General features: G+C 37.2%; 1 protein-coding gene and 1 pseudogene across 4 annotated transcripts; both read right to left on the bottom strand.

Annotated features, from left to right (window-relative positions):
• Nucleotides 1-19,804: 19,804 nt before the first annotated feature.
• Nucleotides 19,805-39,122, bottom strand: LOC136204044 (receptor kinase-like protein Xa21; annotated as a pseudogene).
• A 2,427-nt stretch (nt 39,123-41,549) lies between these two features.
• Nucleotides 41,550-48,156, bottom strand: LOC136202873 (probable LRR receptor-like serine/threonine-protein kinase At3g47570). Of its 4 annotated transcripts, none has more exons than XM_065993823.1 (6): nt 47,629-48,156; nt 46,014-46,157; nt 45,162-45,305; nt 43,090-45,069; nt 42,974-43,006; nt 41,550-42,114 (listed from the first exon to the last, which is right to left on the bottom strand). In XM_065993823.1, the coding sequence occupies exons 1-6, from the start codon at nt 48,110-48,112 to the stop codon at nt 41,861-41,863; spliced, it is 3,039 nt and encodes a 1,012-aa protein (XP_065849895.1). In that variant the 5' UTR covers nt 48,113-48,156; the 3' UTR covers nt 41,550-41,860. The 4 variants fall into 4 exon arrangements, with proteins under 4 accessions (XP_065849895.1, XP_065849896.1, XP_065849897.1 ...); XM_065993824.1 differs by having other exon boundaries at nt 41,919-42,161; XM_065993825.1 differs by lacking the exon at nt 41,550-42,114 and adding an exon at nt 42,550-42,819.
• Between the last annotated feature and the right edge of the window lie 23,933 nt (nt 48,157-72,089).

Genomic DNA, 72,089 nt, shown 5'->3' with positions numbered 1-72,089 from the left:
GGACGTCGTCCAAAATGTTGCTGATAAGGCAACAATAAAGAGTCTAGAGGCGGAAGTTTCCAAGGCCAACTCCAATATTGCTGCAGCGGTGGCCCTTAACTCCAGGAAGGATGCCAAGATAAAGGAGCTGGAGGATAAGTTAGCGGCGGTCACAAAAGACCTTAAGGCTGCTCAGGCTGAGTTGAAGGATTCGGATGTCTTGTGTGGCAGCCGAGCATTTTACTATGGCATCGGATCATGGCCATCGTCAAGAGCAGCTACACAGAGTTGGGCTTTGTCGATCCGGAGCTGCGCATTCCTAGTGCCAAGGAGGCAAAAAAGTATGACACGATGGAGAATCCTCGCGATTACATCTACGGCAGGTCTTAACTGAGATGAAAAGGAATGCTGGTGATGACGTCAAGTCCTTCATCAATCTGGATGAGGAGACTGGCCGCCTTAACGAGACGTCGGAGGAGAAGCTCCCATCCCCAAATGCGCAGGCGGGCTCTAAGGGGGCGGATGCCAAAGACTCCTCGGTGACAAGCGTTGGGAAGGCGGATGATTTGCTTGAGAAAGATGCTCCTTCTGTTCTGGTAGAGAAGACAACCGCTTCTTAGCTTGTTGTATTTTTTGTTTGTAATAGTTGTAGTTTGAATACAAAATTTGTTTTGAGTTTATCCATTACAATTCTCTTATATAAAAAATCATGCTTTATTTCACAAATATTTTATAAAAGTAGGGAAGATTTTGGGTAGGTGGCCAACCAGATCCCAATGAGTGAACCTTAAAAAAGGTTTTTAGTTTTAAGTCCTAAAGGAAATAAAACTGCCCTTAGTTTTTAGTTTTAAGCCCTAAAAAAAAAAGAATTACGCTCCTGTTAAGAAAATATTCCTTTTTCGGCTTATTTTAAAATACTTCAATTGGTAAACGCAAAAAATAGGCTAATTTTGCTACTTTTTGCTCAATTTCTTGACACCATGTTAATCGAATTTTATGTTGAAAAATGATTTTTTAGGTTACTACAAACTTAATATGACCAAAGTTAAAATATTCGAATTTTAATATATCTAAATTAAAAAAGTAAAAGGCATAATAAACAAAAAAAAATATATATATATAAGGGCCTATTACTTTTTTTATTAGGGAAATTTACATGGAAATTTATCTTTGAAAAATTATTTACGATTATATAAAGTAAGAATTTTAATTTTATCAAACTAAATAAATCATTTTTTTGATTGAAGATGGAGAGGGAGCAGAAAGATCCCAACTAGGTTAGCACGTCCCTTAAAACTCCGACCCAGATATTATTCAAGAGAAAATAAAAAAATCATACAAAAGACCAAAGAAAATAAAGAAAGCTAAGTGAAACGAAATGAGGGTCATTTCCACAGGTTATCTCTGATCAAACCAAAACAGAAGTCCGGGGCAGTGTTCCAACAAATGATCTGGGGCTGCAGACGACCGTAGTTTGCTAATTTATCCGCTACTTAGTTTCCTTCACGGAAAATGTGAGAGGCCACGACACTGATATTGGATAGCAAGTCTAAGCACTCAAGCCATTCACCACGTAACATCCAAGGGACCCTCCTCGAGCGAGAGTGAAACATTGCAACGACATAAGACGAGTCGCATTCAAGCCAAAGGTGGTTCCAATTATTTTCTGCCGCAATACGAACTGCAAAGATTGCTGCCTCTAGCTCGGCCATGTGCGCAAATCTGTAATTCGACGGCATTGCAAAGGCCTCGATGACCGTCCCTGAGCTGTTCCTAAAAACCCCACCACCTTCGGCCGAGTTGCTAGTGACCGACGCGTCAGAGTTCACCTTGACCCAGCCCACAGGAGGAGCCGTCCAGCAAACTGGGATAATTCGCGGCATACGGCGAAGGCAAGGATGAATAGCTAGAGAATTTATAATACTTCTCTCCACCTGCGAATTCCAAACAGTACCAATCCTAATTGGGTCTGTCTGCCGCAGCCTAGTCCATAGATTTCTCAACGCTCTGTGAATATTTGGCTCAATGTTTTCAAAGAAACAATCGCAAAGGTTACGGATTTGAGGGCTAAACCGATTCTCCAAAGTATCCGCAATTCTTGTGTTAAGGTCCGTAGCAACCCCTATCCTGCGACCAAAAAGCGATGAAACCGCATTCCACAGCTCAACGGCAAATTGACAGTGAATTAAAAGGTGAGCTACTGACTCCTTGTTGTTCCGACAAAGGCAACATCTAGAAACGATAATCATCCCCTTACGTTTTAGCAGATCATGAGTGGGGAGGCTATTCTGAACCGCTCTCCAAGCGGTTAACGAGTAAGACGGGGGCACAGAGGGATGCCAAAGGTGCTGTTTTATGTTCATTGGCCTGAATCCCATGAGCCAATTATAAAACAGGCGAACCGTGAAAATACCATCTGAACTGGGCTTCCAGGCTCACATATCAGTCATCCCTGTGTATCTTAACTGTGCATATATCCGCTCTGTACTCGTCGGTCATAGGTGGCAAATTGGACCAGACCCCATCATGAATGAAATCAGAAAATTTCTCACGGCTTTTATCCCTCGCCGATTTGCTAAGACCAAGGCGCTCTGCCATCATTGGGTGAATCCAATCTGCATTCCAGAAATTAATATTTATACCATTGCCAATGAACCACTTACAATGATCCCGAAGCGCCTTATAGGCCGATTTAATAGAAGACCAAACATAGGATGAGGCAATTAGCCTAACCAGACCTCCAGTATTCATGAATCTAGAGTGGAGAATGTTGAAACAAAACGAAGTGTCAGCCAACACGCCCCAAGTAAGTTTTCCTGATAAAGCAGTATTCCAAATGTCTAGTTTTTTTACACCAAACCCCCCTTCTTTAAATGATGGGTAACATTCAGTCCAGCGTGGCGTTATTATCTTTTTTCCAGAGGTGGAGCCTGACCAAATAAAGTTCCGAATTTGTCTAGATATTTTCTTGATCAACTTGCTCGACCATTTATAAATCAGAAAAGAGTGCGTTAAAGAGCCGTGAATCACTGCTTTGACCAGCGTAAGCCTCCCGGCCATTGACAAAGCTGAACCTTTCCATTTTGAGAACTTCCCAACGATTTTATCCGCTAAAGGGGTAAGCAGGGATGATCTTAGGGCTCCAACAAACAGCGGAACGCCTAAATAGTTAAACGGGAGCTGACCTTGGCGAATTCCTATCACATCCGACAGCTTTCTCCTTCTCCTAGCTGTAACCGAGTCAGCGAAGAACACCTCTGATTTCTGCCAGTTCACCCACTGACCAGAAATTGAACCATAATATGCAAAGGCAGCTGCTAAGGACTTCACATTCTCCATGCTCGCTCGGTAAAACAGAAGAATGTCATCAGCATATAACAGATGAGTGGGGAAGTTGAAAGAGCTTGAATACGCTGATTCAGTGAGATTACCTTCTGCAACCAATTTATCTAACCATCTGCTAAGGAATTCCTCCGCCAGGCTAAACAGGATTGGCGATAACGGATCACCCTAACGGACACCACGCGAACAAGCAAAATATCCATGAAGGCTAGAGTGAGTCATAATGGATATCCTAGCTGAAGATAAAAGATTAAGAATCCAATCCCTGAACTGCAAAGAGAAACCAAAAGCCTCCAGAACAGCGAGGAGAAAATTCCAATCCAGGGTGTCGAAAGCCTTAGCAATGTCGATTTTCAAGCTCATATTACCGCCGAAACACTTCTTCCGCATGGTATTGATCCCTTCTGAAGCCAGAATGATGCATTGATGAATATTCCGGCCTTTGATAAAGCCGAATTGATTAGGGGAGACAATAGAATTTGCCACTTCAGCTAACCTGTCCGCAAGGATTTTAGAAAGAACTTTGAAGTTGAAATTGCTCATAACTATCGGTAGGTATTGTTCAATGCGAAGAGCACCATCAATCTTGGGAATTAGAGATAGGACATTCGAGTTTAGACCGGTACTGATTTCCCCATTCTCAAAAAACCAGCGGATCATACGGCAAACATCTGGACCAACAATCCCCCAGAAGCTTTGATAAAACTGACCCGTAAAGCCGTCAGGCACAGGGGCGCTTGTCGGGCTCATCCCATGACTATTTTCATAATTTCTGAATCCAACGGACAGCGGAGAAGCTCCTCATTCATTTCACTGGTAACCAAACCCAGGACAACCTCCGCCACTCTCGAAGTATCCACCGGCCGACTTGTGACAGGATTAGTGAATAAATTGCCAAAGAAGTCCATTATATGGGCCGCGATCTGGTTCTGATCCGTGACTAAGGTACCGTCAATCATCAGAGCAGTAATGCCATTAGACGCCTTTCATTGGGTGGCCATTCGGTGAAAAAACGTGCTGTTACGGTCCTCGACAGCCAACCATTTTACCTTGCTCTTTTCTTTCAGATAAGTTTCCTTTTGCATTAAATGAAAATCAAGTCTCGAGTGAGCCTCAAGTTCCTTTGCATGCAGCTCCTCCGTAAACCCATGAGCCATCTGAAGCTGAATCTCATTTAGCTCGGATTCATTATGTTCAAAGTTCCGATACAGATGACCAAAGCAATCCCTATTCCACTACCTTAAGACATGCCTGAGCCCTCTTAATTTGTGACTATGGAGTTGTATAGGACCCATGGATGGTTCCCAGAAATTTCTTATCACATCCCTTAGACCCACATAGCTTGAAAGCGAAACCTTGAGACCCTTCGTTGATCACAATAGAAACGGAACAACAACGAATGGTGGTCTGAATGATGCCTTATCAGCGAAATGCAATTGTAAGACCATAATTGAGAAAATTCCTCTAATACCATAACTCTATCCAGTTTGCTCTCAACTCTGGCTTGGCCATGCCTGCCATTGGTCCAAGTGAAAAATGAGCCTGCAGTTGGGACGTCACGCCATTCCCCACTATCTACAAAAACACAAAAATCCCGACAGGGGCGCAGAGAAGGAGGACCCCGAGATTTTTCGTGAGCCCCCAACACCACGTTGAAATCACGAATGGAGACCCAGACGCCCGGATTTCTGCGTTGAATACTCATTATTTCCTCAAATAATAGCTTACGTTGGTTTGACCAGTTACTTGCGTAGACGGAGCAGAAGAAATGCGGGTTCCCCTGTAAGCTGCAGCTCATAACCAGACATTGGTCACTTCTGTGCAGAATATCGCTCTGAACCTTCAAGTGATTGGCCTGAAACAACCACATTGACAGCTTATCTCTGTCATTGTGTGCTATCAAATTCATACCCAACTGATCCCAGAACCTGTGACTTATTGAATCAAAATCTCCCATCGGCTCGGCTACACATAACCAATCTGGTTTGTGAGAATCGCAGATGTTGTAAAGATATCGTTGTGTGCCTGCGTTCATCAGGCCTCTGCAATTCCAAAATAAAATTGTCATCTGAGATAAGCCAGTGGCTTGTGGACCCGTCCCGCACGAGTTATGTCCCTGCCCACTTCCTGCTTTGTAACGATTTTCTTTCCTCTGACTGTTTCCCAACCCTGAGTTTCCTCATCTGATTCATCTGCCCAACTACTCTTTGCATTCAATGGAGTCACGATGTTAACACTTCCGGGTGATGGGGCTCTATCACATAACTCCTCCCAACATTCCACTTCCTTATCCTGCGCCTGCATAAAAGGAGATTGGGCATTTAAGAGCTCAGTGTTGAGTTCTTCATCCGGTTCAGAGTCTGCTTCCGGAAGCGCTTCTGCATTGTCCATAGTAGTTTCCCCAAGGGCATCAATAATTTTTGTGGTGATTTTAGAGAATGTAACTAACGAATTGTCTAGCCCAACCAGCGCAGGCTTGTCGACTCGAGATGGTTTTGCTTTGTACTCAATACCTGGCACTTTATCGGAGTGTTTAGGAGTGGCATGTTTTGAAATTTTCTGACATTCATACGCCATATGCCCAATGTTATAGCATACTTTACAGAAACTAGGTAGATTTTCATATGATACATCAATCCAAAATTGTTTACCCTCCCTTTCAACACCAAGTTGAGTGGGAATTTCATCTGCTAAATCAATGTCAATCAAGAGTCTAGCATAATGCCCAACCTCCCCTTCTAGAGTCCTCTTATCAAACCTAATCAGCCCTCCAAGTCCCCGGGCAATGTCCGATAGGATTTGAGGATCCCAATACTCCCAAGATAACCTATAAAGGCGAACCCATACCTGAGCATGTGTGGACTTTTCCACAAAAGGATCGAAATCTGCCTTCCAAGGTTGTAACCGGAAGATGCCTGGTCTTAAGTTGAGGACGCCTTTGCTCATAGCCATCTCATTTACCATGTTCGAGGGAAGAAATACCTGATAATAACCCCTTCCAATGAAGATTAATTTCCAGGGTTCCAATAACCCCCATTCTGTAGCGAGTCTGGCTTTTAACTCTGTAGTTTTCCAAGGGACTTCTCCTTTGGTTAGGATCGGTCACCCGATGAGGGAGTGTTCGCAGAGAGCGAGGCGCTTTTCATACGCCGATTGTGATATTCGTACAGATCGAATACCACGGATTTCAGTGATGGTGGCCATTGATTGAGTCTTTATTGGGAGGTTGCGGCGCAAAATTGCAGAGAAAGAAGGCGTTTATTGAGGGGCGGGCTTGTCTATGACTCCAAAGCGGAGATTTGGATTCAAGAGAACTCGGATTCTGACATGATCTTCAAGCGTTGAGGCCATGGTGTAGTTCAGAGAGTAGGACGGGAAATTGTAGCGGTGGCGGAGGAGCTAAGAGCTAGGTCATTGCTTTGAATAACCTGCATAAATCATTATTTTTACTATATTTTAAGGATTAAGGTTTATTAACTAGAGGTCTAAGATTTTGATCAGGACATCCTAACTGGGATCACTGATAACACGCGCCTTGGCGGATCTCCTGTCATCGTTCCCATAGAGGTTGTATCTAGGAGGGCGGATCCCCTGAACACACGAGCGGGGCGGATCTAGGCGTACGCCAGGTGGCGTACCAACAACTACCCTGGGCGGATCTCAGGTTTACTTCCTGCCGAAGGAATTCACCAACAACCCCTGACGCTCCGTACCTGCACCTCTGTCCCATCTGTCTGGGCGCATTACCTATTTTACCCTTTAGTTTTTAACCATATTGTAACCCTAATAGGGGTAGTCCCTGTCCTTTGCTGATCTTTTAGAGTTTGTATTTAAACCCTCATTTTGTAAGGATAAGCCAACTTTTATCAATCCAAAACTATTTCTCATTGAGATTAAGGTTTATACCTTGTTTATCGGGATTCACTCCTTCTAGTCTAGCTAGAGAAGAACATCTTTGTTGGTTTACGACTAAAACCTCCATTTATCGCCTTCAATCTGTATCAGTTGGTATCAGAGCCAATCGTTTCCTGACCCGAAACTTCTTTTGGCAATGGTTCAACCCCTACAACCGCAAGATTCCATGGAAACTAGTGACCGGGGATATGAGAAGCTGAGGGAGCACCTCGCGGAACAAATCCAGGCCAGCCTTGAGCGGCAGAAGCAAAACGACCAACGGTTCCAGGAGCTGACCGCTTCCCTGGAAAACCTCAGATTGGAGATCCGTGTAGTGGTCAGACCAGCCACCGGGGAGTCCGACCAAAGGAGGGAAGGAGTCCTTGAACAACGACCCCAAAGGCAACCCACGCCACCTCGACTACCATTGACAAATGTCCAACTTCCACGAATGGGTCCTAGGGATCCTGAGGTAAGAAGACCCAACTTTGTCCTTGTGCATAACGCTGATAGTGATAGTGATGATTTTGAGGATATTGGGGATAATGGTGCCTTTAGAACTATGAGGAATGTTGGTCCGATTGATGACAGACGTGTGGGTATTGCTAGGGCAGAACCAGATCTAAGGAACTTTGATAGAGATGATGCCTTTAAGCTAAAAATAGACTTACCGTCTTTTGGAGGCGAATTGGATATAGAGGGGTTCTTAGACTGGTTATCGGAAGTTGAACGTTTCTTTGAGTATGCTGGTATTCCTGATGAGAGGAAAGTTAGACCGGTGGCGTATAGCCTGAAGGGTGGGGCATCAGTTTGGTGGGATCAGATGAGGGAAGAGAGAAGAAGAGGGGGCAGAGATCCGATTAGATCTTGGCTACGGATGAAGGCGATGCTGAGGGAGCGGTTCTTACCGCCGGATTATGAACAATATATCTACAGCTCCTACAGGGGATGCTCTCAATGGACCCGAAGTGTCCATGAGTATACCTCAGAGTTCTTGAGGCTTTCGGCAAGAGCCAACTTGTCAGAAACCGAAAGCCAAAAGACCTCTAGGTATCTAGAAGGGTTGAGATACAACATCCAGGATCGTATTGGCACACAGATGGTGGTCCGGGCACAAGATGCCAGGAATTTAGCCCTCAAGGCTGAATCTCAACTAATCGGTAGATCCAGGAGATCCGCCACTACTGAGTATACGTCTGGAGGAAGAGATAACGTGAGGTCTTATGACAAAGGCAAGCAAGTGGCGAGTGCCGGTGGGGCCAAGGTCAACAGTGTGGGCAGAGGATCTGTCGGAGACACTAGGCCGTACAAGGAAGCACCTATACCACCTAAGAGCAACAATCCGTATGCGAGGCCAGCGCCTTTCAAATGCTTTTGGTGCAATGAACCAGGCCACAGATCCAACGAGTGTCCTAGGAGGAAGAGCGCCAACATGGTGGAGAGGTATAAAGATGACTATGACGAAGGGGATGAAGTATTTTGTGAACCCTTGGGAGAAGATGATGATGAGGCGGGTGAAGAGAGATACGCCATTCATGTGGTACGGCATTTGTTAGTCTCCAATCGGATAGCGGGAGATCAGAGGCACTGACTATTCAGGACCCGCTGTCTTGTGAAGGGCGGGCGATGTAATGTGATAATAGATAGTGGGAGCCAAGAGAACATTATGAGTAGCAGCGCCGTTCGGAAGTTCGAATTGTTGGCAGAGGCGCACCCTGATCCCTACAGGGTGGGATGGATAAAAAACGTGGGCGAGTTGAGGGTGACCTAGAGATGCAGGGTACCTATTGAGATTGGTAATTATCATGATGAAGTCTGTTGTGATGTGGTTGATATGGATGCATGCCACCTATTGTTGGGCTGACCCTGGCAGTTTGATAACGACGCCATCCACGCCAGAAGAGAGAACACTTACAGATTTGTGAAGAATGGGGTGAAGTTTGTACTTACGCCAATGATGAGAGAGCCAAAGGCCGATGAGAAGTCTACCTTAGTAGTTTGTCCTACACACAAATCGTTTGTCAGCAAATGTGAGGAGAGCCAGATGGTGTATGTGGTAATGGTTAAGGCGAATCACGAGTCCGCCCGAAGGGGCGAAAGAGAGATGCCGACTGAAGTGACCCGCTGATGGAGATTTTCCCAGGTATCACACAGATTTAACAAACAAACAACAGAAATGGATGAATGAAAGGATTTGTATTGATTGAACTAAATAAAAGAAAATGGAAGGAAAGGTATAGACTCAGGGAGAATTTCACTCCCCTCTCTACGTAATCGCAGAGCCCTGCTACAAGCAGAAAAACACACAACAAATAGCCTGCCCTCCTCCCTCTCTCTAAACAACTTATAATAGATATTCTTAGGCTGCCAGCTCACCACCTACCTGTAGCAAACGTCCAAGATAACATAACTAACTAAAATGGAATAATACCCAAAGTGACTTCCCCACAATTGCTAAGTATTCTTAATTGGTGTTGCCCTGCTCTTCTTACGTTCATAAACCCTTAGGACTTTAGGCCCATTTGGATTCTGATCCAATAAAGGATGCTCATTAGCCTGTTCTCTATCATTGCCACCCTCTTCAAGAATAGTCTTATCCTCAAGACGTAAAGTTGGATACTCACTTTTAATCACAAATTCATCCTCCCAAGTGGCCTCATCGATGCTTTTAGAATGCCATTGAATGAGTCATTGAGAAACAGTATCTTCATGTTTCTGAATGGTGCGAGTAGCTAATATCTTCTCCAGGAAAATAGTAGAATCCGAGTCAACAGCAAGTTCAGGAGGGAGGTCAGCACAAGGAGTGTGGTTGCCAATTGCCTTTTTAAGTAAAGAAACATGAAACACAGGGTGTATGCGGGAGGAATCCGGCAATTGGAGGCGATATGCTACTGAACCAATACGAGCGGTAATCTGATAGGGGCCAAAGAAGCGGGAGGAAAGCTTGGGATACACTCGGCAGACAACCGATTGTTGGTGATGAGGCTTCAGCTTCAAATACACCCAATCACCTACTGAAAATTGAATATCGCAACGATGCTTATCTGCTCGAGATTTCATGTGTTGCTTGGCACGAAGAAGATGTAGTTTGAGTTGGCGAATTGCCTCATCGCGATCAATTAATGACTGTGCCACCGCTGCCACTTGGATTTCATGAGGTCCGTAGCGGAGAATAGAAGGAGGAGGCCGCCCATAAACAGCTTCGAATGGGGTGGTGCCGGTGGAGATGTGGAAAGCAGTGTTGAACCAAAACTCGGCCCAAGGGAGCCAATGGATCCAGAATTTAGGATGATCAGAGGCAAAGCAGCGGAGATAGGATTCAAGGCAGCGGTTGACCACTTCAGTTTGGCCGTCGGTCTCCGGGTGGTAGGAAGAGCTGAACTGGAGTCGGGTGCCTTGTAGTTTGAACAACTCTCGCCAAAAACTACTCATGAAGAGCGGATCCCTATCACTTATAATGGAGGAAGGAAACCCGTGTAAACGCACAACCTCTTTAACAAAGACTTTAGCAAGGGACTTAGCAGTGAAAGGATGCTTGAGAGCAATAAAGTGACTATATTTAGTCAGACGGTCCACCACCACCATGATGGCATCGAAGCCCTTAGATTTAGGCATTCCACTGATGAAATCCATCGAAATATCAGACCAAACGTTATGTGGAATTGGGAGAGGTTGAAGCAAACCGCCCGGAGAAAGAGTAGAAGCTTTTGATTTTTGGCATACACCACACTGTTGCATGAATTGTTGAACATCTTTGACCATTCCTCTCCAATAAAAAGAACCCAAAATTCGACGATAGGTACGATAATAACCTGAATGCCCACCAGTTGCAGTTATATGGAACTCAGCCAATATTTGAGGAAGCCATTTGGAGTGGTTAGAAATCACTAGGCTGTTCCTGCGATATAAAGCTCCGTTACGCAAATTATAAACGGTTCTATAAGAGGGGTCCTTTTGAAGGGCAGCCACAGTAGCACCAATAAAAGGATCAACCTTAGCTTCTTCCACCAATTGAGATGCATCTAACCAAGATGGCAAAGAGATTAGAGTGAAGTATTCACCCGAGTCGTGTTGGCGAGAGAGAGAATCCGCTGCACTGTTTGATTTACCCGGTTTGTATTTTACTTCAAACGAATAACCCATCAACTTAGCAAGCCAATTCTGTTGGTCCATAGTGGTGATTCGTTGTTGGAGGAGATGGCGCAAACTCTTTTGATCAGAGAAAACCAAAAACTTCCTTCCAAGTAAATAGGGCCTCCAATGTTGGATCGAGAGAACTAGGGCCATCAACTCCTTTTCGTAGGCTGATTTAGCTAGGTTATTAGGAGACAAGGCCTTACTATAATAGGCAATGGGCCTGCCATCCTGCATCAATACCGCACCTAGTCCGGAACCGGAGGCGTCACACTCAATGCAAAACTCCTTGGAGAAATTGGGAAGAGCCAACAGAGGTGTGGAAGAGAGTTTGTGTTTTAGCAAATCAAAAGCCGATTGGGATTCAGTGCTCCAAGAAAAGTTGTTTTTCTTAGTTAATTCCGTAAGGGGTTTGGCCAACTTCCCATAATCCTTAACAAACTTTCGGTAATAACCAGTCAATCCCAAGAACCCTCGAACACCTTTAACATTTCTTAGTATTGGCCAATATTGGATAGCTTCTACCTTTCCTGGATCCACAGAGACTCCGTCAAAAGAGATCTGATGACCCAAATAATCCACCGTAGTAAGACCATATGAACACTTCTTCTGATTTACCTTGAAACAGTTTGCTGCTAAGGCTTGAAGAACCAGCTGTAAGTGTTGTAAGTGGGATTCCCAAGTGGTACTGTAAATTAAGATATCATCGAAGAATACCAAAACAAATTTCCTCAACCAAGGCCGGAACATGTCATTCATGACACTCTGAAATGTGGATGGAGCGTTGGTTAAGCCGAAAGGCATAACCAAAAACTCATAATGGCCGTCGTGCGTCCGAAACGCTGTCTTCGCTTCATCACCCTCCTTCATTCGAATCTGATTGAAACCAGACTTTAAGTCAAGTTTCGAAAAATACTTCGCCCCATTTAACTCATCAACGATTGGGATGGGGTATTTATCAGGGATTGTGACCTTGTTCAGGGCTCTGTAATCGATACATAACCTCCAGGAACCGTCCTTTTTCTTCACCAGTAGGACCGGGCTAGAAAAAGCACTTTGGCTTGGCCGGATTAATCCCATTTGCAGCAATTCTGTGACTTGGCGTTGAATCTCCTCTTTCTGAATATGTGGGTATCGATACGGACGAACGCTGACCATCTCCTGACTTGAGAGCAAGTTGATCGCATGATCATGTGCTCGCTTTGGTGGCAAACCAGATAAAGGTTCGAAAACCTTAGGATGTTGGAGAAAAAGGTCCTGTAGACTCGCAAGTTGGTTGTTAGACAAATTGGGCACTGCCTTAGACTTTGTTGTTTCCTGTAAATGCAATTCCCCTCCTAACCAGACCTGCAGAGCCGCTAATTCTGAATTAGAGGCCTCAATACCCTGCAACTTCACCTCCCGACCATTGTGGACAAATTCCATCCAACGTTGGTCCCAATTATGCAGGACTTCCCCCAAAGATCTTAACTAAGCCATCCCTAGCACCACATCCAATTTCCCAACTCAAAGATCAAAGCAACAACAAAAAATTCAACTGACCCAATTTGAATTGTTATAGAGCACTGCTCGTGAACCTGAATTGTGTATCCATCTCCCAAACGAATTTGTAGCGATGGAATGGATTCCGTTACGAGCCCCAAAGAACAAACAAGTTTAGGAGAAACAAAGTTATGTGTAGCCCCCGAATCGACCAGTAGAACAATAGGAATTCCTGATAATTCTCCAGTTAATTTCAGAGTTTGTGGACTATTGTGATGAGTGTTGGAAACTGTCATCAATTCGAGCACTGTACACTCACCGTCGACGGCAGCTTCTTCATCTCCGGTGATCTCACCGTCATTGATTTCCGAAGGAGATTTCGACTCAAAGATAATTTCAGTTTCTGATAGGGTAAGTCGTAACTCACCAACACTACAACGGTGTTGGGGATTGTAGGGTTGGGCGCACTTGAAACAAAGACCCTTCTTCCGACGTTCCTCTAATTCTTTTACAGAGAGATGGTGAGTGCCACGATTCCGAGGTGGCAAGGCGGTTTGAGGTGAGCGATTAAATCATTCACGTTCTCCATTAGGTTTAAATTGGGGGACCCGTGGGTCTCGGTCGGGTTTGGAGGTTTGACCCAGATCCTTTTGGATATTAGGTTTCCACAAATGAGATGTCACATGGGGCCCAGATGTCACTCCACCGCTTGAACCTGCTCTTTCACGTGAAATTGAACATTCGCTCTGCAACCCATAGGACAATTCCACATCCCTAGCAAATTCCATTGCATCATCACAAGTTTGGGGTTTAAGAGTACGTACCCAAGGTCGAATCGCCTCTTTCAAGCCGCCGATGAAGAAACCCATGAATTCCGCTTCAGAATTTTTCGGGAGAAAGGCTGTGGTTTTCTCAAAAGCTTCGATATAGTCATTCACAGACCCTGTCTGGCGCAAGGTGGAGAGCTCCTCATAAGCGTTTTGGACTCGTCGATCATTAAACCGATGTTGTAATTTGGTTGTAAACACCTCCCAAGGCATTTGAGGATCATCTCTAATCAAACGAGAGAACCAATGGAGGGCAGCACCGGACATACACATTTGAGCCAAAGTCAGTTTCATAGACGGCTGAGTATGGTGGACGCGAAAATAAAGATCGGCCTGAGCAAGCCAAGATCGAGGATCGTCGGTACCGTAGAACATTGGAATCTTCACTTTGGGCATAGCCATGATTGAACCATCGTAATGGTTGGGTCGAATATGAGATGCTAAATTGGTAACAACAAGACCCCCTGATTTGCTACAGGGCCAGTACCAACAAGTGGAGATGTAATATGAATAGTTTCAGAAAAGTTAGAGGTACCTTCATCAGAATGTTTTCCCTGAGTCTGGGTGGTGAGACTCTCCATTCGAGTATCCAAAGCCATTACTAGCCTCTGCAAATTATCCATGGTGTTTCGAATGCCCCCAAGGGTCTGATGAACAATTTCGAACCGGGCAGCATGTTCTTCAAGTTTGGTATTCACTTCGATCAAGGACTGTTGGCGGGTTTGAGGTGGTGGCGGTGGTGGAGGAGGATTAGTCATGGTATTGAGAAAAACAGATGAGGAGAGAGTTTCCCACAGACGGTGCCAAATGATGGAGATTTTCCCAGGTATCACACATATTTAACAAACAGACAACAGAAATGGATGAATGAAAGGATTTGTATTGATTGAACTAAATAAAAGAAAATGGAAGGAAAGGTACAGACTCAGGGAGAATTTCACTCCCCTCTCTACGTAATCGCAGAGCCCTGCTACAAGCAGAAAAACACACAACAAATAGCCTGCCCTCCTCCCTCTCTCTAAACAACTTATAACAAATATTCTTAGGCTGCCAGCTCACCACCTACCTGTAGCAAACGTCCAAGATAACATAACTAACTAAAATGGAATAATACCCAAAGTGACCTCCCCATAATTGCTAAGTATTCTTAATTGGTGTTGCCCTGCTCTTCTTGCGTTCATAAACCCTTAGGACTTTAGGCCCATTTGGATTTTGATCCAATAAAGGATGCTCATTAGCCCGTTCTTTATCACCCGCCTACTTGGCGAGTATCAAGATCTGATCCCCGATGAACTGCCAAGTGGGTTACCACCTTTGAGAGATATCCAACATCATATCGATCTTGTGCCTGGGGCTAGTTTGCCAAGCCTCCCACATTATCGAATGAGCCCAAAGGAGAATGATGTCATAAGACAGAAAGTGGAGGAACTCATCGAGATGGGATACGTTAGGGAAAGTATGAGTCCTTGCGCCATTCCAGCTTTACTTACGCCGAAGAAGGATGGTTCTTGGCGAATGTGTGTTGACAGTAGAGCTATCAACAAGATCACTATCAAATATAAGTTCCCTATTCCAAGGCTGGATGACATGCTGGACCAACTTGGCGGATCTCGAGTCTTCTCCAAGATTGATCTCAGGAGTGGCTATCATCAGATACGGATCCGATCTGGGGATAAGTGGAAGACCGCCTTCAAGGCGAGAGATGGATTGTATGAATGGTTAGTTATGCCCTATGGGATGACCAACACCCCCAGTACTTTTATGAGGCTGATGAATCAGGTGCTTCGCCCTGTGACTGGGAAGTTCGTAGTTGTGTATTTTGATGATATTTTGATTCATAGCCAAACCTTGGTGGAACATGAGGAGCACTTGCAGACGGTGTTTGACCTGCTAAGGAAACACCAGCTATACGCCAACACCAAAAAGTGTGACTTTGTCATGGAGAGCTTGGTTTTCCTTGGATTCGTGGTCAGTGGGAATGGAATCCAAGTTGATGGGGAGAAAGTGAGAGCCATCCGAGAGTGGCCTACACCGAGGAACGTGGGGGATATCAGGAGTTTTCATGGGCTAGCAACGTTTTATCGGCGATTCATTAAGAACTTCAGTTCCATAGTGGCCCCGTTGACGGAGTTTTTGAAGAAAGGAAAAGGGTTCGAGTGGGCGGACGCCCAAGAAGAGAGCTTCGCCTTGTTCAAGGAAAAATTGAGTACAGCACCCGTGCTGGCGTATCCTGATTTTGATAAACTATTTGAAGTTGAGTGTGATGCCAGTGGAATTGGGATTGGTGGCGTCCTGATGCAAGAAAAGAGGCCCATTGCGTATTTCAGTGAAAAGCTCTGTGAGGCAAGGCAAAAGTGGGCCACGTATGATCAAGAATTTTATGCTGTGGTAAGGGCGTTGAACGTATGGGAACATTACTTGGTGGGGAAGGAATTCATCCTATACACTGACCATTAGGCCCTTAAGTACCTGGGAAGTCAGAAGCAACTTCGAAGCTCCATGCATGCCCGATGGTCCGCCTTCATAAATAAGTTCCCCTATAAGCTTATCCATAAGGCGGGAAAACAGAACACAATGGCGGACGCCTTGAGTAGAAGGGTTGCACTAATAAAAACAGTCAACCTGGAGACCGATTGTTTCGAACACATCAGAGGAGAGTACTTGGCGGATCCTGACTTTGGAAGTATCTAAGAGAAGTGTCAGCGCCAACCTGGGATGGGGCGTATCACTTGATGGATGAGTATCTAATGAGGGGCAACCAACTTTGTTTACCCTGCACTTCTATTCGCGAGAAGGTTGTCCGAGATCTACATGGCGGATCCCTAGGGGGACATTTTGGGCGAGACAAGACATATGAAGCAGTAAGTTCCCGTTATTTCTGGCCCAAAATGAGGAGAGATGTGGCGTACCTGGTAGAACGATGCTCTATCTGCCAGACCACCAAGGGACACACTACAAACGCTGGCTTACAGCTACCCTTGCCTGTACTAGAAACCATATGGGAGGATCTGTCCATGGATTTTGTCCTAGGGTTACCCATAACTCAGAGAGGCATGGATTCCATCTTTGTGGTTGTTGACCGGTTTTCGAAAATGGCACACTTCATACCATGCCGTAAGACTAACGATGCCTCAGCAACTGCCAAGCTATTCTTCAAAGAGGTTGTCAGACTACATAGCGTACCAAAGAGCATTGTCTCAGACCGTGACACAAAGTTCCTGAGTCACTTCTGGCGGACCTTGTGGGCTCTTTTTGATACTTCTCTGAAGTTTAGTACCACCACCCACCCTCAGACAGACGGACAGACAGAAGTGGTCAATCGAACTTTGGGAAACTTACTGCGCAGCAAGTGTAAGGATAAGCCCAGGATATGGGACGTGGTTTTAGCACAAGCTGAGTTCGCCTACAATGGATCTGTACACTCGGGGACTGGGAAGTCACCCTTTGAGGTGGTACACACTAAGACCCCGAATCACGTCCTTGATATAGCCCATCTTCCCAAAGGAAACGTGACTGTGAACCAGCTAGCCAGAGACTATGTCTAGATGCATCAAGAGGTGAAGGAAACTCTTGAGGAGAGAAACCAGAAATTAAAGGCTAAAGCGGATGAGCACTGCAGGGACCTACAGTTCGAAGTTGGAGATGAGGTTATGGTACATTTGGGCAAAGAGAGACTCGCCAACGCCACAAGCAGCAAGCTTCGACCTAGAAAGTACGGGCCATATAAGGTCACCAAGAAGGTCAATGCCAATGCCTATCATATAGCTTTGCCGAATTGGCTTGGTAAAATCTCACCGGCGTTCAATATTCGTGACTTAGCCTATGGAAGTCGGATGATCCTTTGGAGAACAACACAGACAAGTCAATGCCAAATTCTTTTAAAGAAGGAGAGAATGATGCGGACATCCTAACTGGGATCACTGATAACACGCGCCTTGACGGATCTCCTGTCATCGTTCCCACAGAGGTTGTATCTAGGAGGGCGGATCCCCTAAACACACGAGCGGGGCGGATCTAGGCGTACGCCAAGTGGCGTACCAACAACTACCTTGGGCGGATCTCAGGTTTACTTCCTGCCGAAGGAATTCACCAACAACCCCTGACGCTCCGTACCTGCACCTCTGTCCCATCTGTCTGGGCGCATTACCTATCTTACCCTTTAGTTGTTAACCATATTGTAACCCTAATAGGGATAGTCCCTGTCCTTTGCTGATCTTTTAGAGGTTGTATTTAAACCCTCATTTTGTAAGGATAAGCCAACTTTTATCAATCCAAAACTATTTCTCATTGAGATTAAGGTTTATACCTTGTTTATCGGGATTCACTCCTTCTAGTCTAGCTAGAGAAGAACATCTTTGTTGGTTTACGACTAAAACCTCCATTTATCGCTTTCAATCTGTATCAGATTTATTTTTCAAGGTTTATGACTTATGAATTGAAGTAAACAATTCTTACATTAGGGTATAAAATCTTACTTTATTTATGATATATAGGAAATAGTGACATATTTAGAATTAATTTTAGCAATATGATTTGGTTATAATCTTATAGTCAAATATGATTTCTTAATGTAAATAGCCTTTTTTATTATGGACAAATTATAGACTATATATCAAAACAACTGAAATATCATATTAACCGGACTAACTCCATTCATTCATTTTTTTATGTTGTTTTAATGCGGATTTGCTAAAACCAATGGAGAAGAAGAAGAATTTGGTAATTGCATTTCATACTCTCTTGCATTTTACATTGATACAGATAATGTCTTATATACAAAAGGTAAAAGTAAAGTAAACATGCCTTATTCATCAACCGTAAAATACGGTAACTAATTAGTATAAAGTCTAACAGAGTTGCCAGCTGGCATATTCTCAAATCTACATTTCAGCTTGCAACTTAATATCTTCTACTGCCCCCCCCCCCCCCCCCCCCCACAAGCTGAAGTTTGAGGTCTTGTTCTTATAACTACCATTTTGACGATTGAAGGTAACATCAGATTATGACTCAAAGGCTTTGTAAAAATATCAGCAAGTTGATTTCGGGAATATATGTGTGGTGTTTTGATAAAACCAGCTGAAATATGATATATTACCACATGGATATCAATCTCTACATGCTTGATATTTTCATGGAAAACAGGGTCCTTTGCAATGGTTATGGCTCTTCATCATCACAGTACAACGAAATTGGTTGTTTGCTACAAATTCTGAATTCTTCAAGTAGGTAATTAACCCATTTCACCTCGCACGCCGTTCGTGACATGCTTCTATATTCGGCCTCTGCCAATGACCTGCTCACCACATTATGTTTTTTTGTTTTCCAAGAGATGAGAGAATGTCCAAGAAAAACACCATATCCCGTCAGTGACCTCCGAGTAGATTTACATGTACCCCAATCTCCATCGCAATAAGATGTAATGTTCAACTGGTCATCAACTATAATTTGCAAGCTGTAATGTTCAACTGGTCATTAGCTATAATTGTAGTTTGAATACCATGTAGAAGATATTAAGTTGCAAACTGAAGTGTAGATTTGAGAATATGCCAGCTGGCAACTCTGTTAGACTTTATACTAATTAGTTACCGTATTTCACGTTTGATGAATAAGGCATGTTTACTTTACTTTACTTTTACCTTTTGTATATAAGACATTATCTGTATCAATGTAAAATGCAAGAGAGTATGAAATGCAATTACCAAATTCTTCTTCTTCTCCATTGGTTTTAGCATAGTATCAGAGCCATGGTTCAATGTTGGGGCTCCCGCTGATATTAGCGTCACGCACCAAATGAATTGGGCGTGACGGAGGCGTGTTAGACATCCCACATTGCTAAATGAGGAAGCTATATGGCTCTTTAAATATGTGAGGCAATCCTCACCCTTTGAGGTACCTTTTGGGGTGAGTTAGGCCTTTGTTTACAGACTTAAAACATTATATTCAAAGATACTTCTATAAAAACAATTATTGATACTAAAAACTAAATAATGAACTCTGAAATGTAGAGTACAATATTAACAGACTTCCATAGTATAAAACTAATATTAATTAATAACAAATTACAAAGATAAAAGAAAATTGACTAAAATAATAACATCATAATTTAACTTTTATTAACATATTTTAATATATGGATGACTACATACTTATAAAGCATGTTGAACATCATTGAGAAGCTTAATTTTTATCTTGTTGAGAGCACTTAGAACATCTTTGCTATTAATTCTGTCCTTAGGTATATCTACGCAACACATCAATGCTAAGTTCATAATCGAAGATGTGCAATCATTCTTAGCCAAATAGTGATGTTCATCGATCATAAGCAAATTTGGATCTACAAGTTGAGCAACTCCAGAAGGCAACGAATTTTTGACCCATTGCTTCATAGTTATATCTTCGTTAAACATCGCATCTGTAGGCCTTTTTCTTGTGAAAGTTTCCATCAACAAAATACCAAAACTGTACATATCCCCCTTTATGGAAACAAGTCCTTCTGATCCATATCTGCATCAAAATTTGATTTAGTCAGCCTCGCAAGAAAGCAATTCCTATTTGAAGTATAATATATATGTAGAAAATCAAACATCACCTGGTGCCATATATCCAATGGTTGCAAGAGTTATAGTTTGTATGAAAGATTGATCTTCTCCGACGAGCTTTGCTATGCCAAAATCAGTTACATGAGCAACCATATCCTTATCTAAAAGGATATTACTAGGCTTTAAATCACAATGAACAATAGGATGCATAGAACCATGATGAATATATTCAACTGCTGATGCAACATCGATCATTATATTCAATCTTTGAAACATGTCTAAAAAGTAGTTATTCCAGGCTCCAATTGGGCATGAACTCCATGACTAAAGCCTTAAATTCAGTGGCACAACAACTAGTGATTATTTTCACAAGGTTTCGATGTCGAATCTCACGCAATACTTCACACTCCACATCAAAACTCTTGAATGCTCCTTCTGACTCCAAATCGAAAACCTTAACTGCAATTGACATCCCATTTGAGAGAGTCCCTCTATATACTGAACCAAAACTCCCCTTACCAAGCAAGTTCGTTTCATGAAACTTATTTGTTGCCTGTTGAAGCTCATGAAGAGAAATTATTTGCCATGTTGCTAAAGCTCGAAAATTCGCTTGGTGTGTCAACAATCTTGGTTTCCTTTTGCAATACCAAACTAGGATGATAATAATAGTTCCAAATGCCAAAATTGTTATTGCAATTGCAACCAGTACTAATTTGGCTTTCTTTGGGTGGTTCTGATTACTAGTTGTGAATGGATTGACTTGGAATTTACGTTTCCCACAAAGTGCTTTATTTCCTAGAAAGGATTGGGCTGATAACCTTGTAAATGGTCCATCATTAGGAATTTCTCCTTGTAACTCGTTGAAGGAGACATTAAAACTCTTGAGATATTTTAATTTCTCTATGGACTTGGGTAATTCTCTGGAGAGACCATTGATTGATAAATCCATGAATTCCAAGCTTATGGCATCACCAAATGATTCAGGAATGGAACCCTCCAATCTATTATTAGATAGAGAGAGACGCTTAAGAGATTGGAGGCCTCCAAATGTGGGTGGGATACTACCTGATAATTGATTTCCAGACAAATCAAGTAATATAATATCTCTCAAGCTGCCAATATCTATTGCCAGATCACCGCTTAAGGAATTTGATGATAGGTTGAGTTCAAGGACATCTTTAATCTTCCATAAGCTTGACGGAATATTAGAATTGAGTTTGTTAGAATCCAAAGAAATCTTTCTAAGAGAACTGAGATTACCCCAACAAGAAGGAATATTTCCAGAAAGCTCATTTTTTCCAAAATATATCTCACTCAATCTCTGTAAACCACATAATTCAAAAGGTATGGACCCTTGGATTCCATTTGAGTTAAGACCTAATCCTTGAAGCTTCTTCATTTTTCCAATTGTCTTAGGAATGAATCCTTTTAAATTATTATATTCTAGATCGAATAAAATCAAGCTAGTCAAGTTGCCAATTTCCTTGGGAATGGTTCCTGTTAATCCCGAACCATACATAATGAAATACTGAAGGGAAGAAGATAGGTTTCCTATGGAAATTGGTAGAGTAGCATTAAATGGATTTTCACCCAAGTATAAAAATCTCAAATTTTTTAAATTGGCTAATGAAGAAAATAAAGTCAATAAAGATTGACTAGTGAGTTGATTGTTCCATAAACTGAGAAATTGAAGGTTTCTTAAATTGCCAAGAACAAACGGAATAAAGCCAGAGAACATGTTTGAACCCAAGTCCATATCAATGAGTTTAGAGGCATTAGAGAGAGATATAGGAATAAGACCATGAAACTTATCTCCTGCAATATAAATTCTTTCAAGATTGGGAAGATGGAGACCAAAGCTTGGAGGAAGACTGTCTGTGAGATGATTATCAACCAATACCAAATCTCTTAATGTTGAAATATTAAAAATGTTGGAAGGAATCATTCCATCAAGGTTGTTAGTTCCAAGATGTAATCCTTCGAGATAACCAATGTTACCAATGCTAAATGGAATGCTACCTGTAGTCACAATTTATTTAAAAGATTTTAAATTAAAACTCTATTATAAAAAAATTCAAATAAAATTTTAAAGAAGATATTTAAGCCAAATAATAAAAATGAAGTTATTTTTATGAACACATGCATATCATATAAATGATCTATAGGTGAATACAAATTTAACATGTGAGAGTTTTAGAAATAGATACTTCTCATTTCTCAACTTGTTTTCGCCAAAATCAAGAATCCTTTTAATGAAAGAACTTTAACATGTATGAGAATTATGATAAGTGCATAATTCAACAACAAATAACCCCGCTTTTATGCTTTATTATTGTCGTGTTTTGTTATTTTTGCGGGTTTTATTGTTTGTTCTTGGTATTTTCATCTCTACAGGCCAATAATGACTAAAGGGAGATAAATTGGGCTTAATTTGGGCCGAGCTGATGTCGGATCGTGATCCAGAGCTGATTGGACAGATATTGGTTTGAGTCAGAGTTAGTCTTGCACAAGACTAAGGCAGTTACAGGCTGACAGTTTCCTAGTTCGAATAGGATTGCTTTCCTGATCCGGATTGGACAAATTGAGAACAAGATTTTCACCAGAAGCACGAAATTGTAGGAGAAAAATGAGGAAGCAACCAATTTCAAATTTGAAAGAAGATTCCAAAGCAATTGAAAGGGATTTAGTTCCCTATTTTGAGGAGCCGTAATTAACATAAGAACGGCAGATTTTCCAAGTTCAGAAGATCAGTTTTTACATTTTATTTTTGCAGCAGAAAAACACATACATTCCATGGCTATTGATAGCTAATTTCTTTAATTTCGGTTAAGGGATAGTTCAAGGGATTCTTCTCCGTTATCGTGAGATCGTTGTATTTCACTCTTCTCATTTATTAAGTCGTTTATTTGTTCATTGTGTTCAGAGTATTATTCTCAACTGATTATTTGTTCCATGAATGGTTACTGCAGGATCGTTTATTAGATTGAATAATCATAAGGCTGATTCGGTTTATTAGAGTTTCACATAGGACAACCGAACTAAGTAGCTACCGACTATTTGAACCAAGCTAGGTTTGTGTTTGGAAGAACGGATTCAAGTCTGACAAACCAGAATTCGTATTCCATGTGACATTAACACGAATCAAGTTAGGCTTATCTAAGTCGAATGAACAGATAAGTTAGTTTATAATCGCCGACGCTGAGAGACGATTAACTAAGATCAGGTTCTTCTGTTTCTTAAAGCTGTAAGTAAATTAAATCCTAGGCGCTGAGATAGGATTGTTTTTTGATTATGAACAAGTTATTTGCAGTGCTTAATTAGTTCATTATTAAGGAAGAACATTCAAACTGACCCGGCTTAAACATGAGAATGTAAACATGAGAATGTAACCTTGTCTGTCAATGATCGTTAACGAAAGAATTATCCCACGATTCTCCTTAACTGAACTTTTTCAAATATTATTCACAAACCCAATTCAAGCTCTGTTTTGTTTTTGCAATATCTTTTAATTACTACCTTTAATTTAATAAGTTTCACAAATTTAACCCCCCATTTAATTATTTTGTTAGGCCATTAGAGGTTTTAAATCAATATTATTCCATTGGGTTCGACCTCTACTTACTCTATCGCAATTTATTCGTTTAGGGAAAGTTGGGATTATTTTTGGTGGATTCGGCACTCATCAAATTTTGGCGCCATTGCCGGGGAATAATCTAATTTGATTTGATTTCTTTTATGACCAGGTCCAACAATTCAGAACAATTGCTCTTTGAATCAGAAATTGAATTACTAGCTCGGAAGTTTCGCAAAGGAGTAAGGTTACAGAAGTTAGAAAGTGCCAGGAATTCGAGTTCTAGTGAAGAAGAAACAATCTCCAGTGAAAAAAGTGAACAGTCCGAAAAAGAGACAATGGCAGACAGAACTCTAAGACAGCTTCAAGCGCAGGAAGTCAATAATCAGCCCCTCTGCATCACATATCCCAACTTGGATGTGTCGTTTGAGCTGAAATCCGGGTTAATCCACTTGCTGCCCAAGTTTCACTGCATGGAGAGTGAAAGTCCTCATAAGCATCTCAAGCAATTCCATGTGGTGTGCTCCAGCATGAGACCGCAAGGAGTAACGGAGGAACAAGTAAAGTTGAGAGCGTTCCCATTCTCGTTAGAGGACGCGGCCAAGGATTGCCTTTTAAATTTGCCATCAGGGACCATTACTACCTGGAATCAGATGGTACAATCATTCCTAGATAAATATTTTCCAGCCTCCCGAGCAGCATTAATTCGGAGAGAAATCAGTGGAATCAAGCAAAAGGATGTGGAGTCGCTTCATGAGTATTGGGAGAGGTTCAAGAAGCTATGTGAAAATTGCCCTCAACACGGGATAGCTGAAAATTCCCTAATCTAGTATTTCTATGAAGGGATGCTTTGCATGGAAAGAAAAATGGTAGACGCGGCAAGTGGGGGATGTTTCCTCGATAAAACGCCAACCGCGGCTAAGGAATTGATCAGAGTGATTGCAGCAACATCTCAACAGTTTGGGAAATCTCAGGAAGGTCCCAAAAGGGCGTATGAGGCAAGCAGCTCTAACATCGAAGAAAAGTTGAATAAGTTGACTAGTCTTGTGCAGAACTTAGCTATGGGAAAGGTGGCCCAGGTGAAAAAGTGTGGGATCTGTACTGCCACTGAACATGCCACTGATGAATGCTCTATTTTGTATGAAGACAATGCTGAACAAGCCAATGCACTTAATGGGTACCAAGGGCAGAATCAAAGGAAGTACGATCCATACTCCAATACGTACAACCTAGGGTGGCGTGACAATCCAAACCTCAACTACGGACCAAGACAGCAAAATTATCAACCACAACAGAACTATCAGCCGCGACCTCACCAGTCCACCCAAAACTCAGGTATGCCTTTAACTGATGTTGTCCATAATCTCGCAACTAACGTGCAAGAACTTCAGAAACAAATGACTCAAATAGCTATTGCTCTAAGTGAAATTCAGTCTCAAGGTAAGATGCCCTCTCAACCGGTAGACAATCCAAAGCCAAACCCAAATGTGAGCGCAATCACCCTTCATAACGGAAGAGAAATAGAGAAGCCCGTTTTAACCAAACCGGCCAGCAAGAAGAACATTGTTGAGGAAAATAAAACTCATGAAGAAGAAGCGCAAAAGCGAGACAAAGTCCCTCCTTTAGTTACTCCAGCACCTTTCCCAAATCGGTTCGACAAATCAAAGAAGGAAAAGGAAGAGAAGGACATCTTTGAGGTATTTCACAAGGTTGAGGTAAACATTCCGTTAATTGATATTGTCAAACAAGTCCCTCGATACGCTAAGTTCCTTAAAGATTTGTGCATTAATAAAACTAAAAGGGTTGGGTATGAAAAGATTACCATGGGTGCTAATGTATCAGCTGTACTTTAAAGAAAAATGCCCCCAAAAAGTAAGGATAGAGGTATGTTTGCTGTTCCATGTCAGATTGGGAATACTAGCATTAAACGAGCAATGTGCGACTTAGGAGCGTCTATAAATGTCATGCCTAAGTTTGTTTATTCTTCTTTGAATGCTGGCCCCCTTGAAAAAACTGGAGTCGTTATTCAACTTGCTAACAGATCTATTGTTTACCCTGAGGGGCTGTTAGAAGATGTTTTGGTGCAGGTTAACGGGCTAATTTTCCCAGCTAACTTCTTCGTTCTCGATATGGAAGATGACGGTTGTTCGTCGGAGTCATCGGAAATCCTATTGGGAAGACCGTTCCTGCAAACATCCAACACGAAGATTGGCGTCAAGCAAGGGACGCTGACTATGGAATTCGATGGTAAAATGGTTCAATTTAACGTTTATGATGCCATGAGATTTCATAATGAAGTATCTTCAGTTTGTGGAATAGATATCGTCGAACCAATAACCCAACGAGCTTTTGAGGTTTTTAGTAAAGATGAGTTGCAGGTGGTCATCGAAGAGAGCATTGGAATCGAAGGCAAAATCGACTTTGAGATGGGAGAGGATATATGCAATGTTGTGCATGAATTGGCAGCCTTGAAACAAGATGGTAAAATTTGTGAAGTTAATAAATTAACAGCCTCTAACGAAAAACCTTTACCCTCTATTTTGCAGGCGCCAAAGCTAGAATTAAAGCTGCTGCCCAGCCATCTAAAATATGCATTTTTGGGCAGCGAGAACACTCTTCCAGTAATCATCTCGAACAAACTAAGAGCCAAGCGAAGAGGAGAGGCTAATTGAAGTTTTAAAAGTGTACAAGGAGGCTATAGGGTGGACCATAGCGGATATTAAAGGAATCAGCCCCGCTACGTGCATGCACAAAATTCACATCGAAGATGATGCAAAGCCTAAACGGGAAGCATAAAGAAGATTGAATCCGCCTATGATGGAAGTTGTTAGGAAGGAAGTTCAGAAGATGTACGACGCCAGTGTAATTTTTTCGATATCCGACAGTAAGTGGGTAAGCCCAGTACATGTCGTGCCAAAGAAGACCGGAATCACTGTGGTTGCTAATGAAAACGGAGAATTGGTTCCCACCCGAGTTCATAATGGGTGGAGGGTTTGTATCGATTACAGGAAGTTGAATACTTCAACTAGAAAAGACCATTTTCCTCTTCCATTTATCGACCAAATGTTAGAACGTTTAGCTGGAAAATGTTTTTATTGTTGTCTTGACGGTTATTCAGGTTTTTATCAGATTCCAGTAGCACCGGAAGATCAAGAAAAAACCACTTTTACCTGTCCCGTTAGCACTTTCGCTTATCGGAGGATGCCGTTCGGACTTTGCAATGCACCAGCGACGTTCCAGCGATGTATGGTAAGTATTTTCTCTGAGTATGTTGAACAAATAATTGCGGTATTCATGGACGATTTCACGGTATATGGAGACTCGTTTAATCACTGTTTGTCTAACCTTGTTAAAATTTTAAAACGATGTTTGGAGTCTAATCTGGTTTTGAACTATGAGAAATGCCATTTTATGGTTGATCAGGGAATAATTTTAGGCCATATTGTTTCAGCAAGAGGAATTGAGGTAGATAAGGCAAAGATAGATGTTATCCAAACTTTACCTTACCCCGTTAGTGTTCGGGAAGTCCGTTCTTTTCTTGGCCATGCAGGTTTTTACCGGCGATTTATAAAGGACTTCTCGAAGATCACTCAACCGATGTCACTTAGGTACCTAATGCAGAAAAAAGAGTCCAAACCTCGGCTGATACGGTGGATTTTACTCCTCCAGGAGTTCGACGTCGAGATTAGAGACAAAAAGGGGTCCGAGAATCTCGTGGCGGATCACCTAAGTCGTCTACCCAACAGCGAAGAAGCACCACCAATGAGTGAAGAATTTCCGGATGAGAATTTATTCAGCGTAAGTGAAATAACCCCATGGTATGCTGACTTAGTGAATTATTTGGCTACAGGTGCTGTACCGGACGATCTCAGCAGGCACGCAAAAGATAAACTCAAAGCTGAAGCCAAATATTACATTTGGGATGACCCATACCTATGGAAACACTGCTCGGACCAGTTGTTAAGACGATGCATTCCCGAAAGCGAGGTGGAATCAGTGTTGAAATTCTGTCATACAGAAGCTTGTGGAGGCCATTTTGGCCCAAAAAGAATGGCTCGCAAAGTACTGGATAGTGGTTTGTTTTGGCCTAATTTATTCCGTGATGCTTACCTATTTTGCAAATCTTGTTTTCGTTGTCAAAAAATAGGAAATATAGGACGACGGGATCAAATGCCACTTACACCAGTTTACTTTTGTGAAATTTTTGACGTTTGGGGAATAGACTTCATGGGTCCATTCCCCATTTCGTTTGGTAATCTTTATATATTACTTGCTGTGGATTATGTTTCTAAGTAGGTCGAGGCCAGGGCCACCAGGGCCGATGATGCTCAAACGGTGATCCAATTTGTTCAAACTAACATTTTTTTGCAGGTTTGGTACGCCTCGAGTACTCATAAGCGATAGAGGAACCCATTTCTGTAACCGGATTATGACAGCCCTCTTGAAGAAATATGGCGTACAACACAGGACGTCAACAACCTACCACCCCCAAGCCAATGGCCAAGAGGAAGTGTCAAACAGAGAATTGAAGTCCATCCTGGAAAAGACAGTGAATTTCACTAGGAAGGATTGGAGTACTAGACTAGAAGCAGCTTTATGGGCTTACTGGACGGCGTACAAAACACCCATCGGGACCACCCCATTTCGACTAGTATACGGGAAGGCCTGTCATCTCCCAGTCGAGCTCGAACACAAAGCGTTCTGGGCAATAAAGTGCTGTAATATGAACCTTGATGAAGCGGGGGAAGCTCGGAAACTTCAGATTCAAGAGCTTGAAGAGCTGAGGAATGATGCTTATGAGAGCTCAAGGATATACAAGATGAAGACTAAAAAGTTCCATGACGACATGATTGTCCGGAAACAGTTTCAGGTAGGACAGAAGGTATTGCTATACCATTCTCGATTAAGACTATTTCCCGAAAAATTAAAATAAAAATGGATAGGGCCTTTCATAGTTGTCCAAGTTTATTCACATGGACCTGTGGAAATTCAGAGTTTGGAGAATGGTAAAGTGCAAAAAGTGAATGGTCAACGACTCAAGTTATTTTACGAGAACATCACCGTTGGATCCCCTGAAACAGTGCAGTATCTTGACCCAGGAGATGAGCCTTAGTGCTCGGGTGTGTCTGGCCGAAGACGTTAACTAAAGGCGCTACTGGGAGGCAGCCCAGAGTTAGTCTTGCTCAACACTAACACGTATCCTTTGTTCTTGTTTATTTTTGTAATTTATTTTTATATTCTTTTTTTATTTTTTTTGGACTAACTAACTTAATTGACATCTTCTTCTTCAGTGGGCTTTGTCTTTCCTTTGATAATTTCTTTTTGCAGGTTAAAAATGGTGATTTAAATACATGGGCTAGGAAGTGGTTCAAATATTAATAAGGAAGAAGATGCCCAACATTGAGAAAATGAGGGTAAAAAAAAAAGGGGTCAATGGGTCCCTTAAACCTTATGACTTAACCAAAATAGAAAGGAGACCCTACCACCTTCACTCACCGCCCCTTTCTCTTCCATCTCCCACTTTCACCAGGTTACGCCACTCATCTTCCTTCACCACTTCCACTTCCCATCTCTTTAATTTCCCAAATTTAATATCCTACAAGTCTACCTACACCAACCCTTCGTTTCAATTTAAATTTCTTTTTGATTCTTCAAGAAACATCACCGCCATCTTTTTCTACTTAGACTCAACCACTCACCATCATTACTTCCTGCAAGTTCTATTTTCATCTCTTCACTACCAACCCATCACCGCCATCTCCACTTCACTCCTCAAATCACCGCCGTCGACATCAAATGGAGGAGCAGCCGCCGCCTCTGTCAATAGTGCCACCATCACCCGAACACTCATCGCCGTCGAACTTGAGACTGGTAGTCTTTAACGAATCTGCTCCGACCGTTGCCGTTTCTCCAACGCCGACCACTCTGCCAACTCAAACAGAGAAGGCGAAGGAGCAAAGAGTACCCCCTACTCGAGCCGCAACAACTTCGAAGAAGCGGAAGCCGAGTCCTTCTCCGTTGCCGACCGCTTTACCAACTCAAACAGAGAAGGCTAAAGTGCAAAGGAAGCCTCCTGCTCGAACCACGGTAACCTCAAGACAATAGAAGCTGAAACCCTTCCCCTCCACGTTAACCCGGAGGTCTACTCGATCCGAGTCTGGCAAAGAAACGACGATGCACAAGCCGAAGCAAGCAAAAGCGAAAACTCTAGCCCCAGCTTCGAGTTCAGATGACGAAACCGCAGAAGTTTCGGTTAGTTCAGACGGTTCAGACTATTCAAACAGTTCAGATAGTTCAGCCGGTTCAGACAAGCCTGACAGTTCAGACAACTCAAGCCCAGAACCAAAAGCTCCATCAAAGAAACGTGCTCGGCTCGGGCACGGGAAGAGCAAATACGGTTCACTTAGAACTCCATATGTAAGTGACCTGAAATTCTCCAATCCTGAACACACAGTGAGGTATAAATTTCTAAAACCCCTACGAATTGTCCATGCCTACAGTGTTGATAAGGATGCTTTGACTCATTTGAAAATGCATGCTAATTTTTATGGGTTAGTAGACGGGATTGGTTGGAGGGACTTATTTGCCATGAAATTTCTTGTGTTTGTCGATTTGGTTCATGAGTTCTATAGTACATATGCATTTCATTGTGATACGAGGAAGTTAGATTTACACTCTAAATGCATTCGTTTTAGGTTGTTAGATAAGGATCATCATTTATCTATAACTGAGTTTAATGTTGCATTAGGACTAATGAATGACACCTATGCTGCCTCTGACGATTACCTTGACCTGCTATGTGACTATCCCTCCAACTTTGATGACACACATATTTATAATGAATACACGATTGAGTCTGCACCAGAATTTTCCCCGTCTAAAACTTCGGCCCACTACTTTCGCAATCCTATTGTTAGGGTTATGCATCGGTTTTTGGCGGTTAATTACTCGGCCAGAAATAGGGATTCAACCAAAGTCTCAAAAGCTGAACTGTTTTTCTTATGGTGTATGGTAACAAGTCGAAAGGTGAACTTGGGTTATTGGCTAGCCGACAAATTCCAAAGGCTAGTCCAAAAACCCAAGTGTATCTATTTAGGACATTTGATAACATCACTGGCTGTACACCTATGTGGATTTGATGTTGCACACACTGACAAACATATTGCATGCTCTACACCACCCCTTAACTTAAAAGTCCTACAGAACATACAATTATTACGCCGAGAAGGGCAAAATTTTGTGTTTGTGGATGCAGGGAGATTGGCAACAGATAAGGAGCTACTGCCAGATAATGGTACTAACGGGACAGCAAGCCAACGTCCTCGTTTCACCAAGGCAACGGCAGCAAGGAAAGCCACAACTGAGTTGCCCCCTCCGGAACTTCAGTTTCTGCAAAGGCAATTACAATCCTTAGGAGGATTCGTTCAAGATTCTACAACTGCCATAGAAGCATCTCAACGCACCCAGGAGCGTATACTGCAAGAAATCCAAGAAATGCGTGCCAACCAAGAGGCTTATTTCAAGACGGTCAATTTTGACCCACCCTTCCCTCGGAAAGATTGAGGCTCGGGGTCCCCTCCCCTAACAAGGGCAGTAAGCTTCTCAATCGCTCGTTAATATTTTACCTTTTCATTTACTTAGTTGTTGAGATTGCTGCCCTTGCCCCTATTTGATTGAATTCCGCACCGAGGACGGTGCGAGGAGAAAGGAGGGGGAGGGATGATATTCTAGAAGTGCTTATATGTGAATATGGTTGTTTTTGTTGACCTTTTTGTTGATTTCTGTAGATGTTTTGCTGTCCATGAGATGTTTTACTGTCCATGATGTTTTGCTGTCCATGTCTATTTTGTTAGTAGTTTTGCGCATGATTAACATATTCTTTAAGCTGAAAAGTTGTGCAACTGTTGGTATAAGTCTAGGACAATGTGAGGTGGCTTCCTTTTGCCTTGTCCCTTTGAGATTCTACCATTGCTAGCTCATTATCTTTCAAATGCTTGATAAAGTTGCTTGTTGTTATAGTACTGAGTCCCCTGAAGTGTTATCGAGTCTTGCGATCACCTTTCTGAATAGTCGGAGTCAAGTAAATGTTTGCTTACACGCTGACAAACTGAATTGTTTCCAACATTGCATGAAAAATCGTTTTAATAAGTTGACTTAGAAGCAGCAACGCCGCTTTACACCCCATTTCTGGTAAGCATTTGAGCCTAATGGAAAGAGCAAACACATTACGTATTTGCTCTATTTCTTTTCTGAGTGCGTCTGCATAGCATGATAGTTCTAGAACTTGCCATGACATACGTTTCAAGGCCCGATTGATGAATTCGAACTGTTAAAATGATAAGGGCATTAGGTTTCTTTTGTTGTTAACCTTTCCACACTTTTGAACCCTGAAAAATAAAAAAAAATTTACCAAAATTTAACCCGCCTTTAGACTGCCAATTTGAGCCTTTTTCCCCATTTTTTTTATACCTTGTTTATTCCTTTGGCCAATGATAAGTTTTAAGCCTTCAGAGTCCAGTTGAAGTTTATAAAAAGTGTTGAGTCGTTTATGTTTCGTGTCACATTTCGAACCACAAGCTCTTTAAAGAAGAGACAACAAACTGTTGTGCTCTATAATTACTTATTGTGGTTATAAAAAAAGAAAGAGAAAATAGAGGCAGAAAAAAAATAAAAATGAAAAAAAAAGTAGAAAAGAAAAAGCCTCAAAGAAAAAAAAAGAAAAAAAAGAGATAATTAGGATACAGTCATTTGTCTGTCCTAGTTCGTTTAATGTTTTAGTTTCTTTTGTTTATGTTCTCATTAGTTTCCATGATTATCTCGAATTGTTTTCTAGATATTCATTTGAGTTTACGAGTTTGTCGTCTTGTAAATATGCAATTTTACTTTTGTTTTGGCCTAGTTTGGAGTAGTTTGCACTATTCTACTACTCTCGGATCCCCTAAAGTTTCATTCCCTTCTCTCTTTTCCAACCCATGAGCCTAACCTACATTACACCCCTGTTAAGTCCCTTTGATTTTCTGTTTGAATTCATACTATGTGGTGGAGATTCGATTGATTGGCAAGCTTATGGTAACTACATTCTATGATTGTGACTTGAGTGAATCCTCTAAAATGAATTATAAGCCTAAACACAAGAGTGCATAGAGTGATCACGTGAGGGTGTTGTTGCTTCTAGTTTCTTGTTTTACACATTACGTGCGGTGTTGTTGAGACATTTTTGGGAGTTAGAAGTATTCTAAAATTCGAAAGATTCTTGACTTGGATGATTGGTAGTCAATGTCTTTATAACGCTTAGGGGAATTAGGAACGAATGGCAAGACAACCTAAGAGTATGCGAAGTTAATGCCATGATCTGGTATGCTTGAGGGCAAGCATTGGGCAAGTGTGAGGTGTTTGATAAGTGCATAATTCAACAACAAATGACCCCGCTTTTATGCTTTATTATTGTCGTGTTTTGTTATTTTTGCGGGTTTTATTGTTTGTTCTTGGTATTTTCATCTCTACAGGCCAATGATGACTAAAGGGAGATAAATTGGGCTTAATTTGGGTCGAGCTGATGTCGGGTCGTGATCCAGAGCTGATTGGACAAATATTGGTTTGAGTAAGAGTTAGTCTTGCACAAGACTAAGGCAGTTACGGGCTGACAGTTTCCTAGTTCGAATAGGATTGCTTTCATGATCCGGATTGGACAAATTGATAACAAGATTTTCACCAGAAGCACGAAATTGTAGGAGAAAAATGAGGAAGCAACCAATTTCAAATTTGAAAGAAGATTCTGAAGCAATTGAAAGGGATTTAGTTCCGTATTTTGAGGAGCCGTAATTAACATAAGAACGGCAGATTTTCCAAGTTCAGAAGATCAGTTTTTACATTTTATTTTTTGCAGCAGAAAAACACATACATTTCATGGCTATTGATAGCTAATTTCTTTAATTTCGGTTAAGGGATAGTTCAAGGGATTCTTCTCCGTTATCGTGAGATCGTTGTATTTCACTCTTCTCATTTATTAAGTCGTTTATTTGTTCATTGTGTTCAGAGTATTATTCTCAACTGATTATTTGTTCCATGAATGGTTACTGCAGGATCGTTTATTAGATTGAATAATCATAAGGCTGATTCGGTTTATTAGAGTTTCACATAGGACAACCGAACTAAGTAGCTACCGACTATTTGAACCAAGCTAGGTTTGTGTTTGGAAGAACGGATTCAAGTCTGACAAACCAGAATTCGTATTCCACGTGACATTAACACGAATCAAGTTAGGCTTATCTAAGTCGAATGAACAGATAAGTTAGTTTATAATCGCCAACGTTGAGAGACGATTAACTAAGATCAGGTTCTTCTGTTTCTTAAAGCTGTCAGTAAATTAAATCCTAGGCGCTGAGATAGGATTGTTTATTGATTATGAACAAGTTATTTGCAGTGCTTAATTAGTTCATTATTAAGGAAGAACATTCAAACTGACCTGGCTTAAACATGAGAATGTAACCTTGTCTGTCAATGATCGTTAACGAAAGAATTATCCCACGATTCCCCTTAACTGAACTTTTCCAAATATTATTCACAAACCCAATTCAAGCTCTGTTTTGTTTTTGCAATATCTTTTAATTACTACCTTTAATTTAATAAGTTTCACAAATTCAACCCCCCATTTAATTATTTTGTTAGGCCATTAGAGGTTTTAAATCAATATTATTCCCTTGGGTTCGACCTCTACTTACTCTATCGCAATTTATTCGTTTAGGGAAAGTTGGGATTATTTTTGGTGGATTCGGCACTCATCAAATTACTTGAATTATTTGTTAAACTTGGTCAATACTCCATGTTTCTAAAATTTAGTCTTTAAGATTTTAACTCATACACTTAGATTTGATGTTAACAAATTGGTTAGTTAAGTTCCAATGATTAAAAATATGTAAATACAAGTAGGTGTGAAGATTCAATACTTTGATATAAAGCAATAACATGATAACTAAGTACTACTAATAGAAATTTCTTGCATTCACAAAATAGTAAAGGTTGGATTGAGATTAATTATAATTAACATTTACGACTATAAACATATACCTGTCAACTTGTTTTCTCCGAATTCAATAATTCTTAGCCTGGTAAGATTTCCAATAGATGAAGGAATTTTACCACTAATGGAATTCCTTCGCATGATTAATATCTCCAAATTTTTAAGATTACCAATAGACTTTGGAATTTCTCCTGTAATAATCAAACAAAGTATACATTTATAACTGATTAGTTTAGTTCATTTGTTTTAAATATATATGAGATTGTAAGCAGAATATGTAATGCAAGTAGGTTCTATATATATGGAGTTATAGTTTATATATGGATTTAAAATATTTATTCAATTTTTCTATTCGTAGTTATAGAAATTATGTTATCTGCAACATGTCAATTGAATTTGTCACGTGTGAATTGATTGTTCGACCACATTTTGTACTAAAAACAACGTCTATATATATTGATACAACACATTTAGATGAGCCTGTTGCATCTAGAATAGAGGTACTGTATTTTTTTTTAGAAATAAAAGAATTGATACGATAAATTTGGCTCAGTTTTACGATAAATTATTAAAGGAACCGGGTCTTTTAACATAAATGAAGGACTATCCACATACAAATTCATAGATAAATAAATAAAATGATTTTTTAATTTGTTAATATGTTGTAAGGTATACAACACATGTCAATTTTTGTATAGAAACAGGTTAGTTTCACACAATTTAATTAAATAGAAAAATGTAAGTTAATGCGACAAAAAATAACGCAACTTCATTTCTTGATAGTTTTATAGCATTTTCATAACACTTTATACTATGGCATATTGTTTTGTCAAATTTCTAAAAAAAAAAAAAAAAAAAATTAAAAAAGATATTCTCTCATTTAAGAGAGTGTCATTCATTTTACTTGTATGTGAAATTTTACTCTTTTTTTTTTCACAAATTGAAATAAGATTTTTATAGCTTCTCTATAACCATATCACACATATAAATCAAAATGCAAACACATATAATTTGAATAACATTATGTTAATCGAGTTTTATGTACAAGTTTACTTTCTTAGTTGTCAGGGCTTAACATGATCAAAAATAAAAGATCCGGAACTTAATACATCAAAATCAGAATGATCAGAGATATCATGTTTGTTTTTTCCATAGTACTATAATTACTTTCGATGAAATTTCAAGAGGAAATGAATTTGATACGTACCTTTGAAATTGTTATCGGCAAGATATAATTCTTGAAGTATGGTGAGATTCCCAAAATCATCATGTAAATCTCCTTCTAAATTGTTGTAAGACAAGCTTAAAATTTGTAACATTTTGCATTCGAACAAAGTGGATGGAATTGGACCACTAAATGAGTTGAAACTTAAATATAATCTTTCCAGAACATGAAGATTGGTAAACATTATGGACGGAAGACCACCTGTAAATTTATTTGTTCAAAATCCAAAAAATGAAGTTAAAAAAATATAAGTATGCAACAAGTTGCTGGGGAGAAACCCGACAACCAATTATTATTAATATAATTTTTTTTGCAACAAAGAAATGTTTAAGATAGGAACCTGAAAACTTATTATTGGCTAAGGACAATAATTCCAAATTTTGAAGATTTCCAATTGTTTCTGGAATTTCGCCTTTAAAATTATTCATTCCTAAGCAAAGATGGTAGAGCTTTGATAAGTTACACAGAGATATTGGAAAGCCACCTGTAATGATCCGTGAAAATTAAGATATGACATTGATAATAATGTATATTAAATAAATGGGTAATTAATTTATTAGTCTCTATATTTTGACAAAACACAATGTTTAGTTCCTGTATTTTCAAAAACACATGATAAGGTCTCTAACCTTTTTCTCAGTGAACTGTTTAGTCCTTCCGTCTGTTTGTTAGATTTTTTACCATTTATGACTTCAGAAATGACTAAATTACCATTTACTATTTACCTTCAAACTTCATAAGAGGAAATCCAATTTAGAAAAACAAGCTATTTGTATGGAGAACAAGAAAAAGAACAGGTCCAATGCTTACGAATTTGAACGATTAAGAAGAAAATCAAGAAGAAGAACACTCAAAGTTGATTTCAGATGCATTACAGTTTAAAGGAAATGAAAATAAAGGAAAAGAAGAACGCAAATCCAAATTGACTAACGAAATCTTCATGAGAGTCTAACGTCAGGGACTAAACAGTTCACCGAGAAAAACGTTTGGGACTTTATCGTATGTTTTTGAAAATACAGGGACTAAACAGTGTGTTTTGTCAAAATATAGGGACTAATAAATTAATTACCCTAAATAAATAGACATTGATGAAAAAGAAACGTTGAAAAACATTTTATGTGCAACCAATCTTTTTGTGGGATGTCTCTATTAATTTGTTAAACTTTGTATTTTAATAATTTACTAATGCATTTACTAATTTAATTAATAAAATTTGAAAAATAGTAACTTAGACTAATTTATTTATGCAATTTCAAACTTGATAAGGTGGTGAGAACACTCGATGTTGTAGAATGGTCAGAATCTGAAATTACCTATTAAAAAAACTCAGTTTCGGTTAGTGAATCTTAAAATTGAACTATATAATAAACGTTAGTTATATGATTGCATTATTTTATACGTGGAGGTCAAATCTCCAAAGTTACGCTTAAGATTGGAATATTTTTAAAACATGAAAAAAAAAGAGGTAGAGATAAGGGAAAGAAAAAATTAACCTCCAAAATTATTAGAGTAAAGAGCAAGATATTGAAGTTGGGAGAAAGATCCAATCCATGAGGAGATACTTCCATTGAAAAGATTGTATGACAAGCTCAATTGTTTCAATCGGGGTAAATTGACAAATTCAACAGGCAGAGAGCCATGAAATGAGTTATTGAATAAAGAGAAAGTAATTAGGAATGAAAGGTTTCCAATTTATGGAGGAATATTCCCTGTTAATCCTATGTTTTGGAGTAGTACACGTCTAACTCTGCGATGACGAGTTCCACAAGTAATACCAGACTGATGTACCCTTAGACCAGTTGGATGCTAACAGATTTTGAGAATCATTTATGATATGAGCTTTCAAAACAAGCAATGCATCCTCATCAGTGTTGATATTACTTGTGGCACGACTTTCATGTAAACATTTTATCAAACATATAAAACACAACATAATTATCACTGATAAAAATTTCATTTTCCCTATAGAACACCAAACACTGAGAAATGTTTTGAGGAATTATGAATCAAATAAAACATTTGCAACCAAATATGTAACCTTATATTAATCCAAAAACTCAATTATTCTCTTATCCCACTCCTTGACAAATGAAAACTTTATAGAAAAACAATTAAAAATATTTAATTTAATGTATTCATTAATGAATGACAATTGTCATTCAATTAAATGATGCTTGTTTATTTAGTTTCATGTTTATGGAATGTGAGATTAAGATATTACTTGATGTAATAGAATATGGTAGATTTAGATTTATTATTATTATTATTATTATTATTATTATTATTATTATTATTATGCAGGCATGGAATATTTCAAAAACTAAAAATAAATGGATGGACAGATAATTCCAGGAAATAGTAATTAAAAAAAGGTAACTCTTTTATTTTATTTTTTTACTAATTGTATATGTTTGATTAAACAAGAGAAATAAATTTTATTTGAAAGCTAAAAACGCCATATAATAGCATTCGATTTTTTATTTTTAAAATTGATGAATATATTTTTCTAATCTTTTCAAAAAAGATATTTGATATTTCTTCTATACTATTTATAACAGTATAAAGTGAAAAAAATAAGAGGAGTTGTTTTACACCATTTTATTACGGGAAAATTATAAAAACGGATCAAATGGGAGACCCATTTATATATTTAACCCATTTGCTCAACCTATTACATATCTAAACTTTATTTTTGTGACTTACCTAAAATACTCAAATCTTTCATCTTCCCCTTTCCCTTTCTCTTCAAAATGCACGATTTTTGTGGCTTCAGCCAAAATGGCTCCTCCTACTCCTTCCACAAGGATCTAACTTGCAAAATCTTCAACACGTTTTCCCCACCTCTCTCTCCATTCTCGACTAAGACAGCGTCGTCTACAGCCAATCCATTAGACATATTACTTTTACCTCCGTCGGGCCATAAAGATTGCAAAGAATACCTAAAAGAGAATTTAGACGTCGCTTTCTGAGGCTGAACGGCAGCCACAGTAGATTTCTCTCGATTCAACTTACTTACATGCAATGTGTTTATACGAGCCTCCAAAGATCCACGAACGGAGATCGGCAGAGCAATACCGTGAATCCGTGTTTTTAAATAGAGAGTATTCATTTCTGATTAATATTAATTTTGGCTTTGAGTGATATTTATATACAGAAGAAGAATCAGGAGAAATAGGTTGAACGATGTAGAAAATGAAAGCTAGCGTGCAACACCGCGGATTAAGACGTTTACGATCGATTGTTATGCTTTGAATGTTACGTCTCACTTCACATAATGTGCAATATGCGAAGTCTGCTAATTAGCATATTTTGATAATGTTATGATTTTAATGTTGTTACTGTGGCAACTTTGTTGTAAATTTTGATAATGTTATGATTTTAATCTTGTTGTAATATATAGACCAAAATCTTTCAATCAATCAACTAGAAGTCATTTTTTCTGAAAAAATGCATCTATAGTTGATTGTTTTTTTTTTCACCTAAACCAAAATGAACACCATCCTTAACTTTTTATAATGTAAACACAACTTCTGATATATTTTGCTCATGTTGTAACAAGTAGTTGTTTAAGATGACCATTGTTTGAAAGGTCTCTTTTGACAATACATTTACAACAATGTATATATTTTACAATGAAAAAGTATCTATAAAATAATAAATATTGATTTATCGATAAATAAATAAGTTATTCATTTATCGATAAATAAATAATATCGCTTAATAAATATTTTTTTTTTCGATCTTAAAAATATGCATTTATCGAGGTTTTAATGTACTTGCAATTAAATAGTTACTCAATTATTCATTTTTAAACCTTATATAGGTGCAAATTGAAGTCAAAGACAAGTCATTGATTCTTTCCATTACCCACCTATCTTGGTTGAAAAGTCTATGGGAAAATAATTAAATATCCACTTGTGGAAATATATTTAATTTAATGTACTGATTTAAAATATTTTAATTGCTGAATGTGGAGTATGTTGTTGTTTTGAGTACAATTTCAACATATTAGGCTTTTATTGGATTAATTTAATATACTAATTCAAAATATTTAATAATTGCTATGTGGAGTATGTTGTTGTTTTTAGTGACAAATTGCAGCAATTTAAACATATTGGAACTATATATAATTTAATGTGCTACTTCAAAATATTTTAATTATGTGTATGTTGTGGTTGTTTTGAGTGAGAAGTTTATGCATTTTTTTCAACATATTGGGAAAATATATAATGGCTTATTACATCATCTGTCTCTTGAACTTGTCCAAAAAAAATTATTGGCCTCTAAACTTTCAAAATGTTCGGATAGCTCATCAACTTACATAAAATGTTCAGTTAGTCCCATGAACTTGCATAAAATGTAATCAATTAATCATTCGGTTGCAAAACAGTAAGTTAAATGTGGAACATGTATTCCACACATGAATGTTACACATAATTCGAAAAATAGATTAAAAATAAAGTTATTACTTGCTCAACTATAAAAATTTGTCTTCTCTAATATAGAACCGCATACCCCGATCTTGGTCGTTTTTTTTTTATGATGCGTGTAATACATCTTTGGCATTTAACTTACTTTTTTTTTTGCAACTGAGTGATCAATTGATTACATTTTACGCAAGTTTAGAGGGCTAATTGAACATTTTATGCAAGTTAAAGGACTATTGAGACATTTTAAAAATTCAGAGGGTCAATCAAATTTTTTTGAACAAATTCATGGAACAAATGATGTATTAAGCCATATATAATTTAATGTACTATTCCAAATTATTTAATTAATTAATTATAAAATGTTACTCAATTTTAACATATTGTATCTTATTTTATACAGTTTAGGTTGGACATTTGGTGTAAGTTCAGAAAACATTAATTAGCATATTATAGTTTGGTTATAATCTAGAAAATGTATTACGCCATTTTTGAATTTTCTTTTTCTTCTTATAATTGACTTCTGACCTGGTTGAATAAAAACAATTGACTTCTGACGTAATGCATGTTATTTCCAAGTTAGAACAGCTTTAATGCATGTTATTTTTATTATTATTTTGCTTAAAAACATGGTAACCAACCATTAGAATGATGGTCCCTAATTTTAATTGGTTAAATTACACCTATGGCCACTAAACTTTGCCTATTTTAATATCGTGGCCACTGAACTTCAATTCTTAAAAGTATGACTATTAAACTTTATATTTTTTAACACCGGTGGCCACTCAATTTTACCCGATAAAGAAAAAACTCATTAAAAAATCAAGATTGAAGCACATGGAGGCTCTGGATGAGGTGAACCTGGCGCCTCATAAAGCCCTGATAATATAAGTTCCTACTGGCCAACTATATTTTCCTGATCCTAGTTACTTCTCTTATTTCTCATATTGATCCGAAGACTGATAAAGATTAATTTCGGAACGTGTTAGTTTTAATCGTAAACTAACAAAGATGTTCTTCTCTAACTAAAGTAGAAGAAGTGAATCCCAATTTCATGGAACAAATCCATAGGAATTATAAAATCCCCATTGTTGAAGGTAGAACCTTAACAAAGCTTCACAAAGTAGTTGATAATTTGATTGATAAAAAGTTAACTATTACAAAGAGAAAGAGATGAATTTATATCATCTAAAACCTAATTGACAAATTACATAAAAGGCTAACCTAGCATAATTAATTAAAGAGTAAGGTTAGGGATAAAATGGGGTAATAATAAAGGGGTGGCATGGATGGTAAATAGGGAGTGACATGGATTGTAAATAAGGAGTGATAGAGTTGTAATTAAGGAGTGGCAAAGGTATAATTAAGGAGGAAGCGGAGCAAGTTCCTTAAGCTGAAGGCACGCGGGGCGTGCCTAATTCTACGTGGGGCGTGCCTTGGCTGTTGAGCTCCTCTCTGGATCAGTACTCACTTTACGCGGGGCATGCCTAATTTTACGCCGAGCGTGCCCAAATCTACTCGGAGCGTAGATTGGTTGCTGAACTTTCTCCAGATCAAACTTTCCTTCATGCGGAGCGTGCCCGAGCTGCTGGTGTGTTGTGTGGCACTGTTTGTGCCTCTTTACTCGCTTGTTGCTCGTACTTGGTTCTTCCTCCGACCTCTCTTCGTACGGACCTGGTCCCAGAGGGAGATGCTCCGCATCAAAGACTTAATAAGATTTTCTGTCACCAAATTAACTCCAACATAAAGCAAAGAAAGACGGAAAACAATACTTATAGACTATACAAGAACTTCTCATATATTATGATTTCGACACTAATTAAGTACCGAAATGAGTTATAATATTGCCCATTAGTGGTTTTCTTTGTATAGAAGAAATATTGCTCATAACAGTTGTATAATTTCTTAATTGTAAGTTGTTGATATAAGCCTCTGAAATCTTAATTTGGCAAGTTTTGTATGGAAGATTCTGAGCACATGAGTTGAAAGAATTTAATTATTAGCTGGGGGAAAAATTAATTAACTGATTTACGAGACCGAGTTAAACCTCAGTTGAGTCGAGTGTGACGTGGATTATCATTCATTGCTTTGTAAAATTAAATACAAGGGTCTCGAATCATTTTATTTAGAATAAAAATAAATTACCTAACATTAGCACTATAAATTAACTTTTGTTGATATATTTGAATATATGAACGATTACATGCCTATTGAGCCTATTGAATATCATTGAGAAGTTTAAGTTTGATCTTGTTGAGATCACTTAGAATATCTTTGCTGCTAATCCTTTCCATAGGTACATCTACACAACACTTTAAGGCTAAGTTCATAATCGAAGATGTGCAATTTGTCTTAGCCAAATAGTCACGTTCGTTGACCCTGAACAAATTGGGATCAACAAGTTTAGAGACACCATAAGGCAACAATTCTTTAGCCCATTGATTCATACTCATATCTTCATTAAACATCTCATCTGTGGGCCTTTTTCTTGTAAAAGTTTCTATCAACAAAATACCAAAACTATAAATATCACCTTTTATAGAAACAATTCCTTCCGATCCATACTCTGTATAAAAATTTGATATAGTCAGTTTCATACAAACAATTACTATTTTAAGTATAATATATACGTAGAAAATCAAACATCACCTGGTGCCATGTATCCAACAGTTGCAAGAGTTATAGTTTGTATGAAAGATTGCTCTTCTCCGACGAGCTTTGATATGCCGAAATCTGTTACATGAGCAACCATATCCTCATCTAGAAGGATATTACTAGGCTTCAAATCACAATGAACAATAGGATTCACAGAACCGTGATGAATATATTCAACTGCTGATGCAACATCAATCATTATGTTCAATCTCTGAAATATATCCAAAAAGTAGTTGTGAGAATACAACCACTTTTCCAAGTTCCAATTAGGCATGAACTCCATGACTAAAGCCTTAAATTCAGTAGTACAACAGCTGGTGATTATTTTCACAAGGTTTCGATGTCGAATCCCACGGAGTACTTCACACTCCACATCAAAACTCTTGAATGCTCCTTCTAACTCCAAATTAAAAACCTTAACTGCAACAGACAAGCCATTTGAAAGAGTCCCTCTATATACCGAACCAAAACCTCCCCTGCCAAGCAAGTTCACCTCATGAAATTTATTTGTTGCCTTTTGAAGCTCGTGAGTAGAAATTCTTTGCCATGTTGCTAAATGTGGAAAATTTACTTCATGAGTCAACAATCTTGTTTTCCTTTTCCTATACCAAATTAGGATGACAATCAGAATTCCAAGTGCCAAAATTGTTATTCCAATTCCAACCAGTGCTATCTTGATTTTCTTTGAATGGTTTTTATTGCTAGTTTCGCATGGATTGACTTGGAATTTAGGTGCCCCACAAAGTGCTTTATTTCCTAAAAAGGATTGGTCTGATAAGTTCATAAATGGTCCTCCATTAGGAATTTCTGCTTGTAATTCATTGAAGGACACATTAAAATCCTTCAGATATTTTAAGTTCTCTAAGGATTTTGGTATTTTTCCTGAGAGATTATTGAATGATAAATCCACGAATTCCAAGCTTATCGCATCACCAAATGATTCGGGAATGGAACCCTCTAATCTATTATTAGATAAAGAGAGATGCTTTAGAGATTGGAGGCTTCCAAAGGTGGGTGGGATACTACCTGAGAATTGATTTTCAGACAAATCAAGTAATTTAATAGCTCTCAAATTGCCAATATCTATTGGAAGATCACCACTTAAGGAATTTGATGATAAGTTGAGATCAAGGACATCTTTAAGCATCCACAAGGTTGATGGAATAGTAGAATTAAGTTTGTTGGATTGAAAATAGATACTTCTAAGAGAAGTGAGATTATCCAAGCAAGAAGGAATATTGCCAAAGAGCTCATTTTCTCCAAAATATATCTCACTCATTCTCTGTAAACCACATAATTCAGAAGGTATGGACCCTTCAATTCTATTTGATTCAATATGTAATACTTGAAGCTTCCTCAATTTTCTAATTGTGTTAGGAATGGAACCATTTAAATTGTTATCTCCTAAATTCAATGAGATCAAGCTGCTCAAGTTGCCAATACCTTGGGGAATGGTGCCTGTAAGTCCGCAACTATCAATGTGGAGATATTCAAGGGAAGAAGATAAATTTCCTATAGAATTTGGCAGAGTAGAATTTAATGGATTATTTCCCACAGATAAATATGTCAAATCTTTGCAATTGGCCATTGACGAGAATAAAGAAAGAGATTGGCTACTAAGTTGATTGTTATCCAAAAGGAGACGTTGAAGATTCTTTAAATTACCAAAAGCATCGAGAGAGCCAATAAACATATTTTCAGACATGTCTATTTCAATGAGGTTAGAGGCATTATAAAGAGATATGGGAATAAGACCATGGAACTTATTTATTCCAATATAAATTTTCTCAAGATTGGGAAGATGGAGACTAAAGTTTGCAGGAAGATTGCCGGAGAGATGATTATCCGCCAATACCAATAAAGTCAACGTTGAAACATTAAAAATACTCGAAGGAATTACTCCAACAAGATTGTTCACTCCAAGATATAGTTCCTGTAGGTAAGCAAAGTTGCCTAGTTCAAATGGAATGCTACCTGTGACAATTTATAAATCATTAAAAAAATGAAATAATTTATACATATAGGTGGATAAAAATTTCACATGAAAGAATTTCATGATAAAATACCTATTAAGTTGTTGTATGACAAGTCAAGAATCCTTAGCCGTGTTATATTTCCAATAGATGAAAGAATTGTACCATTAATGGAATTTTTTGACATGGCTAATATCTCCAAATTTATAAGATTGTCAATGGACTTTGGAACTTCTCCTGTACCAAATAAAAAATAAATTTATTTGTAATAGTCAGAAAAAACTATCCATGCTAATTAAGAGAATTTGAAATTGACATGGTTTTTGAAGTGGAATTTATATATAAAAGGCTTCGGAAAGACATGAAATATTTTACACAGTCCAAATATGAATAGTTTATTTGATAAATGGAAAATAAATTAATTTCAGTTTATTATTCTGGATAGGTTCAAGTTTATATACAAGAAAAAAAAATGAAATTATGAAACTATAGGTGTAAATGGATTTAGGGGTTACAAATTTTTATTGTATTAGAGCCTCTCTTCAATCAAGTGATCAATTAATATTGGTGTTAAATTGCACAACGTAGTAATATAAATCTATATTGTGCACGTTTCAAATCCAGTAAAAAATGTAGATATGATTGATATTTTAAGAAAATTAGAAGCTTTTATTATTGAGGATCTTAGTTTCTTAAGCAACGTTATCCATTTCAAAGGGAATGATAGCTTCGTCACAATTCAATAAAAAAATCCTAAGTTAAATATGTGTTTACAAAAAAAAAATCAACTAATTTTTTTAAGAAAGATATTTAAATCCAATATAAAAAATGAACAAGTTTTACGAACATATCATATGACATAAATTGTCTATAGGTGAATAAAATTTTATCATCTTCCAGTGTCTTACAAATATATCAATATGATAGAGTGTTAGGTATTAATACCTGTCAACTTGTTTTCTCCGAACTCAAGTCGTCTTAGTCGAGTCAGATTTCCAATAGATGAAGGAATCTTACCACTTATAGAATTACCTCTCACTGTTAACACCTCCAAAGATATAAGATCGCCAATGGAATTTGGAATTTCCCCTGTAAAATAAATAACTGGTTACTTAAGCTCAAGTAATTATAAGTATGTAAATGCAAGTATGTGTCACGATTTAATATTTTTATGCAAAATAGTAACCTAATAATCAACTAATATTTTTTAATTTCAGGTTTTATTTTTAGTATTTTATATTTAGATAGATAACAATTAATACCATTTATAATATTAATCAATGGCGAAGCTAGGACTTTAAATGAGTGGGCCTAACTCATCCAAAAAAGATGCCTAAAATTTATAAATGACTAAATAAATATCTTTATAGCTAGCCAACTTGACACGGGTGTCCAAGGCTAGACATAAGGAGTGAACTTTGTAGGAGTGACCATCGGCAAGTAGCCTAATAATAGATATATCAATATTGGACTATAATAATAAAAAAAATTAATGCATGATAAAATGGTATTTGTTATTTGTTATACACGCTTATTTTTTTTAAAAAAATTAAAACGCACGATGATTATAGTCATTAAATTGGAGATTATAGGTAATATTGTTTTTTAAGTCGTATTTAATGACTTTTTAATTTACAAAATTTTGTCTTAGATGTCATATAATTCAAAATAGGGAAAAGTTCAAATAAAACCCATATGGTTTCACTAATTTTTAGATAAAGGACTGTGGTTTACTTTTTGTCAAAACGAGGACTGAGGGTTCACACTTTTAATAATGCTATTAAAATTATCTTTAACGACCTGAAAATGAAAATTTTCAAGAATTAAAGTTGTTCAATATCATATTTTCTATGGAACTACATTTTCGATTTTAGAAAATCATATTTTTTGGAACTTTCTCTCTCTAAACATTAACTTTCTCTCTCTTTACCAAACATCATCTAAATAATCTCGAAATAAAAAAGTTGAAGAATTAAAGTTGCTTAGAATATTAGTAGTTCTTAAAATATGTCATTTTTGAAGTTGTTAAGGGTGATTTAATAGTATCAATTGAAAATGTCCTTATTTTGCTAAAGTTGCAAACCTCAGTCCTCGTTTTGACAAAAAGTAAACCACAGTCCTTTATCTGAAAATTAGTGAAACCACATGGGTTTTATTTGAACTTTACCCTTCAAAATAAAAGGGTTATATATTTTTAAAACAAATAAAAGAATTTCATGATAAATTTGGCTCCGTTCTACGATAAATTATTAAAAAAATCGGGTTTTCTAACATATATGAAAGACCTTCCATATAAAAATTGATATATAGATAAATAAAATGATTTTTTAACGAGTTAATGCATGTATGCCAAATTTTTTTATAGAAAATCCTCCATTTGAGTTGGAGAAGCTGATTTCTCTAATAATTCTACAATTCCATTAAATTTAAAATTACTCATTCTTAATTCTTAAAATTAGTTCTATTCATTTCCATAAAAACATTTTATTGATATAGGCTTAAGATTGAAATGTTTTTACAATATGAATAAATGTACAGCTAAAGAAAAGAAGAAATTAACCTCCAAAGTTATTATAGGAAAGAGCAAGATGTTGAAGTTGGGAGAAAGATCCAATCCATGAGGGGATATTTCCACTGAAAAGATTGTATGACAAGCTAAACTCCTTCAATCGGCGTAAATTGACAAGTTGAAGAGGCAGTGTGCCATGGAAAGAGTTCCCGAATAAAGAGAAAGTCACTACAAATGAAAGATTTCCAATTTCTGGAGGAATGATCCCTGTTAAACCCATGTTTTGAAGTAGTATGGTTCTAACTCTGCGATGACGAGTTCCACAAGTAACACCAATCCAATTGCAGACTGACGTGTCCTTAGACCAGTTGGATTTCAACACATTTTTAGGATCATTTGTGATATGAGCTTTCAAGGCAAGCAATACATCCTTATCAGTGTTGATATTACTGATGGCTCGACTTTTATCTAAGGATTTCAGTAAACAAATGAAACACAAAATAATTATGATTGACAAAGAATTTATTTTTTCCATAGATCCCCAAATACTGAGAAAGGTTTTAAGGAATTGTGATCCAATAAAATATCTGCAACCATATATATAGGCCCTGTATTAATCTAGAAACTCAATTATTCCCTTACTCTACTACTCGACCAATTAAAAGTCTATGGAAAAATCCAAACTAGAAAAGTCTATGGAAAAATAATTAAAAATATTCAATTTAATATATTTATAATGAAACTCATCCAATTAATGAAAAGTCTAAGAAACTAACACATACTGTTACGAAGGGTCCATGCATTTATGTGTTAATTGTGGTTTTTTTAATTAAAAATTTCTAAAATTATAATAAACTATTTATTTTAACTTTTAAAATCTAATATCATTATATTTTAAATATAATCAATAAATAATTTATTAAATAATCATTATAAAAGTAAAAAAAAAAAAAACCAAGAAGCCTTTTGAGGGTCACATTATTTCGATTTTAGTGTATTGAACTCATAATTTCTCATTTCAACACATTAAAAGGAATACATCAAATTCTTGTTTCAAAAAAAAAAAAAAAAGGAATACATCAAATTCTTCATCTTTTTTATTTTTCGACACTATATAACATTGATGGCAGAATACCCAGTTTTTTTAGTATAAAACTCAGTTAAGATTCATTTCACGTGCGTTGAAAATTTGTATTTATAACCATTCGAAAGTAATTTTTATATTGTGTGATGTGATTATAGAAAAATTTTATTTTAAACTGTAAAATATATAATTTCAGACACATATTAAATAAGTAATTATCTTTATACCAAAAAAATAAGTAGTTATCTGTTAATCAAATTTTATATTCACAACTAACTAATTCGATAAATTTAATATCACCAAACAAAAAAAAACTAATATATTGAAATAAAAGGTCATATATTCAATGTACCAAAATCAAAATTATAAGGGCCATGATGTTCTCTTTTCATTTCTTGTTTAATTTTTCTCCTATATTATATATACTCTAGTCTACGGAAAACAGCTGGAAAGAGAGAAAATTTTTTATTTTTTATTTTTGAAAAAAAGCTGGAAAGTGAGATTAAGATATTATTTTATAGTCAATTATGTCTGCTGAAATGTAATAAAAAATAATTAAATAATTTGGAATCTTATGCAGTGATGTAGTATTTCAAAAACTAAGTGCATAATTTGGAACCTTATGCAGTGATGTGGTATTTCAAAAACTAAGTGCAAGGGAAGATAATTCCAGGAAATATACCTATAAATTTATATATCCAACTATAAATTGGTATGTGAGATTAGATATTATTTTATAGTAAGGGGCGGAGACATGGAGGGGCACGGGACTGCGCCCTTCCGGCCGTTGGAACCACACCTTGACTAAGAATGGTTTCGGCTCCCGTTTCCATAAAATTTAAGATTGCGAGAGTGCTAAATTAGTAATTTGATTAAACTATGACTGGGTATTCGATAAATTGAGAATTTGACCTAGAATTTTGATTGGGTATTTGATAAATTGAGAATTTGATTTAGAACTTTGATTGAATATTTGATAAATTGGTGATTTGATCTAAAACTTTGATTGAACATTTGATAAATTGGTGATTTCATAAATTAGAGATTTCATAAATTAAGGATTATTATATGATTAATGAAAATCAACTCATTGAGGTTGTATTTTTTTTAATTGAAAGCTTGGAGGTCGATCCAAAAGAACCAAAACATCCTAAAAAGGTTAGCACACTTCGAATCAGATGGAGCCGAGCCCAAAATATTATTAAAAGAGAAGAGAAGATCCGTACAAAATAAATAATAAAAGACAAACAAAAAGGCGAAATAAAATACAAACAAACTAGCGGAATCGATACTGGGGCAGTCCCGCCAAGTCATCAGACACAAGGTTCTAAGTGGTTAATTAACTCATTGAGTTTGTATTTCATTACAAAATCAACTAGATTAACATATGATATTCGATAAATTTTTCAAAATTCGTTTAAAACGACTCAATCTTACTTTTACAGTCCAAATCTAGCTTAATTTTGAAAAAATTTACATAGGTGTATACGAAAAAATTCGTTTTGGACCACTCAGATGATAACACGTATATATTCAAAAGAAAATTGAGTAAGTTCGATGTAGCAAAAAAAGAAATTTTACGTATGCAAGCGTAAAATTGGCCCCTCCAATGGACCAATCATGTATTCCCCACTGTTTATACTCAAATTGAGTTTTTATATTAAACACTGGTTTTCCATGTCACTTTAAAAATCCCAAATTCAAATTTGGACACGTATATTGTGGATCTACTTAATATTTAAAACAATGGATCCTCTTATAAATGAATACAAAGAAGAAACTGAAGCTTTTATTATGAAAACTCTTAGAAAAAAGTAACTAAGAATCACTGCTTATATAGCAAGTGAAATTAGTAATCTGTTACAAAAGAAGATGGAGCCAAAATGCAGTTATGATCTAACTGATTTAGCAAGTTGATGAAACAGAAAAGAAAGGGAAAAATAGGGTACATTATGTTGTATTGTATGAATTCTGTTACAACAAAAAAATACACAGTTGTACAACTGCTCCAACACGCCCCCCAAGAAGAATCGAGATGAATACTGCGAAGATTCATCTTGACAAGAGCAGGAACCATTTGAGAGTGGCTGAGTGTTTTAGTGAAAACATCAACAATCTGTGAGTGTGTTGAGAAATGAACCAATTTGATAAAACCTTGATTGACACACTCCCTTACATAGTGGCAATCAATTTCGAAATGTTTGGTTGTATCATATAAGACTGGGTTTTTGGCAATTGAGATATATAGCAGCTTGACTATCACAGGAGACCAGAATAGGAAGTTAAAGTTTGAACTTAAAGTTACTCAATAAGTAGGAGATCCACTTTAACTCAGCACGTGTAGCAGCAAGAATTCTATATTCAGCTTCAGCTGAAGATTTACTCACAACACTTTGTTTTTTTTGTTTTCCATGTTATTAAGGATTCTCCAAGGAATATGCAGAAGCCTGTTAAAGATCTTCTTGTTATCTGGCATCCTCCCCAGTCGGAATCACAAAAAGCCTGTAGAATATGTGTTGTATGTGAAGGATAAAAGAGGCCAATGTAAAGAGTGCCTTTTAAGTATCTGAACACATGTAGAGATGTATTAAGATGATGGACACAAGGCCTCTGCATATGTTGGCTGAGTTGCTGAGTATAGTAGGCAATGTCTGGTATGCTGAAACCAAGGTACAACAATCAGCCAATAATTCTTCTATAGAAAGCTGTATTAGAAATTTCTTCTAATGTCATAGATAAGTTGATTCCTCATGGCAGAGGGCTAGAAGGAGGTTTAACATCCATCATGCATGCATCTTTAAGCATGTCAGTAATATACTTAACCTGTGACAGCATCATTCCAGATGAAGTTTTGGCTATCTCAATGCCAAGGAAATAAGTGACTGATCCCATGTCTTTTATAGTAAAAAGACTATGCAAGAAAGTTTTAACATCTGAAATTTGTTCATCACTAGAACTAGTTAGAATATCATCTACATAGATGATTATGGATGTAAGAAAAACTCATGAACTGCTTTGCTTAATAAACAAGCAGTGATAAAAAAAACAGAACGAATGAACCCAAATTTCTCCAAATTAATCGATAGCTCCTTGTGCCATTGCCTTCCTGCCTGTTTTAGGCCATACAAAGACTTAACTAGTATGTAGACTTGACCATTTTTAGCTTTCAAATACCCTTGTGGTGGAACCATATTGAGCTCTTCATCAATGGTACCATGTAAGTAAGCATTGTTAACATCTATTTGATGAACATTCTAGGAATATATAACAGCAATAGCAAGAAATAGTCTTACTGTTATTGTTCTTGCAACAGGACTGAAGGATTCATGAAAGTCAATGCCCTGAACTTGATTGAATCCTTTTGCAACTAATCTTGCTTTGAACTTGTCAATTTCACCACTTGGCTTGTATTTGATTTGAAAAACCCATCTAGATGCAATAGGCTTCTTTCCTTTTGGTAACTCTGTAAGTATCCATGTCTCATTTTTCTCTAATGCTTCAATTTCATTTTTCATAGCTTGTGTCCAGGCTGGATTTGCAGCTGCTTTCTGGTAAGTTGCTAGTTCTTTGTGTTGTTAAATTAACAACAAAGGCTTTATGTTCTTTTGAAAAGGTGCAAGAGGAAGTAAGGAGGTTGAAACTTGTGAAGTATCAACTATGAGAGCATTAGCATTAGAAAATTGAGTGTCTGCACATAGATAGACATAATCAGTCATCAAAGCAGGTGGTTGTCTACACCTTTCTGACCTGCGCAGAGAGCTATGTGGTATAGTGGGTGAAATATCAGAATTTGAGTGTTCATTTGTTATATCATCAAAAATTAGCAGTCTAGAGGTTCCAAGCATAACAGATTGAGGCTCATAAACTGTACTTTGCATATCAGTAGTGCTTTTCTGCATATTAGAATAAGGTAATATTTGTTCAAGCAATGTCACATGTCTAGAAGTAAAAATCTTACCAGTCTCGATGTTGTACACCTTATACCCCTTTTTTCCAGGAGTATAGCCTAGAAAAATACCTCTTACAGCTCTCGTATTCATTTTATCAGATGAATTTGGATCCCTGTAGAAACAAAGGCTGCCAAAAATGTGAAAAAGAGAGTAATCTGGCTGAGTATTATGGAATCTGAAGTATGGAGATTGCCACCCTAAAATTCTGCTAGAAAGAGTATTTATGATTGTAGTTGCCATCAAAATAGCTTCACCCCAAAATTCCACAGGCAGACAAGCATGAAGAGTGATAGCCCTTGCTATTTCTAGCAAATGCATGTGTTTTCTTTCAACCACTCCGTTTTGTTGTGGAGTGTAAGAACAACTCCTTTGATGAATGATTCCTTTTAATCTAAAAAATTCACTGCATTGATGATTCATGAACTCTCCTCCATTGTCTGATCTAATAATCATCACTGAGGCATTATACTGGTTAGATATCATAAGTAGGAAAGTTTCTGTAGCTTTGTAGACTTGAGATTTTTGTTGTAAAAGCAAATCCAAGTTACCCTAGTGAAATCATCAACTATTGACAGGAAGTATAGCACCAGTAATTGCAACTATATTATAAGGCCCCCATACATCTTGATGAAGTAACTGAAAATCTTTCTGTACTTTTAATTTCACTTCTTGTAAAAGAGAATCTATGCATTTTTGCACATGGGCAAGTCTCACAACTTGTGGAATTTGACTTCAACTCAATGGCTTCTATGTGACTTAAGGAGTCAACAGAAGCATGCCCTAATCTTAAGTGCCACATATCAACACTATCTTTAAGATTTTGTTCACCAGGTTTTACAGAAAATGCTTTATGCACATTGCATTTTAGAAAACTACTAATTACCTTTTCTGAGAATGAAGTGTCATCTAAGAGATACAGACCATCAATCAACCATGCTACTGTAAGCACCTGATTGCTCTTAGATTGTTGTAAGGAACAACAATTATCATAGAAAGTTATCTCAACCTCGGATTGTTTAAGGAGCTGACCTATAGATAGTAAGGTGTATTGAAAGCCAGGTACATAAAGGACATTATTTAATGTCAAATCTTTATGCAATATAACTGAGCCTATATGACTAACATTCTGTAGTGATCCATTTGGAAAAGTTACATTTTGTGAAGATGTAACCTTTTGTAACTTATTGAACCATTTTTCATTTGAACACATATGGGAAGTGGCTCCACTATCAATGATCCAGTAAGAAGAATTTGATGTAGTTAAAACATTCTTATTTGCACATCCAGCAAAAGCATTGAAATCGAAGTTCTGTAAAGGAGAATCAGTGGAAACTTTACCTTTCATGAACTTGTACATCTCACTGACCACATTCTGGCCATTAGTTTGGAATCCATCTCCTCTTCATCTGAACTGTCATTTATGCTAGAACTAGCTTGATTGGCTCCAGTAACAATATTAACTTTTGCATTCTTCTTCTTGTTCTTCATATCTTTCCACCAATTTGGATATCCCACCAACTTAAAACAAGTTGATCTTGAATGACCAGATGTATTGCAATGATCACAATACTCATTTTTCTTAGATTTGTTGTCTCTAGCTTTAGTTTCCCAAGAACCATTACCATGAGTTTTGCTTAAGCTTGCAATCTCAATATTTTGACTGTTCATAACCTCTCCTTGCTGCTCTATTCTAAGAATCATGGAATAAGCTTTATGAATATCTAGTAAAGGATCCATTAAGAGAATTTGGCTCCTCACATGGCCATAGTGATCATTTAGCCCCATTAAAAACTGCACAAGCTTATCTTTATCATTTATTTCTATAATTCTTTGAAAAGCATTGCAAGCACAAGATCTAGCAGCATTACAAACACATCCTGGCACAGGCCTAAGCATGGACAATTCATCCCAATTTTTCTTCAATTTATTATAGTAAATCATAAGGGAAAGATTACCTTAGTTAAAAGCACCAATTTCTCTTTTGATTTTGTAAAACATAGGGCCATTACTCTGCCCAAATCTTCTTTTCAATTCTTTCCACAAGTCACAAGCTGATGTGATGTAGAGGAATTGTTAGGCATGAAATTGACTACATTTAAAGGTGTTAATTATAATGAATTAAGGGTGTTTATAGTGTTTTATTACATGAAAGAATGTCTTATAGGTGTTTTTATGCAAATAAGGAAAGACTTAGCCGAATAGACTGGAAGCAGCCTGTTCGCACAACCAAGAGGAGATTATTCTATTCTTTGATCCAACGGTCAAATGCCGGAACCCCTGATGATGGACATCGACTAGACAGGAAGCAGGTACGACAGGAGCTACTGGCAGAGAGGCGGATAAGTGCAGGCGTAAAGTAACATGATGAAAAGAAAGCTCAACCCTTGAGTGTTCAAGGGTCAAAATTATATTCACCACTTTTAGCAATTTTTAGATTTCTGAACATTTGACTTTGTTTTGTAATATATTTTGTGCGGATACTCTTCTAGTACCATTTTAGACCTTAACCTTTCCTTTAAATAGAGGTAGTAAGGAAGGAAAGGGGTCGCACTTTTTGGGTAGAACAAAAGATAGACTTTGTAAAAGGAAGAGAGCTCCATCGATGGAGTTTGAGAACTTCGAACTATCAGATTGCTCACTCGCCTGTATGAGTAAGTAATCCTTTTGAATGGGGTCGGCCAGTCGGGGCCGTTAATGTAAGTTTTTCCGAGTCTAGCAATGGATGAATGATGTTAATGCATGAAGTGTTTGTTGAGGCTTTATATTCCAATGCTTGAGCATGTATGTTTGTGTTAGATGAATGATAGGAAACTGCTTTCATCTTCGCCGAACTCTCTATCAAACATCCAACCCCAAAGCAGAAATGTTAGGTGGTTTTATCAAGGGTTTTCTCATAAGAAATGTTGTTTCAATCTTAATGCAAGAAAGAACAAACCTTTAGGGCGCTACGGGTTTTAGAAAATTTTAGAATCTTAAGAACACACGAGAGTTGACTTAAGTGAGAGTTAAAACAGAAACCTTGGGTTCAGTTGCATCATTCATGATTTGTTAGGTTGTTTTGAAGCTTACAGTAACCTGTTCCGCTGTGCTTAGCCTGTTCTCCTTATTATCATTATCAAGCAATCATTTTCACACGTAAAGCAACTTGTTTAGTCATTATTCTTCACAACCACCAACATCTGTCAACATAAAAGAGTCACATACAACGGACACCCTGTTCTGCAAAGTATTTCTTGTAAACTTTGGTCCTCAATCCCTGTGGATACGATACTCGACTTATCACTTTATTACTTGTATCTAGTGCACTTGCTAGAGTCAATTCACCAGACAACAGGAATCCTTCTGCCAAATCTTTAGAGATTGTATTCACAATCCATGAAGATACAAGACAATCCTTCTTCTGCCATTTCTTAAATTTTGCAAAAGCGGAAACAGGGATTTCATTATCCTCCAAAATGTACTTGAGTTTTCCTTTTGCCGTTAACACCCGAATCATTGCGCTGTACCAAGCCAAGTAATTTGTACTTGTTAAGGCGATGTTTATCAACACCAACCCAGGGTTCTCTGATGAAAATGAAGGAGAATTTCCTGAGTAATTTCCAGAATTTGCAGAAGCTTTCTCTCTCGTATAAGAAGAATCATAATTGTCTTCTTTGTTAGAATCACTGGGATTATCAGAAACGTCATCTTCTTGGCGATGAGATCGAGTGAAATGTTTTTTCTTTGCAATATGCTTCTTCTTTGCCATGATCGAACCAGATTTACTGACCTAATGTTCTGTACCATATGAACACAAAGAAGAAACTGAAGCTTTTATTATGAAAACTCTTGAAAAAAAATTAACTAAGAATCACTGCTTATATAGCAAGTGAAATTAGTAATCTGTTACGAAAGAAGATGGAGCCAAAATGCAGTTATGATCTAACTGATTTAGCAAGTTGTTGAAACAGAAAAGAAAGGGAAAAATAGGGTACATTATGTTGTATTGTATGAAGTCTGTTACAACAAAAAAATACACAGTTGTACAACTGCTCCAATAATATATATGGATTCATATAACAGATAATAAAATATATATGGAAGGTCCTACATTTAATATAAAGTTTTAAAGTTTCTCGATAGTCCTCTCAAATTATTTAAAATTTCTCGAAGGTCCCTTAATTTTTTTAAATATAATCAATTAATTATTCAATTATAATACATGCTCTAAACTTTTTTAGGTTTAATACATGCTCTAAACTTGTCTAAAAATCTTAATTGCCCCTCTAAAATCTTAATTGCCTTCTATGGTTACTTTGTTTTTGACAAAGTAACCATTACTTGGTGTGTTTTCACCATTGGATTAGTTTTATACTCCATCATCCAATGGTGAAAACACACCAAGTAATGGTACTTTGTCAAAAACAAAGTAATCATAGAATGCACCATGTTGTTAAATATAGCCTCCATTTCCCACCCCTAGCCCCGTGAAAGGACGAAAATACCCTTAGAGCTTTCAGAGTGCTAAATGGAGGTTTTTTCCTCTCCTAGCACGCGGGTGTGAGGTAATCATATAATTATGTCAGTTTCGTGTTAAAACTATGTTAATTATATTCTTTTAGAAATATTTTACGTTTGTATTTGTTTGTATTGTGCAAGGTGCTAAATTATTTGGAAAAATCGAAATAGGAGCTAAAACATAGTAAAAACGAGAGAAAAATCAAGTTTACAAGTAAAAGACGCATACGAGATTCAGAGGCCGCGCCGAAGACTAACGAATCAACTCAAGGAAGAGATTCAAAGTCTCTATCGCGACCGAGATTCCCATAATCTCGACCGCGACACGTGTTTTCATGGGACATAAACGCGAATTCCAGCACTTTCTCCCTCACTCCAAAGCTGCAACAGAGATTCCTAAAATCTCTATAGAAACAGCAACACATTCAGACACATTTTACATGTTTTAATTCCAAAACAATGCGTCCATTCATCCGGATAGAGACGACTCTTCACCTGCGGACACGCCCCTTCAACACAATTCTTCAACAACTATAAATAAAGGATACATTTCAACATTCAAAGAGTTAGAGATTTTTTAGTTTCAACTTTGTAAGAAGCATACTTGTTATACAAGTTGTTTAAATAGTTAGATACAAGTTGCAGTTATTATCGTTTACGTTAGAGTTTTGTTCGAAGACAAGTTTACACTTTGGTAGTGACCGAGTAGGTTCTATTCCGAGGATTCAGCGAGAGGAACCAGTGTAGGAGGTGCCCCAGGGTCCGACAAACCTACGAAGTTGAGGAAAGGATTGACAACCCGAAACTCAATTAGTTAAAATGCCATCCAAGCTTCTTCTTTTTTGTTAACTTGTGACGTTTCAAATCAAACTAATGAATTATATTTTCAATATAATTATTTCTTTACTGTTGTTATTTTAAGTCTGATCTAACGATATTTTTAAAGTAATTTATTTGATGTTTTCATAAAAACCTTTTTAAACAAATCTTATATTTTCCATGAAAGCCTTGTTGAACACTTAAGAAAATTCGGATTTATATTTGATCATTGCGAGAGATTGATTAATCGGATATAAACATCGAATTTGATTAAGGTTTTCAATCTTAGGCCGAAAGAAAAGATTGACTACAGTTCAAAGCCTATTAAATTGAATTATCGGATAAATTGTTACATGTTAATAATCAGATCAAAGTTATAAGTTGTTTTCTTGCTTAGTGTAAATAAGCATTGAATTCTACTTTGATCTAAACATAATTTCTATAAATTGTAATCTAAACTATTGGCAAAATTAGAATCAGAATTCATACCATTTAAACCACTTAACGATTTTTCTATTAACCTCGAGAAAACGAATTTAATCAAAACTATAAGTTTTTATTTATCAAAACTTTCCCTGTGGGATCGATATCTTTTTATTACTACAAGCGAAAGCCGTGCACGTGCGGAAATCGTCCAACATTTACCAAGCCTAGTTTGAGGTAGGGTAAAACGATTATCGAACTACGTTTGTTTCCGGGAGAAGATTACAAACAAAAAGGGAAAGCAAGAGGAAGAAGAAAGAATCCTCAAAGTACAAACTGAAGATATCGAATGGTCCAAGGCTTCTTATTTGATCGAAGCCAACCTTTGAGTTGCCAATGGTTCTTTGGTAATTCACACTCAATCAAGGGCATTTATGTCTAAACCCACCAATAACACCTCCCAAAAGATAGTGCACGTGATACAATACACCTCAACACACACAATCAAATCCATCCTCAATCACAACCACCCAATGTAATCCCTAGAATGAAGGCATCAGATTATGCCAAGTATTACTGTCCTTTCAGTCCTTTAATTCCTTAATGATGTTGCATTTCTTGTAGAGCACACCTAAGAAGAATATAAATATGTAAGTTCTAAGGTTTTATTTTATTTTAATGAGAATCAAACAGTAAAAGGGCCTTCACCTTGTTACCTCATTCATCTCTTTAGTTTATTATCTGAACAACAAAAAAAAATTAAACTTGTAAAATCATATATATATATATATATATATATATTGAATAAGAATAATTTGGTGCGGTTCGAGTTTTTTACATCTTATGCCAAATAATATTGAATAAGAATAATTCTGTGTGATGACTAGACTAACTGAATTATGCCAAATAAACTTACCGTTCAAATAATAATATATTTATCTACGAATTATGATGATATATTTAACTAGTGCAGAGCCAACCTAGTGCTTGGACGACTCTGACCCCTCTGACCACCGGCTCCACCATTGAGTAGTGGTGGCTCGGTAGATTGCAGCCCTCCTAATTTTTGTTCATATTGGTGTATTTGTAGCGTTATCAGAATAGTTTAAAATAGTTTAGTTGGTTAGATTGCACTTTTTAACCCAAGAGATCATGAGTTCAAATCCCATGAAACTCTATTTTTAAAGATTTTATTTATTTATTAAATTTTCTATGTCCTCTTTAACTTCTTAACTTGGGATGCAAACGGGGCAGGGCGGGGAATGCATTTACCATTCCGACTAGTCGGGGATTCCCCATCCCCATCCTCATCCCCGCGAGTTAGACGGAGATAGATTTGTCCCCCCACCCTCATCCCGTGAGGAATTCCCGTTCCCGTTTAAAAACACTTTTTGTCTATTCCACAACCTCATCCTTGCGAGGAATTACCATTTGTATTTTAAAAAAAATAAGTATATATTTCTTTTCTCTTCTCATTTCTAACTCTAGGTTTTATTCCAAATAATGAAAAGATACTATGCCTTTAGTTTAGTTTAGGTTAGGAAAAATATCCATTTAGTCATTGACTAATATTTTATTTATCCCATTTAATTTTTTATTTGAAAATAAATCTATTTAATTTAAGTTAAACGTTATAAATTATAATATTTAAAGTATAATTTTAATTATAATGGGGATCGGTCGGGGATTAACGGGGCGGGGATATCGTTTCTCATCCCCGCCCCATCCCTGTCATGGAGGATAAAATTATTCTCATCCCCGTCCCTTAGGGGATTCTAATCGATCATTTCCCATCCCCATCGGGGCGGGTCACCGACGAGGACGGGGAATCTCTGTCCCACTTGTATCCCTATTCTTAACCTTTTTAAATTAATTTCTTTTTCCTAAATCATTTTTTTGTGAGACTTAAAAAAAACTTAATTTTTAAATTAAATTTTATTTTATAAAAATTATAAGAAATTTATATTTAAAAATAAAAGAATTGGTAAGAAATTATCGTTAGATTTGTAAAACATTAAAGATATCTACTCCTTTTAAGCCAAACAATTTTAATCTTTTAGCATTTAACACCAACACGATGAAGTTTTAGGATGCTCAAAGCAAAAAAAAAAAAAAGATAGCCCTCACGGGCTGAACTTCGAAAGTTACATCTGACGGTAACTGCAAGGATAAAATTAGCCTTTCTAAACATAAATTCCTGGATCGCCACTATATTTAACTGTTTATTTTGATATATGAGAATATGTAAATAGAATAGATAAATACAAAAGCATATATTCGTATTCCTAAAAAGCGAAATATATTAAATTACAAATATACGGCTTAAAATAACTGAAGCGCATTGGTACGATTACTTTCAATATATTGTATTTTATTTTCTAAAGTTTAGATTGTACTTATATTTTATTATAAGTTTGGAAAACATTAACATGAGGTCTAATATATTTGTATATTTGGTCCAAAATTTCAACTCACCAACTTTTATAAGTTTTAAATTACACAATATTTTTATCCAATTGCAGTAATCTCTTTATTGAATATAGTTGAACAAAAATACGAGACCATTGAATTTAATTGGACATCAATATGAAGTTATTGAATTCAATTGGATAAAAATACGAAATTGTTTGAAAATTTTAAAAATTCAGAAGGTTAGTTGAAGTTTTAGGCCAAATATAAAAAACATTAGATGTAATAATCGATAATTATAGGTTTGTATCTTATTTTCAACCTATTGTATCAGGTTTAGATTCAACATTTATATTATAAGTTTGGAAAAACATTAATCACGAATTTCAATACATACGTAACCTTTTATATTTGATCCAAACTTTGAAATGAACTCTTAAATTTTCATAAGTTTCAAATTATATCCTATTTTTATCCAATTGTAGTCAGTAATCTCTTATTCTTTTGGATGTAGATAATATAAGATACGTACTACCACATATCAAAGTGCTTGCAATCTGTCAAAGTTTAAGGATTTATAGGTCATGTAATGAAATTTAAGTATCATAATACTAATTTTACCTTTAAGTTGCAATTTTTTTAAAAATACTGATTTAATTGTTATTTAATTATCACATCAGACATGCAAATATCATTGTTTTAAAATGATGGTGCCCAAATTTCTGTTTTTGTCTGGGCTTCTAGCTTTCCAACTCTTAAAAAAATTATTTTTAAGATATTTAATGTGTCACTAACACAGTTACAATAAACATATTATTGAGAATGTTGCACGTGTTCAACTAGTGGTCATAATAATAGACCCCAATTCTGGCGGGAAAATTAGTTGTTAGTCTCACAGCTAATGTTGAGCTATATTTTGATATTTCCTATTATACCCCTCATTGTCGATTATAAATATTCAGACTACAATAATAAAGGGCAGCGATTTTCATTTACTTTCTTTCGGCTTTACATGGTATCAGAGAAGGAAGATTATTCTTGATCGATTGCATCTGGAATGCGCTCAAAGAAAGCGAAATCAAAGTCTTACGCCGATACCGTGCGAAATTCTGCAAGTTCCGAATCAGAAGATTCCGGCGACGCTGACGGTTCCGGCAGTGAGAACTCTGAGCAGTTTTCTGAACAATCTGGAGATCTCCTATCACACAATTCAAGATCTGATCGGTTTCAAAACATAAAGATGACAGAAACAAACAATACGCAACAGGTAAACCCTAGCGCTGATAATCCTAGTCTAAACATAGTTTCTACTGTGTTGGCAGGGAATAATTTCATTTCATGGAAACGATCTATGTTGTTAGCCTTGAATGCAAAGCGTAAATTGAAATTTATACAGTCTGATGAGAAACCTGCTGATAAGAAATCTGACGAGTTCTTGAAATGGAGAGAAATTGATGATTTAGTTTTTTCTTGGATTATGAATGGATTATCAAAGGAACTTGCTGATGTGTTTTTATTTGCAAAAACTTCTTATGGATTATGGAAAGAGATAGAACAGAGGTATGGTGAGAGTAATGGACCTCTAATTTTTCAATTACGCAAAGATATTTGTAGCATGACTCAAGGTAATCTGAGTTTGGTAGATTACTTTAACAAAATCAAAAGGAAGTGGGATGAATATGCAGAAATTCGTCCATTACTTAGTTGTACTTGTGGAGAATCCAGGAAACAAGCTCAGGATCAACTTGAAGAAGAACAGTTAATGCAATTCTTGACAGGATTACATACGGATTTTGAGAATGTTCGTGAACAAATCCTCTTGATAGAGCCTTTGCCACCGGTGAACAAGGCTTACTCTATGCTGATACGAATTGAGAAGCAAAGATCTGTTGTCAAAGAAGTGAAAGATGAATTTGTCAATATGACAACTGGATCTGCACAATATCAGTCAAAGAATAATTCTAGAGGAAAATTTGGCTCTAAGAAATCCGGTCAAGGTCAAAAGGAAGATAAGTTTTGCAAGTATTGTAAGAAACCTGGACATGAGAAGGAAGAATGCTTCAAGTTAGTGGGATATCCTGACTGGTATAAGGGAAAGAAGAACAACAATATCAAGCAACAGGCTCATATGACTAGAGATCAGCAGTCTCCAACTGATGATTCAGATTCTGAGAATGACAAGCCAGAATCGATGCAAGTTATGGTGCAGAGAGAAGTTCAGAGAGCTTTGAAAGGGAAGAATGTTGCAGATAATAGCAACAAAAACCATGAGTTTTCTGCTTTTGCAGGCATGAGTGCGGCATGTATTACATCTGAAAACTTAAATTCTGATTTCGAATATGCATGGGTTATTGATTCAGAAGCAACAACTCACATGACATTTGCTGATCATATGATGATTCATGTAAGTAAGGCTGATGCAAATAGGAAAGTTTTTCTACCTACAGGTAATGCACATAAGGTAGTAAAACAAGGAGATATCATGTTTAGCAATGGTTTTGTATTGAAGAACGTATTGCATATACCAAAGTTTAAATACAGTTTACTTTCAGTAAGTAAATTATTGAATGATGAGGGAATTGGGATTTAATTCTATGCTAAGCACTGTGTTTTGCAGGACCAAGTTTGTAAGAGGACATTGGCAATTGGATTCCTGGAGAATGGATTATACTACCTTACTAGAAGATCTTTTAATAAAGATGTAATAAATAGTTTCAATGTCAAGTTTGATCATTGTATTTTGAGTGTTCAAGAAGATGTTACAGATATGATGACCATTTGGCATCAAAGGTTAGGTCATTTATCTGGGAATAGGATGAAGTATGTGCAAAATATACAAAGTCAGGGGGGAAATCCGGATGTTGACTTTGTACACTGTGATGTTTGCATACGTAGCAAAATGACCAGACAACCATTCTGTAATAGCACTTCAAAATCAATAAAATTGTTTGATTTGGTTCACATGGATGTATGGGGACCGTATAAAGTAGTTTCTCTCACTGGTGATAGGTTTATATTGACTATTGTGGATGACTTCTCCAGGGCTATGTGGCTCATTTTGTTCAAAAGTAAAGATCAAGTACCGGAGTTGATTGACAACTTCATAAAAATGGTACAGACACAGTATGATACATTAATCAAATGTATCAGGTCAGATAATGGTACTGAATTTGTTGGTCAGGAAACTCAAAGTGTTTTGAAAGAATGGGGGATAGTTCATCAAAGAACCTGTATAAATAGTCCACAACAGAATGGGAAAGCGGAAAGGAGACACAAGAGTCTTACAACTGTGGCAAGGGCTTTGTTAAAACAAGCAAGTTTGCCTCAAAGGTTTTGGGGAGAAGCAATGTTGCATGCTGCAACGTTGATAAATGTTCATCCAACCAAAGTTTTAGATTGGAAATCACCTCATCAAGTTCTATATGGGAAGATGCCAGATTATGATAAATTGAAGGTATTTGGTTGTACTGCATTTGCAGCCAATACAAGTGCACAAAAGGGAAAATTTGATGATAGAGCGGTAAAGTGTGTGTATTTAGGAGAATCTCCTGGACAGAAGGGCTGGAAATTGTTCAATATCCAAACACAGAAATTATGCGTTTCAAGAGATGTACACTTTATTGAAAAGGAGTTTCATTATTCATTTAACAAATTTCCTGTTTTGACAGATACAGAACAAAGATCCATTACAATACACACAGTTATACCAAATTGTGCTGAAGAGAGTATTATATCGACAAATACAGAAAATGCAGTTCCGGACTTACATCAACATTTTGAAGATCACACCAATAATGAAATAGTGCCTGTAAATTCCCAGGTGCAGACTCTAGAGCAAAGTGAAGTTCAAAGAGAAAAACACGATGATCTAAATGAACAAGAAGCTATAGCGCCTAAAAACACACAAGAACCACAATTGAGAAGATCCATAAGACAATCCAAACCACCAACATGGATAACTGATTTTGTGTCCAACAATGCCAGTGAAACTATAAGTTCAGAAAAGAAAGCAAAGAAGAAGATGCCAAGTTATACAATACAACATGCTGCCTTTTTGAGTCGCATTGCAAAAATCCCAGAACCAAGCAGTTACTCAGCAGCTAGCAAGGATCCTAATTGGGTTAAAGCAATGGATCAAGAGTTGAAAGCACTTGAAAGCAATGGAACATGGGAGATGACAAAGCTACCAAAAGGGAAGAAAGCAATTTCATCAATGTGGATCTTCAAAGTGAAATATAAAGCAGATGGCAGTTTGGAGAAATATAAAGCTAGGCTTGTAGCAAGGGGTTACAATCAAAGATGGGGGATAGACTATCATGATAGTTTTTCCCCAGTTGCAAAGGTGGTAACTGTGAGATTCTTACTTGCTATAGTAGTTCATTTTGGTTGGGAAATCTATCAAATAGATGTAAACAATGCATACTTGCATGGTTACATTGAAGAAGAGCTCTATATGGAGCCACCTGAAGGATATAATGCAAAGAAAGGGGAAGTTTGCAGACTTGTGAAATCCATTTATGGACTCAAACAAGCTGGAAGGCAGTGGAACAAAGAGCTAACTTACACATTGATGCAATTGGGATTCAATAGGTCTGTACATGACTATTGTATGTTCTATAAAACTGAAGGGAATGAATTTACTATGTTAGTCGTGTATGTGGATGATATCTTATTGACAGGATCGTCATTGAAAATTATCAACGATGTAAAGCAAGAATTGCACAAGGCCTTTACCATCAAAGACTTGGGAATTGCTAAGTATTTTTTGGGAGTAGAATTATCAAGATCAGAGGATGGGGTGGTGTTATCTCAACATAAGTACATCAATGATATGATCAAAGAGGCTGGATTAACAGAAGCAGAAGTTGCATATGCTCCTTTACCCGCAGGAGTGGACCTTACTGAAGATAGTCCTGTTATCGATAATTGTGATCGATATAGGAGAATCATTGGGAAGCTTCTTTATCTTGGTTTCACCAGGCCTGACATAAGCTATGCGACTCAACAGCTTAGTCAGTTTCTGCAACAACCTACCAAAATTCAATTCAATGCAGTAGTACATGTGCTGAGATATTTAAAAGGATCAACAACTATGGGGCTGTTTTATCCTACCAGATCAAATTTAAGTATTAAAGCTTTTTGCAAGAATGATTATGAAGAGCAGGATAAACAAAGCCAAATGAGAATGACTGCATTCAGTGATGCTGATTGAGCAAGGTGCAAGGAGACAAGAAGGTCAGTTGGAGGTTATTGTGTATTTCTGGGCAATTGTCTTATTTCATGGAAGGCAAAGAAACAGCCAACTGTGAGCAAATCTTCGGCTCAAGCAGAATATAGGGCCATGGCAACCACTTCGTGTGAAGTGAAATGGATCACATATTTGCTGACAGAGTTAGGATTGGATATTGAAAAACCAATTCCTTTGTTCTATGATAACAAAGCTGCAATTCATATTGCAGAAAATCCGGTTTTCCATGAACGAACAAAACATTTGGACATTGATTGTCACATAGTCAGGGAACATTTACAGAGTGGGCTCTTATGTACTCCATATATAGCTTCTGAAAACCAGCTGGCAGATGTCTTCACGAAGCCATTAACATTTGCTCAAATGTTACCTATGATATCGAAGATGGGAATTGTTGAAATGGAACAAGTAAAAGATAGAAAAACAAGTATAAAGGTGAAGGATATTTCACACGTGAAGATGGAGTGTTGAGAATGTTGCACGTGTTCAACTAGTGATCATAATAATAGACCCCAATTCTGGCGGAAAAATTAGTTGTTAGTCTAACAGCTAATGTTGAGCTGTATTTTGATATTTCCTATTATACCCCTCATTATCGATTATAAATATTCAGACTACAATAATAAAGGGCAGTGATTTTCATTTACTTTCTTTCAGCTTTACACATATTAAAATGCTAACAACTAAGTCTGACATATACAAATTAATTACTAATATAGTTACATATATGTAACACGAAATATATGAAATTGTTTTAGTTTATCAATAAATTTGTTTGGAAGATCCGAGATGTGATATTTAAATAATAGCCAAATCAGTTTTTAAAATTTTCAGTAATGTAATACTAAAATTGATCTTAATTGGAAACATTAAAATTAAATTTGCATAATTTCATTCGTTGAGCCTAAATCTACATTTCTTGTAAAACGTTATACGTAATATTTGATACTTATCCAAGTCCATATGTAAATAAATATAGTTATCCAATAGCTCAATATATCAATTTAATATCAATTTAGGAAAATAAGACATTAAATATATAAACATCCAAAAAAAATAAAAAAAATCAAAGCAATCATAATGATTTTTTTTTTTTTTTTTTTTTTTTTGCTTAATACACCACTTGCCTTCGGAATTTGTCCAAAACGTGTAATTGGTTCTCTAAACATGCTTAGTGTCATGATTAAGTTACTAAATCTACAAAAAAACCGCTATAAAAATATATAAAATAGAAAGTTAATTTATTTTAGAGATTTAGAATCACGAATTAGACCCATATTTATTAATTTTGAATTTTTTACATATTCGGACAAATTGAATTAAACAAGTTTAAGGAGTACATGGATCACTGTAAGCAAGTTTAGCGAACCAATAGATTAGTTTAGGCAAATCCAAATGGGCAATAAGTTATTTTAAACAAGTTGATGGAATTTTAGAAAAACACTTTGTAAATTTAAGGGGTAATCAATCTTTTGGTAGAAGTTTATGAGAGTATTAAACAATTGTTTATGATAACCTGTGAATTTTTCAATTTCCTGATTTTTCTAGAAAAATGACTGAAATTTTTCGAATTTCATTTGTCGAGCTGCTGAATTCATTGGTAGGGAAGAGGATTCAAGAGTTGATATTATTAGTGGTTATATTATCTTAAAAAAAATATCAAAAAAGATTTGATATTCACTTTTTATTATTTTTTCATTAAAATTGTTATGTATTGTTATATTTGTCAATATTAAAAATAAAAAAAATATTCAATAATAATTATTATATTTACTAACAGTGTAAAAAGACTCCTCAATAATAGAGAGTAAATCAAAACTTTTAGTGATTTGAGGAGTGACTAAAATTGTGTTTGTTTCAACTTTTCGAATGAATATGTAGTGTTTCATTCCACATCGCATGAAATGTAGCATTTGTTAGGTTTATGAGTTTTTTTTATGAAAAGTTGTTTGTATATATTTCATGCACATTATTGCAGAATAACAAGGTTTTGGCCGACTCAATAAATTTTTTTATTTTGGGTTTTTATTTAGTTATTTAGATTTTTTTTTATTAATTTCGATTGTATTTTTTATTGGGCGAATTTCAAATATAACTCTATAGTTTTACCGATTTATAAATAGGTGTTTACGATTGTTTCTGCTAAAACAGGACTAGGGTCCTCGCCAAGTAAGTCATGTATGAATTGTTGAAACACCTTTCCACATAATTTTGATTTGACAAAATTGTTTAAGTATAATTTAAAATACATATTCTAAACACACTAAGTTTAAATGCTTTGATTTATTCTACTAATGTATTTGTTCAATGTTAAGTTAAAACTGTTATAAGACATAAGAATCAAAAGGCTCAAGCCCAATACGGAAGCCAAGGCCCAAGTCAAACAACTCAGTACAACTCGGCCCGCATATGTCAAGACGTTGCCGTTTTGAACAAAACGCAACTCAGCAAAAGGAAGGATCTAGAAGACCTTCGGGAACAACTTCAAGATGAAGCTGCTGAGTAGTCTCGACAAAGCGTACAAGACAGCAGCTGGCAAAGCAAAACTTCCAGACAAAGTATTTCCCCTTTGGGCAAAGTTCAGACGACACAGTATGCTGTCCAGTTGACTTTACCATAAAAGGAGAGACAGTCTGCTGAGCTGACCGAGGACAGAAGATACACAATTCTGATTGGCCGAGAGCTCTGAGCAAGTCAGGATGATAACGACATATAGCCGTTTCCCTCCAACGGTTATTTCGAAATTCGAAATGACCGATGCCCAGATGTCTCTATAAATAGTGCCATCACAAGCTTCACTCAACACAGAACTTGATCAAGCCATTACGCTGACCAAATTTCTACAAGTTCTGCAAGCAAAGAAGCAAAGCAAAATCTTACACTACAATTCTTATATCCGTGTAAAAGTCTAGAGTGATTGTTTCAATCGTCTAAAGTGTCTTAGCAAATCTTTGTAAAGGACAAAACACTTATCATTTCTAGAAATAGAAAGGAGAGGCTGAGTACTCGATTTTAGTACTTAGCGAGAGATTATGATTGAGTAGAGGTATAGAGGAAGGTACTCTTGTCATACTCAGTTGCTGATATTGTAAAAGGTTTGAGGCTCTACCTTTAAAAAGCTCAGTAGAGGATTTGAAATCTCGGAACGTGTTCCGGGGACAGGACGTAGGCTTAGAAGAAGCCGAACCTGGATAAATCTGCTGAGTGAAGTATTTCTTACCTTCAACTCCTTATTTATATTGCTTGCTTAAAATAACCAAAAACTGACCAAGTAAAGAGGTCAAGTTGAGTTGTGCGCGTTGAACGTCTGAGCTCAGGAATAGACTCTAAGTGCTATCTCCTGACTCAAGCTAAGAAACTGACCTAGTCACCAGTTGACTAAGCCAGTATCTTGCTGTTTACTCAGCGCCGCTGTTAAAACCTTTTTTTCCTTAGAAAAAGAAGTCTGCCCTAATTAAAAAAAAAGTTTAAATAGTTCCTAACCCCCCCTTGGAACTATACTTGCAACCTTACAAGGGACCAACAAGTGGTATCAGAGCTTAAAAGCTCACGGTAAAAGGTCTAACAACCTTGAGCTGATCCCTACCATGGGCGAAAATAGCACTCGGTTTCTACCTGGAAACCAAACAACTCAAATACTGCCTGAGGGGCTGTCCATTACTAGGCCTCCCCTATTCTTCGGGTCAAACTATACCTTTTGGAAGAATAGGATGAAAAACTTCATTCAGGCTACAAACATGAGTGCCTGGCTATCTATAGTCCAAGGCCCATTTGTACGTGTTGAGGTTGTGGCTGGCCAAACAGTTGTAAAAGCTGAGGCCAAATGGACAGAGGATGATCTTAAGAAGCTTCAAAATCATGCTTCGGCTATCAATATGCTTCACTGTGCGCTCGATGCTGCAGAATATAATAAAATCTCAGGTTGTGAGTCGGCACAAGAGATCTGGAAAAAGCTGGAAGTCACCTACGAGGGAACCAATAAAGTAAAGGAGTCCAAGGTGAATCAGCAGATGAGATTGTACGAGCTGTTCGAGATGAACAATGATGAGGGCATTTCAGACATGAATGCAAGGTTTATGAACATCATTAATGAGCTCAAGAGACTTGGGAAAATCTTCACTGAGGAAGAACAAGTCAAAAAGATACTCAGGAGTCTTCCTAAAGACTGGCAAGCAAAGAAGACAGCAGTTGAGGAAGCTCGGGATTTAACCACCTACAAATATGACGAACTCATCAGTTCATTGCTGACCCATGAGATATCCATGAAAAACTTTGAGGTGAAGGAAAAATCTGAAGACAAGAAGCAGAAATCCCTTGTCATGAAAGCTGACTCCACTGACGGGAGTTCAACTGACGATGAGGAGATGGCTATGTTCACAAGGAAGATGAAAAGGCTATTCAGGAAGAGTGACAAATACTCTAAAAAGCCTTACAGAAAGTTTGATAAGTATAAGGCTGACTCAAGTGACAGCAAATACAAAGAGGACAGCTCAAAGCCCGTTACATGCTTTGAGTGCCATCAAACTGGCCATATTAAGTCAAACTGCCCCACGCTGAGGAAAGACAAGAAGAGTGGGAAGAAGGCAATGGTGGCAACTTGGAGCGACAGTGATGAGTCTTCATCTACAGAAACTGAGGCCACCGAGTCAGCGAAGATATGCTTCATGGTTGACGAACTTGCTGGGCCATGCGTCTCTGAGCATGCTGACCTATCAGATGACGAGGAGCAATCAAATAAGGTAATTTCTCTTCCCCAACTCAGAAACAATATGGTTAATGCCCTGAGTGATCTCTATACACTTGTTAAGAAGTGTAATAAGAAAGTTAGAGCACTCAGCAGGCGTTGTGACGAAGTGGAAGAGGTCAAACTGAGTGACCTCAGATTCCTTCTTCAGGACAACTCCACTCTGCATGATAACATGAAGATCATACATGAGTCTGTCTCTGAAGTCCAGTCAGTTTCAAAGAAACTGGGAAAGGACGTCACAACTATCCAGAACCAACTAAAGGTTCCAAATAAAAGAAACAGTCCTTTGAGAACTCAGTACCAAGGTACTCAGCAGAGATGGAATCCCCAGCGAAAAGTCCAGTGTGACTTTTGTGGGAAGTTAGGACACACCACTAAGGTGTGCTGGCACACTCAGCACTGGGGTGCTGACAAGTCAGTGAAACATCCTAAACAGAAGGTCAGTTGTGACTTATGTGGAAAGAATGGCCATACCGTCCATGTATGTCGCCATAAAATAAAATATGATGCTTTACCTGTTGCACCTAACAAGCAAGGACCCAAAAAGAATTGGGTACCTAAAAGTAACTAGTTACAATGCAGGTAAGCCTGAGATGTGCCGAGAATTCAAAGATGTGGTATATTGACAGCGCATACTCAAGGCATATAACGGGTGATGAAACTCAGTTCATCACGTTTGAACGTAAACGAGGAGGAAGTGTAAGTTTTGGAGACAACAAGAAGGGTAAGATAGTAGGGTCAGGAACCATCGGACGTAATCCTACTATTGAATCTGTCTCCCTAGTCAGCGGACTCAAATATAACTTACTCAGCGTAGCTCAGCTATGTGACAATGGGAGAAAAGTTATATTTGATACTACTGGATGTAAAATATACGAGGGTAAAACAAATGAGTTAATATTAACTACCCCTCGAATAGATAATGTCTTTATGCTAGATTTAAAGAAAAAGTTTTCAAAAACTGTGTGCTTAGTATCAAAGGAAGAAAATTCCTGGCTATGTCACAGGAGACTTGGTCATGTAAGCATGAACCTTCTGGCCAAACTAGCAAGAAAGCAATTGGTTGAGGGACTGCCTGAACTTAAATTTCAAAAAGATCAATTATGCCACGCTTGCCAAGCTGGAAAACAAACCAAACAATCTTTTCACAGAAAAAATATTGTCTCAACTAAACGTCCGTTAGGGTTGCTACACTTGGATCTCTTTGGTCCAGTCCAGCCGCGGAGTCTGGGTGGAAGAAGATTTTCCTTGGTCATTGTAGATGACTTCTCTCGGTATACGTGGGTTATCTTACTGACCAGCAAGGATGAGACCTTTGAGACATTTTCAAATTTG

This window comes from Euphorbia lathyris, chromosome 8 (assembly GCF_963576675.1).
Source record: "Euphorbia lathyris chromosome 8, ddEupLath1.1, whole genome shotgun sequence".
Taxonomy (NCBI): domain Eukaryota; kingdom Viridiplantae; phylum Streptophyta; class Magnoliopsida; order Malpighiales; family Euphorbiaceae; genus Euphorbia; species Euphorbia lathyris.
This window is presented reverse-complemented; position numbering and strand designations above follow the sequence as displayed.

Coding starts and splice junctions, on each gene's coding strand:
- LOC136202873 (XM_065993822.1), bottom strand. CDS start 48,112: ATGGAAAAAATAAATTCTTTGTCAATCATAATTATTTTGTGTTTCATT. Junction 46,158..47,628: donor TTCCTATAATAACTTTGGAG/GTTAATTTCTTC, acceptor TTTATTTTACAG/GGGAAATTCCAAATTCCATT. Junction 43,007..43,089: donor TGTTGGATACATGGCACCAG/GTGATGTTTGAT, acceptor ATTTTTATACAG/AGTATGGATCGGAAGGAATT.